The following is a 72,089-nucleotide window of genomic DNA, read 5'->3' as shown; positions in this document are numbered from 1 at the left end:
AAGGACAGGTTGGTAGGCTGAACAAGCGCAGCAATAGGGGCCTCTACTGGCAGAAAGTTGGTAAGACCCAACTTGTCCTCTTCGAACACTCTGTACAGTAAGTCTACAGAACATGAAACCACCGCGGCCATAGCTGGGTGAGACCAAGTAGACTGTTGCTCGAACAGAAAATCCAAGTGAACCAGAGGGACAGCAGGAGCGACAGAGGGCTGCTCATCAAAAACTGAGCGCCTTTCATCCTTTGTTTCAGGCCAAGGAACCTGTAACTTCGCAGTAGCTCACATACATAACCGGGATGTCCGATTCAGCATCATCCGAAGGGAGCCCCATGTCCTGATCGTCAACCTCCTTGGAGGCGGCGATAGACAGTATGTCGCTGTCTAGCACACTAGCTACTGCCTGCAAGGGTGCAGAGGGAGTAGGTGCTGGAGGATCTGGTATTACCGGTGGGACTGAGCGCTCTTGTAGTAGCTCAGTTAAAATTGCCTGCTGGCGCGACACAACCTCCCAGGTCTTATCCATCTTGTCCCGTTTGCAAAATGTGAGTGGCAGCTATTCTTCCTTTTCTGTTTTGGACGAGGGGAAGGTGAAGGGGGCTTGGAAGATGAAGAGGAAGAAGACGAGGTAGACATCTCATCTCTACTCTTCCTAACGCTGCTCCTCCCCCCCTTGGCATAGAACCTTGGGGGGAGGGTCCAGCCTCACTGATCGCTGATACTGAATGCCGTGGAGGAATACTCCTTTGAGTGATGTGCTACCCGGTTCTCTAGCGTACATCTGGAGAATGGAGCCCACAAATTACAAAATGTGATGTCAGTCAAGGTATTACGCAAATGTTCAGGGTCCAGACAGACATTGTATTTTTTGTGTCCATCACTTTGAGGCAGTTTAGCTTTGCAAAAGACACATGTATGGAACTGTCACAAAGACAGCTATAGTGGGTGACGTCAGACCAGAACCAGGAACAAATAAACAACAGAGAGGTGGAGTTTGGTGAAGCTGAGCGATTGGTTTTGCTCAGCATTTAATAACGAAACAGACAGAAAATAAAAGGTTGAAAGACAAACAAGACACAGGACACGGCACTTTAGCCAAAATAAAGAGACAAACAAAACGGACTACACAGACAAGCGAGCTTGTATTATGATTTAACTATTACACTAACTGTTACCTCTATCTCCAATCCCATTCTCCACTCACCAAACACACAACCCCGAGTGAGTGAAAACATGCTACTTTTAAGCAGCTATACCGAGACTCGATTGCTAATCAATCATTCAATTGGAATCTCGGTACAACTGCACGTGAATTAATAAAGTGCAATTCCCTGTGCTCGCATGTTATTACATTTTACCTGCACGTGAAGTGCTGTGCAATCCTCGTGCCTAAATACAAATATACATTTTAAACACTTGCTCGTAACCCATATTACATCCTGTGTACCAATGACTATACACCAACATTAACGCAACACGCAACATACAACACAGAAATACACAGGGGCAGAGCAACCGACACGGGTCCTAGGTACTGACACTCGACACAGACACGGGTCCTAGGTACTGACACTCGACACGGGTCCTAGGTACTGACACTCGACACGGACACTGGTCCTAGGTACTGACACTCGGCACGGACTCAGGTCCTAGGTACTGACACTCGACATGGACACGGGTCCTAGGTACTGACACTCGACACGGACACGGGTCCTAGGTACTGACACTCGACACGGACACGAGTCCTAGGTACTGACACTCGACACGGGTCCTAGGTACTGACACTCGACACGGACACGGGTCCTAGGTACTGACACTCGACACGGACTCAATGCCCTCGGAACGAACCCTCTGTACTGAAGCAGTAAACTCGAACTCTCAAGCAAGAATGAGGGCGATATACGCAGTTACTGCTAGTGGCACGTTAGCAGGGATGCCCACCTGCAAGTCAGCCACTGGCTAAACTACTAGTCAGTACAAACACAAGACTAGTGGTAGCCTGCACCGGAACAGTAACATCGGTCCCTTAGGATCAGGGGTGACAAGACCATAGTTACTATTTTGTAGTTGTTACAGGGATGCCACTGGCTAATTTTTTACTCAGTACAAACAGGAGACTAGAAATAGCCTGGAGCTTGGATAGCTGCACTAAAACAGCAACAAGCTGCTAAAGTAGGCGCGCCCACAGTAGCTGCTCGGGTTTTAATACTTACCTTCCTGTAAGAAAGAAATACAGTGTGTGTGTGTGTGTGTGTGTGTGTATATATATATATATATACACACACACACACACACACACACACACACACACACACACACGAAAGTAAATGCAAAGCAAAAACACATGGTAAATAATACTGTAAATTAATAATTAGACAACTATTAAATACTAAATGTTCTAAAATACATAAATTTCAGCTGAACATATTATTGATCCTAGAATGGATGGCAGTAGAGCCGCAGGCGCCTGTTCTGAGTACTGTATTTGTAATTGCGCCAAAACATATCAGAAAGCATTCTGGGATATTGGAGGATACACAAAAAAACCAGTTTGGTATTACAGCGTCCACACTTCTGACAAACCGCACTGCCTGATGTGATCTAATTCAGAACCGGACTCGAGACTACCCCCCGAGGTGATCGAGTCCAGTTCTCAAGTACGGTATTAAATGCTGCGTAGTGTAGAAGCTAACCGTATTTAGCATTTTTATGCTGGTTTAAAGGCAACTTCTATGGTTTAAAAGACAATAGTGTGGACAGTGCCTCTGGATAATATTAACTGCCAGAATTTTACTGCTAGCTTTCAAAGTTGCCTTGTTGCCCATAAATACAAGGCATTAAATACGACTTATATCAATTGGAATACCAACAGAGCATGTTCCGACATCATTATACCATTTGACAGTTTAATGTATAACAAGGTACACTCCCAATTGATCTGAACATATCTGCAATGATTTGTATTGGTGTTATTGTTTTGTGAAAGGAAACCCTTTGTATAATTGTATGGTACTGTACAATTTGTTTTATACATGCTTGGAGTTCAAAAAGAGGCAAATTTAAGCTGTTGGATTGTTAGATAAAGCAATATTTTGAATACTTTGACTGTTTATTGATTTTCAACAGACTATTGGGCCTATAACAACTTTTTATAAGATCATTTAATGTGTGTCCATGCTATGTTTTTAAAGGTATGTATATATTTATAGCAGGGGTGCAGTAATAAATTATAATAACACTCTAATAGAGTTCATTCTATTCAACTCCTATAGAATTAATGTTTTACACTCCATAGTGTTTTATACCATACACCAGTGTTAAGGAAAAACAACAACATCTGGTATTCCTCAGTGTTCATTTTTAACAATAGCTTCTGTTAATACAACTCTGACAGTGTAAAATAGCAACCCTTTTGAAAGTGTAACTTAAACACTGTACAGATTGGGACCATATGTTCACTGCGGCAGTGTTGATTTCAACTCTATTAGAGTTAATCCAACACCAGCAAATTTACTGTGTACTCTTACACAGGGTTTGCAGGTAAAATCTCCTATACATCTCTCCTGCAGCAATTAAAAAAAAATGCTGTTTTCTTTTTTTGTTCCATCATTTACAGTAAGTACTTCACTCAAACCCAAAGTGCCTAACTACACACTAAGGCATTGAGCTGTGAGATACTTCAGTATAATTAGCTTTTTGTTTCACATGGCATAATAACTATACTTGACATTAACTGTGATAGATACAATTACTTTATTAATACTCACCACAAAATGTCAGCATTATTCATACACTAACAGCACCTAATGGGTAATTAGTACTTTACTTCAATACATTTCTTTGAGTCTTACGCCTCTTCCAGAAACACCTGTGCAAATGAAAATGTACTTTAACACAGACATGACAGAAAAGAAAAACACGTTCATATGAAATGTCATTTGCGAAGATTTACATAGACAAGTTTTGCATCCCCCTATAGAATTAACTCATTTTGCATCACCCTATCGAATTAAGTCATTTTGCTTCAGAAAGTCAAATGAAACCTGCTGAATAATGTTATGTTAACATATTGAATTACATACCACTTTGTAATTTTTCATATACTTAACAACAAAACTGACAAATTCAAACAGTTGACATTTTGAAATCTAACATTAAAAACGTTCCTACTATTATGGCTTCCAGTAGACGACTGTGTTATCATTTTGTAGTTTATTTGATTACATGATGTATAATAAAATATCAGAATTATGTTTACAATTTTTTTTAAATTATTTAAATAGGATTATAATCAATCCTAAAATTCTAGCAATACCAAACTTTTGTCCGTAGCGGCAAGTCCTATGCAAGCATGTCATATATCAAAATACATTTACCATAATATGAAATTTAAACTTGATTATGCTCAAATTGTGCCATATAATGACAATGTAGAGAAACAGTACTGGGACATCTAAGTGGCTGTCACAATTATTCCAGCTGTTGGAATATTGTTAGCCTTTCTTTAAAGATCTAGACCAATGGTTCTCAACCTATTTCCATTTGTGGGCCGCATATGCAGCTATCTATGTGTTATGTGGGCCGTAGCCACACAATATACTTACTACCTGTATACCTATAAAAAATATGTTTTGTATCTGTTATCTGATAGCAATGCCATATAAATTAATATAATAACTTTCATTTTAAATGAGCAAAATAAGTAAAAATATAACTAAATGTAATAAAATTAATTTGGTTATAAACTTACATTAGTGGGAGATCTGGCAACTTCCTTTGTTTGAAGCAGTAATTGCTTCACAGTCTGGTTGAAGATGGGTGACAGGTACATTCCCTTTCAATGGAATGACAACCATTACTGAATGGGAAGCTGTACCACAGCTGTCGTGGCTTCAGATTACCAACAGTACAGCCTCACGGCGATAGCAACAGAGCCCACATGACGCATAAGGGCATGCCGCCTGCAACACCCTAGAGCCCAGAGAGGGCTTTGCTCAGTGTGCAACATAAAAACAGGCAAATGTCTGACTACCTGTCCATGTAGCCGCATTGCAAAGCTCATCCAAGGAGGCACCATGAAGGAAAGCCCACAAAGTTGCTTGGCCCCTGGTAGAATGGGCCGCAATGTCCCAGGGCAAGGGGGAGTCCGTCTGTTCATACGCCAAGCATATGGCATCTGTCACCCAGTGCACTAGACGTTGTTTCGATAGGGCCGGACCTCTACAGCAGGACCCATAGCAGACAAACAGCTGGTTGGACTGTCTCTGTACTATCCAGGTAACAGCGCAGAGCCTGGACTGGGCAAAGCATGTGCTGTCTATGGTCCTCCTCTGACTCGTGCGGGGGAGGTCTGAAAGTTTCACAAACCACTGGTTGGATAATATGGAATGATGAGACCACTTTGGCAAAAAGGCTGGGTTTGTTCTTAGTTACCCGCGAGTCATTTCCAGCGAAACCCATAGTTGTGTCATCAATGGACAGCGCATGAAGCTCACTTACTCATCTGGCAGACGTAATGGCTATTAGAAATGCCACCTTCAAGGAAACAGGGCACAGCTCTGCTGACGCCATGTTCTCAAAAGGGGGACCCATAAGGACCCGCAGTACCAGTTCCAGATCCCACCTGGAGACCATGTTTTTCATGGGAGGACAAAGACTCCGAGCCCCTTTAAGAAACTGCACCGCCAGGAAGTGTGCCCCAGGGGACACAGAGTCAATTTGGTTGTGGCACATTGATATTTCTGCTAGGTATACCTTCAGAGTGGATGCAGATTTTCCCGCATCAAACAGGTGTTGTAAGAAGGTTAATATTGTCTCAATAGGGCAGGTCACCGGATCGTGACCTTCAGCAATGCACCAGTCTTGGAAAACCTTCCATTTATTTGAATACTGGGCTTTAGTGCCCTGCGCCATAGTAGTGTCTCTACCACTGCATCTGGCAGACCTCGTCTGGATAGACGGCTCTGTTCAACGGCCAGACCCAGAGTTGGAGCTGGGTTAGGTTTGGATGCCATAATAGCCCCTCCGCTTGGCTCAAGAGATCCTTGCGTAGCAGGAGCTGCCACGGTTTACCCAACAATATGTTGGAGAGGAGAGCAAACCAGGGGTGCCTAGGCCATCTGGTTGAAACCAGCAAAACCTGTGCTCTCTCCACCCTGATCCTCTCTGCTGTCAGGGGTAATAGCAGTAGTGGAGGGAACGCATACAAGAACCCTTGTGGCCAGGGTGAGCTAGCATGTCTACTACCAGGTGGCCCCCCATCTCTCTCCATAGAGAACCATAGGGGGCAATGAGTGGACTCGGCTGTGGCGAAGAGGTCGACTTGTGCAGTACGAAACCTCTCCCAAATCTGTTCCACGACCTGAGGATGCAGTCTCCACTCCGAGCTGTCTGGAGCTCTTCTGGACAGGAGGTCTGCTGCCTTGTTGTCCACACCGGGGAGGTGAACCAGCCTGATGGAACGCTAGTGTCCATGCGTCCAGGACAGGAGTCTGTGTGCTGCGTGGTGAAGGCCCGGCGAGTGCAGGCCGCCTTGGTGATTTATGTAGGCTACCACTGTAGTACTGTCTGTCCGGACCAGCACGTTTGTGTGCTAACTGCTGGCGAAAATGAGATAACGCCAGGGGCTACTGCTTGCAGCTCTTGGGCATTTATGTGTGCTTGCTGCCAATGTCCCTTCCACTGAACTCTTATTCCCCTCCCATTCCAGACCGCTCCTTAGCCCAGGTTGGAGGCATCCTTCTGTGAGGACAGCTGAGGGGAGATCCGAGGCGCAAACTGCCGGGACGGAGCCACCACTCCAGTGTCTTCTGGCATTGTCTGGACACTTGCACCAGCCGGTGTAGGTCGCGGATTGGGTGCACCTTGAGTGTATTTAACAGGCTTGAAGTGGGTGCATTCTCAGCAGCCCTAAGGGAGGGATTCTTGAGGTGGCTGCCATCAGCTCCAACAACCTTTGGAATATTCTGACCTGTAGAAGAGCATCCTCTCTGAATTGGGAGAGTGCGACTTCCAACAACCGAATCCTGTCTTCCAACAGTGAGGCAAGCATGCTCACAGAGTACAATTTGATCTCCAGGAACACTGTGGACTGAGATGGTACAAAGTTGCTCTTCTGTTGCTGTATGGAGAGCCTTAACTTTGTCATGTGATCTATGACCTGTTTGGTGTGCGCCTCGGCATGTGCTTTGGAACGTGTGCAAACTAGCCAATGAAGTGCCAACTGCACCCTGTGTACAACCATGACAGAGATTTATTCAACCACGAATATTTTCATTTGGTATCTTGTGTGGGGTTGCATAAGCTCTATGGGCAAATTTAAAATGTATTAATTGATGGGCCAAATTTCTTGAGGATGTAAAAATATTATCCCACATTTATGAACATAAGAACATAAGCAAGTTTACAAACGAGAGGAGGCCATTCAGCCTATCTTGCTCGTTTGGTTGTTAGTAGCTTATTGATCCCAGAATCTAATCAAGCAGCTTCTTGAAGGATCCCAGGGTGTAAGATTCAACAACATTACTGGGGAGTTGGTTTCAAACCCTCACAATTCTCTATGTAAAAGAGTGCCTCCTATTTTCTGTTTTGAATGCCCCTTTGTCTAATCTCCATTTGTGACCCCTGGTCCTTGTTTCTTTTTTCAGGTCGAAAAAGTCCCTTGGGTTGACGTTGTCAAAACCTTTCAGAATTTGGAATGCTTGAATAAGGTCGCAGCGTAGTCTTCTTTGTTCAAGGCTGAACAGATTTTGTTCCCAGTCTGGAGTAAAATCAGACGTTGCTAACTTGGTAGGGTGTCTGTTTTATACAGAATAAAATATTTGTAAAGCACAGAGGCCAAGCCTCTATTTGGGGTGTGGTCAACATGTTGACTTCCTTTGTTTGAGGAACATGTTGAGGACCCTCAGGTCCAGCATAGGTCTGAAACCGCCGTTCCTCTTGGGCACCAGGAAGTACCTAGAGTAGAAGCCGCTGAGGGCATCGCTTGGGTTTACCAAGCACACAGCGTTCTTCTGTTGAAGACTGTCTATCTCCTGCTGAAGGAGTATCGCAGTCACTGGTTCGACAGTGGTAAGGAGCACACCTTTGAAGGGTGGCAGACCTAAGTGTAATTGTAGACCTTAACCGTGTCTCATTGTTGCCATGGGTCGTGTCCAGTGGTAAGACTGGTTGGTGTCGGGGGGGGGGGGGGGGGGGGGGGGGGGGGGGGGGGGGCAGCTCTCAGGGACGGTCTCCCTTGGGCTTGGGAGGGGGCGTCTTTCTTTGGCCCCGGCCTTGGTCTCCAGCCAGAGAACCGGTTTCCCCTGGCCAGCAGTGGTCTCTCACCCCTGGCTCTTCCTCTGCCTTCTTGCTTGTTCTGGGGTGGAGGGCTGTGTTCAAGCCCCGTTGCAGACTGTGAAGGCCACCTTGGGTGCTGGTGATAGGCAGGGAGGCGAGAGAACTTTGATGCGACTTCCGTGGCCTTGTGGGACCTCTCAAGGCTCACATCAACGGTCGCTCCAAAAGTCTGCCCCTGTATAATAGGGGCATCTAATAACGCCACCTTTTCGGTTTCCAAAACCTTGGCTAGATGCTGCCATTGGCTTGAAAGTCCCCTTGAGTGGTGTCGCCTGGGCGGCGACCATCTTGCCTCTACAGATGGATGTCTCCGCTTCTGCAGCGGTGGAGGAGAGGGTGAAGGTGATCCAGGAGTGTGAGAGAGGTCCCTGGTCACCGTGGCAGGCGGGGTTCTTGAGGACCTTTGGGTGGGGCCCTGAACCACTGATCTCATTCTTCCTTGCTCTGGGGAGGGGGCTGCCCTCCTGCGCTTAGTTCTTATGGAGAACTTGCGGCAGAGAGAGCAGTCCAGCTCGCCCGCCAGAGCCCAGGCCACGTGGTGTGGCCCTAGGCATCTGACGCAGGACGAATGCTTGTCCTGCCTGGGGAGCTTTGCCGTGAACTGGTCACACTGGTGGAATCCAGCGGAGTCGAGCGATGTGTCGGTGCCGAGTGTGTTAACCGGCGCCGAGTAATCGGCGTCGGTGCCAGCGTCGAGGTTGCCCAGAGAGCCCGGACGAAGCCGGGCTGATAATAGGTGCCGAGTGTATCGGCTTCGGCGTCAAGAACACGTGTTGGTGCCGAGAGCGACCGTGGTCGGTGCCGAGTCTATCGGTTCCACGGCTATCAAAGATGCTCTGACCGGAGCCGAGTTAACTCGGCGTCGAGGCCGGTTAATACAGCATCAGGGTCGCCGCCGAAAAGAGCACTGTCTCGGTGCTAATGCAGCCAAGTGAATCCTTTCAATATATGTTACTTCAGCCATTAAACATCTATATAGCAAGTGCTAAAATGGGTAACATTGAAATTAGAAAGGTAGTTTAACTTTATGGTGAATATAAAGACATACTAAATGTCAAGCACAACAACGCAGTAACTATAAGAAAATGCAAGATACTTGGAGTTGGAAAGGAATTATTTTTTTAACTCTGGACTGTAGTTCAATGTAAAACATCCACTGTTGACTTTCTGTGAATGGATGGAGTAACGGCAACATTTGCACTGACCATTAAAAGTACAACCAGGGATCCTTGTTTTGAATCATTTACAGGTTATTGAATAAACAAAGTAACTCCACTTAGATTCATCTGATACAGTACTTGATGGCTAGTTGTAATTAGTAATGTTAAACTATGGTAATGTTGGAATGTATTTTCTATTTTGGCCAGGTTACAATATTTACACTAAGATGATGTTATAAATATTATATGTTTGAATTAAACAGATGTAGAATATTTAGGTTGCTATATGATAGGTGTTACTTTATTCTGAATACACTATAGCAAAAAATATAATTTGGTGGTTTGCGCAATATTATGCTACTGTTGCTTTAATTGGAAGAGATACGTGCTGTGATGTTGCTGCTCATTGAGTTCTGTGTATTTTAATTCAGTAAACAAAAGAAAATTTGTGCCTAAGGAAATAGGGTACAGAGCGATGAAATCTCAGCTTGGACATTGTTTTAACACTCTGTGAACCCGGCTAAACTTTACCAGCTTACACTGTTATGCTGTCTGCTTGTGCACACGCATTTGCCTTTTACTCTTGGTAGCGTAAGGGACCAGAGTTCGGGTAATCGAATACATGAAAATGTTGCACCCTGTGTATTAAACTAGGAAACTATTTGAAATGCCCATCCCTAATCCTAATAATAAACATTATTAAAACAATATTCATAATACAAAATAATAACAATCCTACTTTCAGCATTGTCGCTTGTGTAGCCTCTCCCACGTCAGCGCCAATCTCACTGTGTGATACTAGCGTGTCCTGGAAAGATTGTGAATGGCATTTCTGACACATCGGATCCCAAATAAAAAAGTTAGACAATTCGACTGCTTATGTGGGTAACCATTAGTACACCTTACTATGAAACTGGTTACGATGTAAACAAAATGTTTAATTCACAACAAATAAAGATGCTGTTTTCTGCAAGTCTGGGAAACTGACACCAAACAAGGCAAAACCGAATAAATCGGGGCAGAGCAGTGGTTCTCAACCCAGGTCCTGGGGGAACACTGCTCTGCTGGTTTTTCTTCCAACCAAGCACTCAATTACATAATTGAACCCCTAACTGAACTAATAATTTGCCTAATCTGAGCTTTTTAATTATTTTAAACAGATGGAGATTTCACTTTAGGTATAAAATTGTATAATTAACATAAATTCTTAAACTTTTTATAAGCTATTCTATTTAAAAAGCTCAGATTAGGCTAATTATTAATTCAATTATGTAATTGAGTGCTTGGATGGAACAAAAACCAGCAGGTCAGCGTTCCCCCAAGACCAGGGTTGAGAACCACTGACGTAGAGAACGACAACGCGAGCCCGCAGGGTCACTCTACAGCACCACAATAGCTCAACCAATAGTAATAATCTCACACGAGGTAGTAAAGAGAGCAATGGCCACTTTCCAATCTCAATAAGAAACCAACTCTAATCAGTAAAACTGACGCGAGACTAAGGCAAGAGCAATCTCTAAAATCACTTGAGTGGCTTACTGTGTGATTTTAATAAATTTGTGAGTTTAGAGGTCTCCTTTAATTTGAGCGATGTACAGTTCAAGTTTGATCTTAAAACTGGCAACAGCACACTAACTCGTCAATTGCTTTCCCTTCCAAGAGCAGTTGCAAATTCAGCTTATTTAGATGCCCAGTGAGGTTGGCAAAAAATGCCAGGTCTTCCTTCCAGCTGGCATCTTTTAGTTCAGGATACTTACCCTTCTCACCAATTTCAGAAGGAAACCGCACAATTTTTGGAAGTAATGCAACATCTTTGAAGAATCTTACCACGACTTAGCCATCTTACTTCTGTGTGTAACTGTACATCGCCATATGCATATGAAAGTCAATTTCTTGCAGCAAAGAAACAAAACGGTGGTGTAGTAAGGGTCGAGCACGAATGAATTTATTACTTTCATAAGTGTGTTCATTATTCCCTGCATGCGTCCGTCTCCTTATTTGCTGCAGAGAGCCTGTACAATACAGTGAAATGACAACAGATTTGGCTGCTCCCTTGTCATTTCAGCAGCTAGTCCCGATGTTTACCAGTCATACATGGAGCTCCATCTGTTGTTACAGAAACAACTGAATTTAGTGGAACATTCATTGCACCGCATGCTTGGCTAACAGCAGTGTATATATCCTCCCCACGCATGCGATCGTGCAGTGACTGCAGCGAAAGGAAGTCTTCTGTAATTTCAGAGTTGACTGTATCAATGCACAGAGTCCAAATGCAAAGCTGGGAACCGTCTCCTATATCTGTTGACTCATCAACTGTTAAACTTAAAGCTGCAGCAGAGGTGAACTTTGCTTTAACTTAGTCGGGTGGCCAGGTTTTCAGAAAGATCTGAGATGCGCGTGCTGTGTCCTTGTTTAGCTGCAGATTTTTTATCCTTCTTATGACTTTGTTTTTGTTTCTCAAATCATTAAAGAGACTGTCCGCGGACTCTAAAAAACATTGTTTTACTAGCTCCCCATCAGTAAATGGTTTCCCATGTTTGGCAAGCATTCAAGAAATTTTGAACGATGCAAGTGTCACAGCGTCTGCTTCAGGAAATATTGGTGCTCATCACTTTCTTCTCATTGTTCAGCGATTTCTCAAGATGACAAATATTTAACTTTCTATCTTCAGATTTCTCTGCATATTTAGTTTGAAAGTTTTGATGTTTTGTCTCAAAGTGCCTTTTTACATTGTACATTTTGCTCACAGCGAGGGCCGTATGACAAAATAAACAAAACAGCTTCCCATCTCTTTCTATAACTACAAACATTTCTTTCCTTCATCTGCCTTTTTACTTTCATTGCTTTCGCGAACAACAAACCGATCCATTTTCTCTCTCATCTACGATACTCAACTACTCGGCTCTAACAAACTATGTCAAGATTTTTTTATTTTCTTATTTTTTTTCCCAGGATCACATGGGCCACAGCTGTGTGCTGATTGGGCCCTGGGTTGAGAACTACTGATCTAGACAGTTACAATCTTTAACAAAACATGGAAAAAATGTGATTACTGAAAATAAAAATATAAATGTTGTTCTTATTAAATAAGCTACACAGACATTGTAGTATATAGATTACATGAAAGGACTGTTCTGAAGTAGGGAATGAAGTGTGTTTAATTTTTGAAGAACCTTGAAGTTTTGGGTTCAAACACAACTCTTTCAGCTGAAGCAGAAACAGAAGGACGTTCAGATCTTGCCATAACCAGAGCCACATTAATATTGAACCCACTGCTGACCATACTATTAATTTCTTTCAGACATATTCAGTAAATCCTTAAAAGGTGCCTGTTTCTGTGACTTGGAGCAGAGTGATTTCATACAGTAATCTTAACTCTGTCACAATGTATACAGGTCTAGGGCAGGCAACTACCACATTAAAATTTAAAAGCAGCCTAAATTTCACACCCTCAATTTAAGGAAAAAACTAATCTCAAATAAATATGTATTTACAAAAGTACAACCTCAATTGCACATATGGAGGCAGTTTGCGGCCGTCTGCTATAACACAGAGCATTAGTTATGTGCTGCTTCTCAGACATTACTCACATCTGCCTTTATCCCAGTTTGTGAACTCTGGTATTGCTTGGCATGTCGAAAAATACAGGGATCCATTTAGCATTTCCGATCTATCCAAGCTGGTACTATTTGTTAGAAACGCTGAAATTGTAAAAGCTTCTCTTTGAATTCCTCATGAAGCTAATCTCTGCCTGTATGTCATGAATGATTCGAGATCGGGCAGCAACATTTTGGTTTGTCTTTTCTCGGCAGGAAGTCACGTTGCTGCTTGTGTATTCAGGCAGTGACGTCTTTGTTCATCTTTTCTCGGCAGTCAGTCACATTGCTCTTTGTGTACTCGGGCAGACACGTCTTTTGTTGGCTATTTTTTTTAATATACACATCAGTATACTGTACTCGAATGTAAGACGCAGGCTATTTTTAAGAAGCAAAAAATTGTTCAAAATGGCCTGAAATTTAAAGGAATACGGTAATTAAAACTGCAGAGCACTACTACATTGTAAGAAAAGATTGTGAACTAACCTTGTGCTTGCCCATATATATATATTTATTGTATGCGCATTTGTATTTATTGACCCTGAAAACCGTATTCAAATACTGTGAAGAGCATTATCATTGCTGTAATGCCTGCTAACATCTGTTCAACTTTTTCTCACAGCTGATTTAATCCTTGGAAAGAATACACAGTACGATTAATAACATCAAAGCAACTGCTTCTGATTGTGTTGAACACAGGAGACAGCAATGTAAAGTGATGTGATTTAAAAACTAGACTGTTCAGTAGCCCACAATAAGACCCCCCTTTCAAATGCTCTCCAGTGGCTGGGTTGACTAAGGTGGAATTTTGTGAGACACAAAGAGTTGGACAGTCCGCTTGTTCAGCTAAACAAGCAGAGCATGTACAAGGTAAGGACAGTGGGTTGCGTTATGCCAAATCAGTTTGTCCCAGTCTGTCTGGTCTCACTAAATCACGCCTTAACTTAAGGTATGTACTGCAAGTTGCAATCACTTTCAAGGAATTGACATCCATGCTGTTTCTTGAATGCCACAGGCAGACTTCTGGTTAATGTTGCTCCTGTCATGTTTCATTTGTATCAGTACAGAACTGGTTATGTTCAAGCCGCAGCTCAAGCAGTCTCTGTATAATTGCAATCTGCCTGTCAACACACATACAAACAATAAAGCGATGTGAAATATGGAAATTAAAATCCTCAGTAATGCAATACACTGTAGAAAGTCAGCTGCTGTCCAAAACAAATTCCACGGAACGTACAGATCTGCAACATTTTGCTGTTGTGCGACACTGTCTGCAATTACTATTTATTTATTACAGACCTTATATTCTATAAATGAGGATGACCGTGTCCAATGGAAATGCAGAGCTTGCAGAGGTTGATTAATACTGAAATCAGTGCTGCAGTGAATGACACACTCATGAAAGGCAAAGTAAAAGAACACACATCTCAAAAGATCTTTGCTGCAGATGAAATACAGGAAAGGAAGTGGCCTTAATGCCACTCTGGCAACTAAACAGGCCTGGTTATACAATCCATAAACTGTGATGAAACCTACAGAAGCAAATCAAAATGCAACCAAATAAATGCTAAATACACAAATTATATTTTGTATTCCATCCTTTATGAATTTAGTGCTTTAATCAAACAGTTTTTTCAAGCCAGACACATCCAACTTGACCCAACAGTCTGACTTATGATTCCAACTTCAAGAATGGCTTTATTGCAAACGACCCCAGGAGTAACAGACTGCCCCAGGAGTAACAGACTGTAGTCAATGATTGGGACGATCATGCGACGAAGTAGTTTTAATATTTAAAATTGGTTAATTTACTACTGACTCAGCATATGACTTACAGTAGTACTGGTATTAAAAAAAAAATTCTGTTTGTCACGTACAAAATGCTGGTATTTTACCAATTTTGAACTACCCAACGAGTAGGCCAAATGCATCTAATTAAGTGCTTAGTGATAAAACATAAAATTGATATAACAAGGTGGCAGTTAAAAATGCTCCAAAAATTACCAAGTAGCCTGTCCGCAAAAGAGGACAATGGCACTCAATGGGTTAAAAGAAATAAGATGTTTGGTTTAACAACAGATGCCAAAACCTAAAAGCAACTAGGATTAGGAATTTTATTTAAAACCGGAAACAAGTTGCTTTTGTACGATAATAAAACTCATTCTGGAAATAATATTAAAAAACTATTTGCTGTTATTTCAAAAGTGAATGAACCATCATGCTTCCATAAGCTGTAACTGCTTAAAAAAAACACACACACACACACACACACACACACACACACACACACACACACACACACACACACACACACAAATAAAACAAATAATAATAAATCTACTTTTCAAAAAAGTCTGTGACCTTTGTAAAGCAGAAGTATATTTGTTAATGTACAATGGTAACAGTGATTACACACTGAAAATCGCCATCGGATTGTGAGATGCTTGATAAAGAATGTCCATACCAACAGCCATCACAATTGGGTTACCAAATGTAGGTACGGATACACATCCTCATCACAAGGGGCATGCATCCAGGAGAACAGGAAAATTAGAGCAGAAAGCAGCTAATGAAATAAGGAAAAAACAGGAGGAAAAAAAAAAAAAAAGTGTCCTTAGCACAAATGGGTATTTAAAAAAAAAAAAAAAAATCACAATTATCACAAATTGTGCCATTCCGAGCAATGTGGCCTTTGAAGAAAGCCTATTTATTGGGAGGGAAGGGTTTCATCTTTTGTTTTAGGAATATACGCCTGTTGAGTTACACCTGCAATTTGTTCATAAAATACTGTCTTGCCCTTAAATAAAAAAAGGGTTCCCACAGATAATTTACGTTGTGGTTAGAGCTGGCCTGTGTCCAGTAGATAAAGGGTTTATTGGCTTTATTTCCCAAACTGTAACAGTAACCTAAATAAATAATGTTTTCATTTCAAGTTGTGCCTGGGCACACTTGTCTGATAAACACATTGATTCTCTTATGGCTCTTTTTATGTTTTGATTTTACCGATTAACATTGTACTTTTTATAATACACTTTAACCCACAGAGATGAAGCTCTGTTTTGGCCATTGTTCACTGGCAGGCTTGGATGCCGAAATTGACTTTAGCCAATCCCTTAGTGTGTGTTATATTGCAATATCACTGAAATGTATCACTGTGTTATTCGGGTGACAACACTTTAGTTTAAGGGTGTGTTGTACTCATTAATACACAAATAAATGTGTTACTGTTAAATCAGACCTGGGGTCAATTATAGTTATAATTATAATGCTATTTTATAGTTACAATTCTAATTACAAATATACTAAAAAGTAACATGAATAGCTTAACTCAGTTTATTCTATCAAGCAGTAATCGCAGGCACAAATACAGAAACGTACTGCTGTATAACGTTTTTTCAAACAAACAGGGTCACTAAAATTGGTTGAAAATACGAGAAGAATGTTCGCTCAATGTAAAACACATGGCACTGTTAATGATTAAGCTTAAAAGGTGTGAACTGTAATTGCATATGGTAATTACACTTAAGTATGCAGGTGTGACAAGTTTCAACTACAATTACATTGTAATTGCAACATATGGCAAATTACACAATTACAACTGACCCCAGGTCTGTTAATAAATAAAGAAAAGAAAACAGCCTTACACAGACATTATATGACAAGAAGGATCTCTTATGCAAATCTGTATAATTTTCATACAAAGGTAAAGCTTCCAGTGGCTGCATTCTAAAGCAACCTGTCACAGAATAACCGGTTTGGTTAAAGTCAAAGTGTAAGCAGCATTTATACTGACTTTTCTGATTAAAAAACCCAGACCTTAAAAATATATCAAAGCACTTGTCACATAGCAGCACAGAGCCATCTAATCTACCCCAACTCTGTCCCTGATTTCATCCACTTTTTTAAATTATAAAAAGCATGTCTGTAGTTGGATATTAGATCATGCTGAAAGTGTTTTAAAATCAGGTTGCAATCTGATTGCAGATTACATTGTAACATATACTGAACCTTATAAAAATTGGAATACCCTAATATTGGAATACTGGAATTAGACAGGTAGCAAGGTTAAACCATTAGATCATTGCAAATCCAATTAGCCACATCCTAATGAACAGACCCTTTTAAAATGACAAACTGCAAGTTGTGCTGTGCTACCTCATGAGACTTATTAACTTAACCTTCCTAATTGCAAAAGTAGGTTGCTGAAATAATGCATTATTTACACCAACCCTGTAATTTGTGTGGTGTAAAAAACAAATACATTCTTCACATTTCTGAGCAGGCTTGTAAACATGTTAGCGTTTGTTTTTAAAACTTTTTTTTTTTTCCTGGAAATTAAATATGATGCAAGAAAAACTGAAAAAAAACAAAAAAAAAAAAACACAGTCCTTCCCCTTGATAAAGCTGTAGTCGGGCTACAGTTAAAAAAACAAATTGGTACATGTAGGTCTATAAATTATCACATTAATCTGTACTGTGTGTATTCTCCTTGTTGTTTAGAATCACTTTGCATATCACGTTCTGTTTCGGTCATATTATCACAGTGATCGTTTTAAAGCCTCCCTGTGGCCTCTATATAGCACTCCAATTACAGCTGGTACTCGGAATGTAATTAATGACCTGTTTTATTCTGCAGATGTTGTATAAATAATAATACTAATAACAGACTTGCCTGCTGGAAAAAAAAAACATTACCACATACTGATTTCAACACAAGCAGCTGTAGATACAGGATGGGTTAATAACAAAACCATTGCAGGCATGGTGAATATTTAATTTTATTGATCTTTTAAAGTAGAACAGTATATAGATGTAATTTTCCCCTTAATAAACTGTACACGGACAATGCATGCAATAGTGTAGAAGATAAATAAAAAACAGAAACCGTAGGGAAGATGCTCGAGGCAGACGATACACACTGCTTTCTTACATACCACACTCTGTCCTCCTGGTGATACTGTATCCATCTGACCAGTCTGCGTGGACGCTGACTTTAACCTTGACATTGGAAAGTGTTTTTTCTCTCTCTCTCTCTCTCTCTCTCTCTCTCTCTCTCTCTCGTGAATGCCTGCAAGCTAGTATTGTGTATGCAGTCACTCACTCATCATTTCCTTGAAAAAGTTGGAACACAAGAATTCCATGCTTGACATTGCTGTGGAGACCTGGCTTGAATGACACAGATACACACAGGCTTGTTTAGGAAACAGAGTGGGAATCTCTTGGTTAGTGTAATTTATCAAACAGAAGATGCCGTTAACCCTTTAAAAACCAGTGTCAGCAGGCGCCTATGCTACATATTTAATTGCATCACATCTGCTGACGCCTGTATCCTTTTTATAGGTCCTGATGTGGTAACTAATGAATCAACAAGCACAGATTTGTGTCCACGGGCACTCTAGGACCTAAAGGATTAATTTGGACTATAATATTTGGCTGAATGAGCAAATGCTTTTAGGGTTTCATATGCAATTACATAGGTTGCATAATGTAAAGATTATAATGATGTTGCTATATTGCAGCTTAAATATCACTTTAAATTGTCACATTATAAATGGGGTCAAATAAAATTGGATTTTTTCTACAAGTTAGGCACATTAATAATCCAGCCTAATGTGTCCACTGTACTGCAAAAGACCGATGCCTTAGACAGAAATCATGCAAAATCACCCTCAGCAAATGCACTTGCATGATGGCTTCAGTGAAAACTCCTCATCATATAGCACTGTATGGACTAAACCATCATTAATAATTTCATTACATTCCGAGATGTTGACTCTAAAAAAAAAAAAAAAAAAAAAATCAGATAATTTGACATCTAAAACCTAACAAGAAAACAGTACATTGAAAATAAAAGTAACCAAACATGTTTTAAGGGTTAACAAACTGTATATTTCTCCTTAAAATAACGCATTTTATGATACACTAGTATACACATCATTCAAATGCATTATTACGCAGCGATTGAGTAAGTTGTTTCTCCTGATTAAGTGCATTTGTTAATAAATTTTTTAAAAAAAGGATATACTGTTGTGAAAGTCCTACTGAAATGTTAAGTATGAAAACTAAGAAACCAGTTTGCAGTTGACTGAATGACCTTTTGCAACGATCAATGTTCAAACGTTTTTATTTTATTTTGTATTGCTTGATTGGGACTGCCGTACACTCAAAAGCCCAATGCAAGCGAGAGCATTTTTCAGACGTGAAAAACACCACGAGACATCCCCCAATTCAACAGGTTTTATTAAATATTATTAATGAAGTTGTTTACTAGTCTACAAGGCTACAGTGAAAGCGTTCCCCGCGTAAACAGAACACACGTTAACCAATAACTAGTAGGAGAATGTAGATTTCAAAATGTAATGATTCAATATTATGTTTTCATTCAGGTAACGCCATCCCTTTCGGCTGAAGTATTGTCAGATTCTACCTGACATAATACTATACGCAGGAAGTGATCTGTAAATTATACAAATCTTTTATCTGGCATTTTTCTTTTTATTCATTGTTACCTTAACAAACAAACAAAAAGGTTATGAGCTGTTATGCATATTATCGTAAGCATATTAAAAAGACGCTCATTTTTTCTTGAAAACTCTTAACCGCCAAAGAACCCAAAAGTGAAAAGACTTAATCTGTTAATCAAAATCTGATTTAAAGTGGTGCTCGAGGGTAGGCGATTAAAAACAACTGAATGTTGAGAAATAAAAAAAAAAACATGGCGAAAGTGGCTTGGTTGTAATACTGTGTGATGTTTTTTTTGTTTTGTTTTTTTCCAGCACCACGCTTTTGTTTCGACCAAAGCGGTCATTTGCACGAAAAACCAACAGGGCTCCTTCTCCACCTACTAAACTGCTGCCGCCGCCGCTGTTTTCCATACTATTCAGGGTAACACAACGAAAAGAAACATCTTTGATGCAGAGGTGCATTGTCAGTAAACACCCCCAACAACCCAATCGTGTCTTTATACAGTACAATTTAACCCATCGTACAAGTGCCACATACAGTCACAGCTGTTATGTTAAAATATCAAAAATAAATTAGGAGAAAAACACACATACCTTCGTGCCCCAGACAGTATTCTTTTCACTGACAAACTCTCTCTCTCTCGTGCAATTGACAAATTCAAACTCAGATTAACAAATCCACGTTATTTGCAATATATTTACCTAGCTCACTTACTACATTTGTCAACTCAACACAGTGCCAGCCATCTAAGTTTAAAATTCATATTATGTCCACATTACATTTTAAATAGCTAGTCGATAGCAGGTTTTAATTTAATATGATTATACAAAGTTGAAGTGACAAACACATAATTGCGTGACGCTAATCAGCGGGACGCTCCCCCTGGGGGCAGGCTGGACTTGGAGGGTGGGGGTGCTATACAAATCATACACATAAATTAATATACATATGTATCATATAATAGACATATCCCCTCAACTCACACCAGGGCACTAAACACTTTACACAGCTGTGAAACACATATCTGTATGAAATTATATTAAATGTGTTTTCTCTGAGTTTAAGTATTTGGTAGTGTTAACAAAAAACTACAAATTAACACTAGAACCGCTAAAGCCGTCAATTTGGCGGGTTTCACTTGTAATTTTTTTTTTTTTTTTTTTTTTTTTTTTATGCACTGCATATAGCCTATATCAAAGTTTTAGGACTGTTTATAAACCTGTTTATTATAAATTTTGTGTTACTTCTTTACAGAGTTTCAGTTGTATATAATATACCTCCATATACAGTTCTGTTCAAGTTTGTATGAGGAGTAAAAGCATAATTTTCTGTTTAAGAAATTTAAAAAATCATTAATGCACAGACACTTTACCGAAGATGTCAGATGTGTTGATAAACGCACTGGATAAGCTTCCATTTTGAGAGACTTTGCACTTAGGTGTATTTTAAGTTAAAATGGCATATGATTTTTAGATAGATATGTAGGAAACCTATTTTAAAGTGTGTTTATTTTGTTTTACATTCCGTGTGAGATGTGTTTGGGATGGGGCCCATTTAGATAGCATTTCCAAGCAAGAAAAATCAGAGGACTTCAAGAAAGGAAAAAATCACTACACCGGTAATAAGTGCTGCTAGAGTTCAGTCTATGGGTGTGCCAAAACTGTAGTATATACCAAGAATATGTATAGTTGTAAATATTTGTTAAATTATAAATGTTGTTTCTCTTCTTTTGTCCTGATTCTATTATAACACGCTGTGCACATTCAGTGTATAAAAGAGTATTTTAAATGGAAGCACACTGAACAGGCACCTCTGAAACACCCATAAGCTACTTTTTGACAGTAGTATAAATGGGTACATGAATGAGCAATTGTCTAAATACAAATGTACCACTTTTCGACAACACAAAATACTCATCAGAAACTGGTATGTATAGGGTTTTAAAAATATAAAAGTAAAACATTTTGACAGCAGTAAAACACTTATCTGAAACTTATGCACATAAAAATGATTGGTATCCTTAAAGTAAATATTTTTCTTTTAGAAACATACATTTATAGGTGTCTTTTTTGGGGGTGCTAATATGTGTTGTACAGTATATACAGGACTCCAGCTGAATATTATAATAATAATGTTTCAGAGCAGCATACTATTTGTGAAAATGGATTTCGATAAAACATTGCACATACCTGGATAAAACTACGCTAGGAGAAATGCTAGAGCTCTCTTCTCTAGTTTCTGATATATGGTAGGTTAAACTTCAACAAGTAACAAACTGATGGTCTGTGAGTGAACTGCTGGTGTTCCTGCAATATTGAGTCTATTCCTGGGCTATGTTTGTCTGCCTTTCACTTAATGACTTAAAATTATTTGTGCCCCTTCAGTTTTTATTTTTTTCTTTAAGTGTCTCCCCACCCTCAACACTATACAGCCCATTTTGTCCAATTAAGTGCACATGTAGTTTTAAAACATTTTATACGATCAATAATAATAGTACTTTCATTTCTGTATAATTGCAGGTCTTGCAATTTGGCAAATTATTTATTTCTTTTGGACCTGATATGCTTTTACTTAGAAAGCCAAATCATTTAGCATGCTGTAAATTCACATGCTCAATTAATCTGAACTTGCAGTTCTTCATTGATAATTTAATATTCCCTGTAGTGTTCAGTTCCAAAATTCCATCTGGCTCTTGTTAGAAAAAATGTTGAAATGTATGCATATGGTGTATCATTAACATACAAATAATAACCTGAATACATAATTACAAAATAGGGTTATGTAAAAAGTTTCTGTCCCAGAGCAAGTGAGGAGCATATCAACACACTGATTATGCAGCAGAGCAATGCCTTTGCAAATCAAACTTTAAGCCTAGTCAGAAAGTAGGTAATGTACCAGAAGTAGTTTAAACATTAATGTACCACTTCTGTAGCACTGAAATACCTGTCAGAAACTTTAAAATTACTTGAAATACAAGCATACCACTTTTTGACACCAGCAAAACACCTGTCAGAAATTGGTACACATCATTAAAGTACTAAAACATTATTTCACTTCTTGAAATGGGCCTCTTTCTATGAAAGCAACAGTTTTCTGGACTAAGACAATTCATGTGTTTGCATGTAAGTGTATGTCTAGGTAAATTATTATTAAACTTCAACTAAAATTGCTGTAGCAACCTGGCCAACTGAAAGGAACCTTGTTGGACTTTTGTGTTGCCCTGGTTGTTTGTCCTGTGCTTTGGTGTTTTTTGTATTGTTAGCGTTTAGATAACCCCACCTTGATTTGGGGAGTGTGTGTGTGTGAGTGTGAGTGTGAGTGTGAGTGTGTGTGTGTGTGTGTGTGTGTGTGTGTGTGTGTGTGTGCGTGCACGCAAGAGACAGCTGCGATTGGCCGGACCGGACAAGGATGCAGGAGAATTTACCTAGCCTGTGGTGTAAAAGATCAGAGAGAGACAGAGGCTGGAGGTCTGTGTTAAGGTCGGGAGTGCGTAAGGAACGGGGAGGAACTACAATTTAGTTAGCGACAGGGGAGTTTGTTACTTTGGTGATATGGTCCTGGACCAAACAGGAACTCAGGACGGTATTGAGTTCTGTTCAAAACAATAAACTACTGTCATTTAGCCCTGCACACCTTGTCTCCAGTATCATCCATCCTGCTGAGAGCTCTAGTCTCAATACCAACAAACCCACCTTAAAACATCTGTACTGATATCTTAAGTAAATCAAGTAAATCACATCTCTCTCTCTCTCTCTCTCTCTCTCTCTCTCTCTCTCTCTCTCTTTCAGCCACTGACTCACTGTGTGACCCTGAACAAGTCATCTCCTTGTGCTCCATCTTTCGAGTGGGACGTTGTTGTAAGTGACTCTGCAGCATATCTTGTAAAGCGCTTTGTGTTGGTGGTCCACTACGAAAGGCGCATATATAAAAATTATTACTATATATACTTTAGCTCAAAGAGCCAGCTGCCATATATATATATATATATATATATATATATATATATATATCTATATATATATATATATATAAATTTTCTGTCGTTCTAGAGTAAAATGATGATGAAGAGGGATCTGGGGCAAGTATTATGCACACTCCAGAGTCTCTATTTGAAATGAATGTACTGGTAGCAAGAATTTCCCATTTTCCTCTAGTATCCCAATCCCAAGGAACTCTCTTGTCTAAGAGCGCACAAAGGAAATACATGTAATTTAATACCTATTCAGAATAGAATTCCACTATAGCTTCATTATTTGCTTTAAAACAAAACGAATTTCAAAATCGAAATTATGTGTAATGTGGATAGAAGTAATCCTACCAGTGACATTTTCTAAAAAAAAAAACCCGGATCAAACCGATCCAGAATCTAGAGCACAAAATATCAGAAAAAAAAATCCGGATCACTGTTATCCAGATTAAAAGTTTTGAAAAACCGGCCCCAGGGGTAAAAATCACTCAACATTATTGGCTAGCTTTTGTTTACATTCCAGTCACATGCACACGCCCCTTTATTACCCGTCTCACCCACATAACCATATACTAGCACACTTCTAGTGTCCTAATTTAGTTCTGTGGTCTCACCTGTACACTATGTAGCTTTATTATTTCTCTGATTGGTTAATCGAATCAATATACCCCGCCCATCTCTAACGCCGATTGGCTATAATAACCCTAAGCAAAATAAACTAATACAATTGGTTACTATTGCAGTCAGCAAATCGATTTTTATTTTATTTTCAGTGATGGTTTTTTTAGTGCTAGTTTATTAATTTTTTTAATACGCTGTATTTTCTATAATGTGACTGTCTTTTAAAGAAAAACTGTGTAACATTGGTAAATGTGTTTATTTCGTCTGTCGGTGCTAGGTTAGCCCATGATGCAGTGCAGTATTTTGCAGCTCTTCACTTTAATGTGGATTTTTTTTCCCCAATCGAAGATGGCGGTACAGGAAATAGCTGCTCAACTCTCCATGGCACTGAAGGTCCAGGAATATCCAACTTTAAAGGTGTTGTATTCAGATTCAGACACGACAGCCAGGACTGATTCGCGTGTAGAAAACGCTGTTTAATAATTTCAGTGAGACATGGGTGTCCGGGTTCTAGATTGGTGTTAGACGCGTCTCAGCCGACTACAATATCTGATGAACAAAAATGTTTTTTTCAGAGTCAGACTCTTCATAAAAAAAGCAAACAAAAACAACAGTCCTCTAATGGTGTAATGTACATGGCGTTATTGTTAATATTTTTTTAAGATTTTGTGAGGCTCAAATACCAAGTTCTCTATCAGCGAATTTGTAGCCCACGCCTTTTTTGTCTAAGTGGAAAAACAAATTATGTTTGGGCATTCCGATTCAGTGCCGTGGATCAAGGCTAAACAATCAACCCTCCCTGTCAAGTAATTCATGCTGACAGTGAAGTTTTTTTTAAAAATTTTTTTATTAAGCTGTGTGTTTATTTAAGGTTTCCGTAACGAATGTGAATTGTCTGTAATTAATGATCTGCGCTTATTTGCAGCAGTTAGGACTTGCAACATCTAAAACGTTAGTAAAACGACGTCCATATGTATGATCGTTTACTGCATATGCTGTCATTGGTTTTCCATTGCCTTGCATTGACAAGCATGTAGACTGGTTATCTTTGCCACAATGCTTCTTGCTACATGCATGGTACAAGAGTTGCAAACACCTGGTTGTAACTTCTGTATGGCACACGGATGGAAATAAGACTACTATTGCATGTTTCACCCATTCCAGATTTTACTAGGAGCGTGAGTAACCACAGTGTACAGGTAACAAGTACAGGTGTGTTTTATTGTAAAATCAGGAGTGGATCGCGCTGATGTGCAGTAGGAATCTTCTTTCCATCCCTGGGGACAGCTAAACAGTTTATATAGCCTACTGTGTCATGGTTAATCCAGTTTATTATAATTATAATAATAATAAGCTTTATTTTGTATAGCACCTTAAAAACAGTCATCTCAGAGCGCTTCACAATTAAAAATACTGCAATAAATAAACTGTTTATACATAAACACAAGGAGACAAAAGTCATAAAAATCATAAAAATGCCTTTCTAAAAAAAGTAAGTCTTTAAATTAACTTTAAAAACACTCAAAGAAGCTGAGTCCCTGGTCTCTAGTGGAATAGAGTTCCATAATTTGGGGGCATAGCAACAGAAGGCCCTGTCGCCCATAGAGCGCAGGCGAGCAGGCGGGACACACAGCAGTCTGAGATCAGCAGAGCGGAGGTTGCAAGTGAGAGTGTAAAAGGATAACAGATCTGACAGATAAGTCGGAGCTAGCCCATGAAGAGCCTTATATGTTGGCAGTAAAAATTTAAAATCAGTTCTAAACCTGATAGGCAGCCAGTGCAAGGCCTCCAAGACAGGAGTGATGTGATCGCTAGAGTGGGACCGAGACAAAATTCTGAAATATAGACTTACTCTGTGAATTGTACTTTCAACAATGCTTGTTAATGTGGGTAAGCTGTTGATGACTGAATTATTATATTATAATATATTAGTCAACTTGTGAATTATGACACGCTACAAACAAGAAGGTTGACCTGACCATGGGATGTTCACCTGGTTTGAATGTTTAACCTTTATGTTAAAAGGTTCACCAGATCCATGAACGCAAGTTAAATGCAAACATTCCATTGTCTGATTTCTCAGAATAACGGAATAGCATCCAGGAGAATATTCAACACATTTGATAATCATTTCACGCAGCACTACATACCTGCCGTAAAATGTTTTGAATGTAGTGCTGCATAAGCCCATTATTTTGTTTATTTGTATTTAGTATTACTACATTATTAAGCTTGGCATGGCTTGAACCCCCTGCACCAGTCCTGGCTTGAGCTGTAGTAATAAAACTAAGGCCAGTTTCAGACGGATGCTCCAGAGGCGTGCCGAACTCAATTGAAATGAAGCACGTGTTAGAGCTGCACTTCATTCAATTTGATGAACCAGTTGGTTTCATACCGGCCGAACCGAAAGCGTATCTGACTTATTCCAAATAAATCTCCTGCAGTGCATCGTAAAATTGCATCGTAGACAAATAATGACGTGGTTATTATAAAGAAACTCAGTTATTTGAGGACAGTAGGCCTACACAGCGCAGTTTACTTTTGTCAAACAAATACAAGTTTTACTCACATTTAACCATCATTTCTGTCTCCTTTATTGTAAAATAATAATAAAAATATATAAATAATTTTTTTTATTATTATCTCTGTTGGAGAAATAAATGATTAAGCACCCAATCTGTAAATACAAAGGGCACACAGAACCCTATTTTTACATTAATTTAAATTAGGAACATGAAATCTAAAAAGTTTTAAAATATATTTTCATACATACCCAGTTTCCATTGAGCTGTCTTCTATTGGAGATCTGGACCGCTGCTCTTCTGTGGGCTCAGCCTTGATTGGTTCTGGTGGGTGATTAGCGCATTATTGTGGGATACACGATACTCTGGCATATCATTTGTGTACATTAGCATTAAGTCCAGCTTAGTTCAGTTCACCGCAGGAGCTCCTTATGAAACCAAGGTGCACCTGAGCTGCTGGGAACAGCAGAGGAAGGCGTGCTAGCAGCAAAAGAGCGTTGAGGCGAACTTAATTGTTTCAGGCGGTGCTTTACTCATGTACTTAATTGGGACTTAGTCAAAATATTGTGCTTGAATTGAGTTCGACACTCCTCTAGAGCATCCGTCTGAAACAGGCCTAAGGTTGTAATCTGTCAGCATCCATCAGAATTATTGATATGAGCTATTTCTTCACCACGTCTGAACCCCAACATTACATTAGTTTCAGTAATTATTTATTTTAAAACCTGAAAGAAAACCACTTGTAAGTATCGTAAACATATCTAAACTACTGATCTGAAAAAATGATCAAGTTTTGCACATTAGCAGAGTATGAAAGATTTCTACTGTTTTCTTTCTAGATTCTTTTCTGAGATTGCATTATTGCCCACGGTAGAAAGCCATGTGCTTGAAAGGGCAGTGTTCAGTGTTTGTTTTTTTTCCCCATGTGACTCAGGCAAGTAAACATGTTATGGTTTGGATTCAAACACTTCCTAATACTGTTACTGTAGCTGAAAGGGAACTCTGCATTTTTGAGGGGTATCTGTGGCAATTGCCTCACGGCCGACATTAATTTCAAGCCCTGTGTATGTATCCTGTCTATCCATCCAAAGTTCAGCTACTAACTTGCAGGCTAACTCTCATGTATATGTATGTGTGTACAATTGACAAAAATATCTTGCAGTTATTTACCGTTTCACCACAATCTGCATGAGTTTCAAAAAACGGCAAATGAAAAAGAGCTCTGTGTGATATGTGAGATTAATATATAAAAACACTGAATCAACACAGGAGCTCTTGAGCCTCTATTTAGACGTTTTCGACAGCCAAAAGTAAATAAACCTGATTATTTGCGCTCACGCATAGTGATCTCTATGGAAGCCAATCTGGGACAAAACCGCATTGTGCTGCTTTAGAGCGAGTCAGAATTTCATGGGAAACATGGGAAATGCCTCGCTTAAACAGTACCCAAATTTCTGACGTGTGTGTGTGTGTGTGTGTATATTATATATATATATATATATATATATATATATATATATATATATATATATATATATAAGCTCAAAGAGCCAGCTGCCCAATATATATTTACACACACACTCACACACACAGTGGCTTGCAAAAGTATTCAGACCCCTGACCAATTCTCTCATATTACTGAATTACAAATGGTACATTGAAATTTCGTTCTGTTTGATATTTTATTTTTAAACGCTGAAACTCAGAATCAATTATTGTAAGGTGACATTGGTTTTATGTGGGGAAATATTTTTAAGAAAAATAAAAAACTGAAATAACTTGCTTGCATAAGTATTCAACCCCTGTGCTGTGGAAGCTCTCAGTTTGCACCGATGAAAGAAATTGCCCTAACGAGGACACAGTTACCTTACCATTGGCCTCCACCTGTGAACCATTAAAGTTGCTGTCACATTTTCTGGATAAAAACCCCACTGTTGAAGGATCATTGGTAAGGCTGTGAATCTGAAGGAAACTGAAGACCAAAGACCATTCTACAGAAGTTAGAGATAAAGTAATACAAATGCATAGATTAGGGAAAGGGTACAAAATAATATCCAAGTGTTTGGCTATCCCAGTGAGCACAGTTGGATCAATAATCAGGAAGTGGAAGCTGCATCACACCACCCAGGCACTGCCAAGAAAAGGCCGTCCCTCAAAACTCAGCGCTCAAACAAGAAGGAGACTTGTGAGAGGCCAACAATCACTTTGAAGGAGCTACAGAGTTCAGTGGCTGGGAGTGGAGTAATGGTGCACCAGTCAACCATATCAAGAGCTCTGCATAACACTGGCCTGTATGAGAGGGTGGCAAGTAAGAAGCTGTTACTCAAAAAGTACCATCTGAAAGCATGTCTGGAGTTTGCCAGAAAGCATGAGAGTGACCCAGCTGTGATGTGGGAAAAGGTTTTGTGGTCAGATGAGACCAAGATAGAGCTTTTTGGCCAAAACTCAAAGCGCTATGTGTGGCGCAAACCTAACACTGCCCATGCCTCAAGACACACCATCCCTACAGTGAAGTATGGTGGTGGCAGCATCATGCTGTGGGGATGCTTCTCATCAGCAGGGACTGGGCATCTTGTTACAATTGAAGAAAGAATGGATGGAGCAAAATACAGGAAAATACTGCAAGAGAATCTGCTTCAGTCCGCTAAAAAACTGAAGCTTGGGAGGAAATTCACCTTTCAGCAGGACAATGATCCCAAGCACAAGGCCAAAGCAACATTGGAGTGGCTCAAGAACAAAAAGGTGAATGTCCTACAGTGGCCCAGTCAAAGTCCTGATCTCAATCCCATTGAGAATCTGTGGCACTATTTGAAAATTGCGGTCCACAAGCGTCGTCCAACCAACCTGAACAACCTGGAGCAAATCTGCCAAGAAGAATGGGCCAAAATCACTCCGATACTGTGTGCAAAGCTGGTACATACTTACCCTAAAAGACTTAAAGCTGTTATTGCAGCGAAAGGTGGCTCTACCAAATATTAATGTGTGGGGGTTGAATACTTATGCAAGCAAGATATTTCAGTTTTTTATTTTCTTAAAAATATTTCCCAACATAAAACCAATGTCACCTTACAATAATTGATTTTGAGTTTAAGTGTTTTAAAATAAAATATCGAACAGAACGAAAGTTCAATGTACCATTTGTAATTCAGAAATATGAGAGAATTGGTCAGGGGTCTGAATACTTTTGCAAGCCACTGTGTGTGTGTTTGTGTATATTAAGATTTATATATATATATAATATATATTATTACACACACACACACACACACACATACATACATACACATTTTGTTGCAAATTTTCCACCTTCACTTTACAACACCATTTTCATTTTTGTTTTATTTGAAGTGTTTAAAGTTAAATTTCAGTTTTCATTTGTTTGTTCAGCTACAAAAAGGCACAAGTAAACATCATGATATTACTTTATGAAAATTTATCTGCGGCCATGGTTTACTGTGAAGAAACAGCAATGGCAATGAATGAAAAAAAGAAATAAAATGTGGTGTCAACGTTATGTACTATTTATTTCTGGAATAAACAAAACAACGTTTAACTTGAACTGCTAACTGGCATCCTTTTGTTTTGTAGTTAATTCACTGGGGTAAAGTAAGTCCTACACAACTTATTCTTTACTCCTGGGATATTTTTTCTATTTGTCTTACATATTGTAAGGTCTTGCTGTACAGCAAAGGCACACATGCTCCCTGCCCCTGCTGCTATGCTGTCTCTGCCTGCCTTCAGAGCAATATAATGGCTTTTATTTATTTATTTTTTTAAGAACTAGAACGAATATCCTAGCATAAACATCCTGTTTTTGTCCCAGCACTTATATACACATTATATTGTGTAAATGTGCCTTTGCACTTGCTTCACAGTAGCACCCAAAGTATATATCACTGTGCATAACGCATATATATACATTTGTGTGGGAAGAGAACAGCCTGTCACAGTTGTTCCTTCTAGTCTGATGGTGTCCAGTCTACAAAGTTAAAACAATCCTAATATTGTAACTGATCATCCTTGTCTAGTGTGCAGATCCAGTCAAAAATGTGTCCAAATTGCATTTAACAACCTAATTATCATTTTTCCATTTTCTTCCTTGTTCCATTCTTACATTGCGGAGCAGAGCTATGTTTTGTAAAGCTCTTTAGGCTTCAAGTGGTTAAAAAAAATACTCTCCTTTGATTTTCAGCACAGCTGTTGTTTCTGGATCCAAATTAGTACAGAATAAAGAAACTCAAAAATACAGAAAGTGCTGAAAGGTCGCTCTTAAATTGTGTTGGTTTATAAGCTCATGACATCAGAAGCAAGCCATTTTAAATATATTAAATTAATATTTAACATGACCATGAAAAGATTATACAAGTGATGTACAGTAAGTGGTATATTGTGCTACACAGAATTACTTTGTGGTATGTTGCCATTCTACGCTACTGTAAAGATTTGTTAATCTTACCAGAAGAGTTCCACAGATGCTATAAACTATCTAAATAAATTTTTTTCCCCCCTACTTTCCTGTTTCACAGGTACCGTATGAGACCTTGAACAAGCGCTTCAGGGCTGCTCAGAAGAATATAGACCGGGAGACGAGTCACGTGACCATGGTTGTGGCAGAGCTGGAGAAGACTCTGAGCAGCTGCCCAGCTGTGGAGTCCGTTGTGTCTTTATTAGACGGGGTTGTGGAGAAACTCAGTGCTCTGAAAAGAAAGGTGAGAATGGAGATGAGTGAACCTGTTATCTCACACTCAAGAGGGAGGTTTTGGAAATACAGCATAAGAAATGTTAGCAACAAGTTTGGAAACAGGGTTTTCGAATATATTTCTACATCTGTTATTGTCTCTCTGTTGTTAATTAATTAATTAATTAGTTTACATTTATTTTTAAATAACGTAACTTCTAGTCTAAGTCAATATGTATAATTGACCCTGTATTTTGTGGTATGAGAAGCCAAAATAATGTCCCTGGCAAGTTTAATTTCAGTTTGATAAGGGTTTTTTGATGCATGTCAAAACATAAGGACCAGAGAACGTTCATCCGAACAGCACCACTATATTCCAGTTGCTGCAGGGCACGGTAAAAGATCGGGCGCATAACTGTCTTTTTTCTCCACAAATACATATTTTTCTTGGGATGTGCATGTCATGTACTATGTGTAACATTTTTTATTGATATATTTCTGGAGAATAACATTTGTGAGGCTGACCCTTTGTAGTAGTTACCCAGCACAGTGGGACGATGCCTCGGTCTGCTGGCTTGTTACTTATAAAGTGAATATCAGCTAGTTTCATACACCTTTCCAAAGGTAACATTAGGTTGTCCAAGATTTAAAGCTGATTGGGGTCTGTAAAATCAGCTATGACAAGTTTGCTCAAACTCCCCTTCAAGCCTAGGCTTTACGTTACCTACCGTATCTGTCCAGTCGTCCTCGAGAGCCATTCGTCACAGGTCCCGGTTAGTGCCCACACAGTACAGATGTTGGGTCCGGCTTGTGAGAACAGCACTGAAATGATCTCTTAATCTCTCACTTGCACTGGAATGCATTTTAGGCACTGTGTGTTTAGTTAAGACCACAAGCGCATTTGCCATTCCCAGAAATTGAATGTACTACTGTACAGGTAATTGCAAAGCAAGATGTACTGACATTTTTTACATATATGTAAATGATTGATTTCTTATACATGATTCACAATTAAATTAATATTTGGTGCTATCCATGCTGCCTTTCAGGATTTATGTACCTGTTTTTTCAGGATAATGGTCCTCTAGATAGATGTCTGTATTTCCGTGTGTGTGTGTGTGTGTTAGCCATTCATTTTCTTTTTTTTATAACCTTATCAGTTTTCTAAAAGTGAACTTGTGCAATTTGGTCTGCCCTGACAGCTCAGTGAGCAACTCTTGGTGATTTACGAGGCTAGAACCACTTAAGGATAAGCAATCTGTTTCCCATGCTGCTGGAATAGCTGTTGCTGTTTTTCTTACAACTGAAATACGTGTCAGAAAGCAAGAATGTTTTGCAGGCAATGATGGTTAACTTGGATGATCTGTATTTTTAGTCTCTGCATGGAAACGGTATGAGAGTTAAGTTAGTAGGGTATAAATAGTCTACTTTCAGTAAATATATAATCTTTCAATCTGTGCCCATGCCTTGCAAGAAACTAGCCAGACAGGAAACACAAAACAGGGACAGTGTGTGTTTGTGTGTGTGTGGTTTTATTTATTTTTAGTTAAAGTAGTCAGACTGTTTGTTGGAATTGGCTTGCTGGGTGTAATTGTAAAATTCTGCTTCGCTGTGCATGATATAAAGAACATGCATATTTAACAATGTGATTCTGCTTGGCTGGTTTTTACTTTGTTGAAATGAACACAGAACCATGAGAGTCTGAACTCATTATTTAAATCAGTGCTTCCTTTTGTACCGTTGAAATGACTGCTAAGGGTGATGTGTTTCTAAAGCAGTAGGTGGTGAGATTGAAATAGGACTACTTTGAATTTCAGCAGAGGAATATTATATTTGTGCAGTATAAAAGTCATTTGAGTGAAGATCTTTTGGTCAGATGGAAATGATTAAAGAAATACATGCAGATTGGCGTGAGGAATGTGATCTCACTCGAGGCCTGAGCAATTAAATGAATGAAGCAGAACAACTGCTTCTTTTTAGGGAAATGTTGACTTTTTTTTTTGGACAAAATGCACCAGAGATATTTAATAGTATAAATAAATTGTGAAATCAGTTACGCTACATACATATTTCAAATGAATACACAAATATTTGAACTGTTCTTGTGTCTGTGCTTATTTTAGGGGTTAGCCTTTGTGTGAAGCCCATGGACTTGACTTGGGGTTTGTTTTTCATAAGCCTGCTGCCATGGGAGCCAAGTCTTAAGCTGTGGCTCCACTTGCTTGTTTGCGTGCCCTGCCCCCTTACAGTTTGCAGCTGCCTGTTTCGTGCCACGTAATAAGTTCAAATGAAATCACTTGAACAAGCAGTACTGCTACTAGAGATGTACCGAATATCATGCAAGAGGGTGCTGATTTGTTAATGTTAGCAATTGTGTACACTGGAAAACAGTACTGAATGCTCATTTAATTTACTTTAAGCAAGTGTCAAACATCAGAAAAATGTAAACAATTGTGTGCTGAAACAAAAGAACACCTTGGTGTTAGTGCATGTTATTAATTCTAGAGTTGATCAGGATGATGTCATAGGTTAAGTGAAAATGTGCATTTAACATCTACCATTAAAACAAGCACACTTGAAAGTGTTGCCTTGTAAATATACAAAAATAATGCACAGACCTTTTGGGCCACTTTGAAGTTGGTAGTGCACAGTGACCTCTGGAGGGATAATTGTATTCATGAATACAGCTTCCCCCTGTCTTAAAAAATATTAGCATTTTTTATTTTTGAAAGTGAAGTTGAAATCTAATGGCTTTACATACATTTTGTTTATGGTCCTATTTTACCTTTTGAAAGGAGCCCAATTAACCTGGCAGCTGCTCTTAGGGATTGATCTGATGTGGTATTAATGCTGATGTGCTGCAGCTATTATCTACAAACAAAACCTGCCTAGGTAGTGCCCAGCAGCGGATTGGGTTTAATTAATTCCTGGTTTAGCCAGCTTACTGTGCAGGGGGAGAATGCCTGTACCAGACCTGTACAGCTGCAGCACAATAAGAGACACTACTATCCTAATGTTTACTGAAGTGAAATCTACCTAAATACATTCACTAATACAACAAGTCCTTGGAATATCTCCTTCTTTACTGGGTCTCTCCCTTTATTCATGAACTTGGAACATGTCAGGTGGTTGAACATTGGTATGTTTTTAGCAGTATGCAAATCGAACAGTTTTCTGAGAACCTCTTAAAATGAAAAAGAACGAAAACATGAATGTGGACTTCATCACATTTATAAACTCTTCCAGAACTGAGGGGTCATTCAGGGTTGGAATTATGTTAATTCTTGATTAAGTGCCTGCTACAGTACAAGTCCTCATTGACTGTGTCTTCTGCCGTCCTAAGGAAAATGTGGTGTGTTGAACTCTTTGCCCCTTTATTCACAGCTGCATGTTTCTTTTGGATATTTTTCCAAATCGCTTCCCCTAAGGGAATAAGACAGGCTTTCTACTTCCAAGCTAGTGTAAACCTGAATAACAAAATCCTGTGTGCTGCATACACTCCCTCATTTAATCCTAGGAGTGACGACCAAACCCTTGACAAATCTAAGTGTAGTCTGGTTCATGACCTTCAGATATCTCAATGTGATTGCTGAAATCCCTGAAACTGGTGGAAAGACCATCTATATTTTGATCCAGCAGGTTTTGAAAGTTTGGAATTTGCAGAATTGTTTTTGCTCGCGAATCTTGATGCAGCAATTTAAACCAGATGCCTTTGCATTTACCGATTTTTGTAAAATTGAGGATGTGGGAGGAAAAGTGGAATCCTTTGTTGATATTAATGCACTGGCTGTTAAAGCAGTCAGCATTGATTGGTTGCTACTGTATTACATGGAGTTTTCATCCTTCCAATGAATTAGCTGGAAACTACTGCACATGTTAAACCCTTTGTGTCTGTGATTTTACAAAGCTGCCAAAGCCATGCATCTCAGACCAGGGTTAGACTCTGAAAATAGTGAGTGGACTCTGTAGGGTTATGCAGTCTGGACCAGTGGTGCTCTGTTTGCGCAAGGGGCCTGGGACCTATTAGACCCCCAGTGGGGTCCAGGGGCAAAGCCCCCAGGGAATTTTTTCACATTTATAGGGTCAGTGCCATCAATTGTACACCTAAAAATATGACGATCTTACTGGGTCCATGAAAAATCATACTGTTAGTTGGATGTCATGTAAAGAGATATATTATGTGAAGAGTGGAATTAAGTTTTAGGCTATCAGTAATCTGTATAATAATTTGAATTAATAGTAGAACACGCTGAACTGGAAAATGCTGCCAATATCAGTGTTGGGTTGATTTTTTATGGAAGGTTTTCAGGTCAGAATAAAGAAAAGGAGAAAGAAAAGGAGCTGTCTAAACTAGGAGGGCTATCCTTGCCTGTTCTTGAGAAATATTATTTACTGAAAGGATATATCGGTGCAATACTGGATTTTCAAAAATGTTAATGCCGGATGTGCCCACATGAAACCATCTGGAAAACAATCTGCTATTCACTTCTAACTGGTCCCAAAGGAAAGTGTTTAAACATTATTTTAAGTAAAAAAAAAAAAAAAAAAAAAAAAAAAAAAAAACAGTTATTAAAAACACATTGTTAGGATTAGACAGTGTTTATTTAAAACCCGAGAACAGAAATATTATACACAGAGAGGCAAATAACAAGGGCTTGATGTCACATATTCAATGTAATAAAAAATATCCTTCCTGCTTTCGATGATCGGTGGATTTAATAATAATAATAATAATAATAATAATAATAATAATAATTGATGGCAATCTTTGTTAGATAGCTTCTTTCATTATAAGGATCTTGAAGCTCTTTACAAAGAAAAAGCCATAAAAATAAAAAAAAGTATGCAACTGCATGTCGCAAATAAAAACTAAAGCTTAAAAAAAAAATCTGACAATAGCCTAACGTTTGTGCCCTTTTTACATACAATATAGTATCCCAAAGCTCTTTTACAATAACTATAAAGACCATACAGACATCACAGATCACTGAAATAAGAAACAGAATGCATAATGTTAAAAAAAAAAAAAAAAAAAAAAAAACTTAAATCGGACAAAGTAGCAGGTCACAAATAAAAAAATAACATAACAATGCAATATAATAAAGAACAGAAGGCTTTATATTATATCCTAGTAAAAATGTGTGTACAGTGTCTTATTAAACACTGATATGATGTTAAGTAACTTTCACTATATTATAAGATTTCACACTTATTTTCAGTAAATCGAGAGATCTTGCTAGGAACGCAGGATCGATGAGGGAGGCAGTTTTGGAAGGAAAAAATGTCAGCTTTTATGCTAATTTTCACTTCGTTTACTTTAGAAATGTCTTAACTGAATCAACATGTTATTATGTGATAACATTCTTTACAAAAGAAAAAAAAATGTAGTTGCCCAAAAACCGTTGTCTCGTCAATTTCAGTTCACGGTGCCGCTTGTCAATTTCAGTACAAAGACTCCAGTGACTGACTGCGTGTGCTCCAGAGAGCTGACACATACACAATACAAGGAAAAGCAACGTCGGGATGAAGCATTGGGGTGAAATTAAATAGGCTATTATTCCAGATAAATAACAATAAAGACAGAGTGTGAAAAATGCCGTTTCACCAAAAAATGTGGGAGTCCACTCTTCCAAAACAGTAAGTGAACTGCGCCCACCCCCCAGTCTAACACTGCCTTGGTTGCAGTTTGAGGTACTGACTTCATATTTACAGGCTTATACATTATAAACACTGTACACTAAATGTGTTGTGTTGGTGCTTTTATAAAAATAAATAGTTAGGGCTGTCAATTAATCACAGTTAACTTCTGTGATTTAACATGTTAATTTTCTTGGGATATTTTTTATTTAATGCATGTTAATCGCACTCATGTCTTGTCCCGCTTAGCATACCCTAGTTAATTTCCTGCAGCATGATTTTTAGTGCATGCCAAGATTGAATGAGTGTAGTCATCCTTTTCATATACAATTAGTCACGGAACTGCATTATGTAGCAAAGCACTCAAACTGAAGGACTTGTGAATGGGAAGTTTATTACTTATATCTACTATCAAAGTGAGTTCCAGTATCTCGGAAGTGCATCCAGTTTTCTCTACCACCTGCTTCAAATTGCACTTTCTAGTAGTTTTTCTGCTACAGACAACAACAATACAACAGCAAATGAAATCCATCAGTTTCGACAGAGTACTCTTTAGAAATTCAGGATGGCTGCAAACCCATGCTCTAGCTACTTGATACTACAACCAGTGCTGCTGGATAGATACCGACAGCAGCCCAGGTAACACTGTAGCTTAGTTTTATTTCAATAACCACATTTATTTTAAATTATATTTACATTTATAGAGGATATAACTGTTACTCGGTGACTTTTATTTAGGTAATTTTCAAGTTATTAATAAAATAAAAAAAATTAGTGATGGGACGAACACAGGATATTCGCTCATAATTTTAAATATTTGTTCGTTTTCAGAAAGTAATAAAAGCCATTGTATTGCTCAGAACGCCCAAATAAGTTAAGCACTTCAAATAAAATGAACGTGGAAATGGCGTTGTAAAATGAAGGGGAAAGACTCACTGTTTTGGTTCTCTTTTATTACATGCCACATAGTTACAACAAAAAATACATAATATATAAAATCTATATAAAAATCACTACTACATCTCTGGCACGTTGGACACTGTTTAAGCAAGGCATTTCAGAATGACGTGCTTGCCTTTTTTCTGTCCCATGAGATTGACTTACTCTAAAGCAGCACAGTGTGTTTTTGACCCAGATTGGCTTCCATAGAGATCATTATCTGTGCACGCATAATCTGGTTTGTTTACTTTTTGCTGTGTAAAACTTTTAAATAGAGGCTCAAGAGCTCCTGTGTTGATCCTGTGTGTTTTATATATATATATATATATATATATATATATATATATATATATATATATATATATATGTATATGTCGTGCAACTTCTGGTAAGGCGTAAATAAGTTTTTTTGTCCGCATTTCTTCGAATATGAATAGTAAAGATTTTTGTACTTATAATACAAAAACATAGGTTTATGTACAGTTTTATCGGAAAGCCTTTAAACAGGGCGGCATTATTATTATTATTATTGTTATTATTAATAATAATAATAATAATAATATAGTAATAAAACAGCAGTGAAAAAACATCAGCTTATGAATAAAAGAAATTGAAACGAAACTGATTATTGTAAATGCAGTAAGGTAAGTAATAAACTGACTTCATTGTGATTTAGCAGTTGGTTCAAACAATATTGCAATAATCCTGGATTGTAAATAAACGTAAAACTCTAAAGAGAAAGCAGGGTTTTTATGCTGAGTTGTTTTTTGGTTAATAGCTTCAGCAATAAAACATAAATGAGATGGACGCAGTAATTTATCAATTAAATGTGCAATTAAAAAAAAGATTAACAGAGAAATTTTTGTAATCTCAAGATTAATCGCTTGACAGCCCCAATTTTAAAGATTATATAGTATTGAATTTGACAGTCTATTACCGACATTACAATTTTTATATATATAAAATGTGTGTGTATATATGTGCGCTTTTGTGGATGAGGAAATATTTACAATAAGTAGATTTTTACAATTATTAAAATGTTAATTCAAAAATATTCATGACACCTGAAAAGGAAAATGAAATTAATAGCTATTTGAGGCACCTTTAGCATTTGTTATGAGCTTTTGGCATGATTCTTGATTATTATATATATATATATATATATATATATACCCCAGTCCCATTTGTAGCCAATTCACTTTGAAATTCTTTGGTAGTCAGTCTCAGATTGTTATTAATCTTCCTCACAATTCTTCTGCTTGCTCTTGGTGAAAGAACCTTTCTTCTAGACTGAGAGAGTGTTGTGACAGTACCATGAGTCTTGTACTTCTTGATAATAGAAAAATTGGGATACTCAACCCCCCAGCGACTGGAAACTGAGGCTGAAACATGTATCCTCCAAAACACGTTCATGCCAAACCGTCTTGTTTCACACTCTGGATCCACAGTGAAGCCACAAGACCTATAGTGCCAGAGGACAACACAGATCTGAATGGCTCCACTGCAGACCCACAGGCACGGTGAACCAGGGAGTGCCCTGCCGACCTAAACCCTCCCTACCAGGGTGGCGCTCAGTCAATTGTGCGCCGCCCGCTAGGAACCCCTGGTCACGGTCGGCAGTGACTTAACCTTGGTCTGAACCTGTGATCTCCAGGCTATAGGGCACATCCTGCACTCCACGCGGAGGGCCTTTACTGGATGCACCACTAGGTAGCCCTGGAACTATTCTTGTATTCTTCTCTAGCTTTATGACAACAAATAATTTTCTGCCAAAGATATAGCTTTTTACTTTTTCCCAGATTGACTTATTGGTAGTGACAGCAATCATCCTATGCCTAACCCTTTTATACTCTCTAAGAATGTTCACCTACAATCCACATTTTCTAGACTTTTCTAGAATTAGGTTCTGCATTATCATATTGACATTTGTAGAACCTTGTAGACAAAACTATCATGTCATCAAAGGGTATGAAAAACTTTGTTTCACTTCATGCTTGCAGATCATTGTCACATACAATAGACTATTTAGCAAAATAAGAAATATACCTATGGTACCTGTTAATTATATTAATTATATTCTGGTAAGAATCACACACACCGCCCCGCCCCGGGCGGGGCCCCCCGGGGGGGGGGGGGGGGGTGGTGACATTAAAATTTAATTTTTAATTTAACCTTTTTCATTTGTAAATAAATAAATAAATAAAATAACCAGTTAACAGAAAATATAACCTCCAGTAATGTTCTTGCTCATTTGGCATGCATTGCACCATATTGCACCATATGTCTTGCATTTACACATTTGTTGTTGTGCCAGGCTGCCGAGTCTATCCAGGCAGAAGACGAGAGTGCGAAGTTGTGCAAGAGGCGGATTGAGCACCTGAAGGAGCACAGCAGCGACCAGCCGGCCGCAGTGAACGTGTGGAAGAAGCAGCGCATGGACCGCATGATGGTGGAGCACCTGCTGCGCTGCGGCTACTACAGCACAGCTGTGAAACTCGCCAGGCAGAGTGGCATAGAGGTGAGCATTGTTACAGTTCAGTGTGGACATCTGTTTAGCTTTTTAAACGTTATGGCTTTAGGAAAATAATAATGTTTAAATGTTAACACATTTGTAACCAATCTGAAAACTCATCATGAGAAGCCCTAATTTATATATATATATATATATATATATATATGTAAAGAAAAGAAAAGAAGAAGTTGGTGAGTTTTTCCTAAAGTGTATTATACCGCCAGGCTAATTTTCAAAATTTTGCTCTGCTCCATTTTCTATACAGCTATGGTCAAAAGTTTTGCATCATCCTGTAGAATTAACAAATGCTGCGTCATTAAGTCGAATGAAACTTGCAGAATAATGTTACGTTGGCATGTTGAATTACATACTGCTTTGTGCTTAAAGTGCGTTTCATGCAATAACACATCAAAGAAAACTAATATTTACGTGCTGTTTTATATATATATATATATATATATATATATATATATATATATATATATATATATATATATATATATATAAATAAATTTTCTCAATCCTAAAATTCTAGGTGATGCAAAACTTTTAGCCATACCTGTACATCGATGTACTCCTTGCTTGCTCTTGTGTCAAAATCAGCTATTTTCAGTGGAATTCTTGCCTGTTTTGCAGTGGAGCAACATGGAGAAAAGTCTTATTTAACTGTTATGGTATGTATTCCAATATTAGCAAATCACATACCTTTTTAAATCCTCTTTGCCGCCTTTGGAGATAACAATGATGGGTAACAGGGTTCTACTATTGCAGTAAAGGTCACAAGTAGTGTTCCGTCGTATATCATGATGCCAAAGTCATACCTAATATCGGGGTAAAATAAACATATCGAAGTATTGCCATTTTTCGAATCAGTGATATTATGGGGCAAGTTCAGCATGGAAGAGGGGGGGTCTTGGTCTCAGTTCAGCTCCTCCTACATGGCACAAGGCAACCCCAGCTCAACGGAGGAAACTGGTAGTCAGTGAGGTGCAAAAGCAAGAGGAAAGGATGAGGTGTGTGAAGGCTGTTTCCCAGGCCAAGCAGGGAGAATGAATGAGATGGGAGAGTGTGGAACAGTGGAAGATCAGCTGGCAAGACCTATGGACAGTGGAACAGAGCAGGATCGGTTTCCTTATATGATGTTCTACCATCGCCACAAAACCTAAACCTCTGGGTGGGTGATGATCCCTCATGTCCTTTGTGTTTACCACCTGCAACATTAAGGCTCATTTTGACAGAATGTAAGGTGGTCTTAGGCAAGGACGGTTTACTTGGAGTCAGGACCTGATTGCCACCACTAACCTTTGACAAGACCTTGTCTTGTGGACTGGATCAGCACACCTTGCTCACCTGGTAGAGTTAAGAGTGCCATGGGAGGATATGGATGAGGCATATGAGAGGAATTTCAGTATACTCAACTAGCTGCTGAAGCAGAACAGCGAGGATGGAGAGTCCAGCTTTACCTAGCAGAGGTGGGTTGTCAAGGATTTGTGGCACACTCTACCCCAGTTTCTCAGTTGTTGGGTTCAGTGGCCAATAGCTGCATCGCACAGTGAAGAACATATCTGAAGCAGCAGAAAGGAGCAGCAACTGGCTGTGGTTGGGGATCTAAAGAACAATAGAAAGAAAGCAACGCTGATGTACAGGTAAGTAAGCTGGGCTTAGCTGAATTGGGTACAGAGGGGGGTGATGCTGGGATGCCAGAATCTCCGTCGAGCCCTCTTGAGGTGTCGTGGCCTAGTCGACGTAACAGAGGATGGAAGGTGCCCACTTGAAGACCCCAGAGATTTACCCTACTTGGCTCAGTCCAGATGGTTGTCATGCTGATGCGCTGGGGAGACCGCACTGTAGCCGTACATTGCAGCCGTTCTGTGTGATGATGCACTGGAGAGGCAAAATAAGCTGATCCCTGAAGCCAGCATTACACTTCAGCCATCAGCACCAGGCAGAAGGATGTCTACATCAAATGAAAAGCAACGCAAATGGATGGAGATGCAGATGGATCACATTAGTTTACTGTAAAGCTACCTCTTAGTTGGTGCTTCTACTCTCATGTAATGTAAATCATCAGACAAAAAGGCACAACTTATATTCAAATTAGAACACTTCTGATTTATAAAAAAGAGAACTACAAAGGACTTGCGTTTAAAAACTGCAAAGAATACGTCTGCGTCCTTACTAATGCCCCTTCAACATTGTAATAATAATAAAAAAAAATACTATATTTTAACAGAAGTAATTTATAGCTAAACTGTGGCTGTTCATTACTGTTAACATGTTGTGTCCAAAAGCAAAACATTTGAATTAATCTCACAAATCATGACTAATTTAACTATCATACTAAATTCAGCTTCTTTTTATCTATTACCATGTAATCCAAACACAACTTGCTTTGAAAGAAAACAAGGTAATCGGTAGATTTAATAGATTTGAAACCAAAAAAAATGTTTAAAAAATTGTAAATCAAGAAAATGTGAATAATACAATAGGCCTACTTCTAATTTGGCATGTCCAACGAATGTAGATGCCTAAAGTGTGTATCCTAGCAATGCACCAATCTACCGTACTAGCACTAAAACAAGCACACTCTCACATACAAGGTTTTATTGCATAATGGCAACAGGAGAATTCAAACTGGGTTCTAATTTAATCAGATGATCAATAATCATGCATCGATTAGTTGTTCTACCCCTGATATATATATATATATATATATATATATATATATATATATATATATATATATATATACACACATATACACACAGTGTATATATAATAATATACACTGCAAAAGTTTTAGGCAGGTGTGAAAACATGCTGTAAAGTAAGAATGCTTTCAAAAATAGACATGTTAATAGATTAGATTTATCAATTAACTAAATGCAAAGTGAGTGAACAGAAGAAAAATCTAAATCAAATCCATATTTGGCATTACCACCCTTTGCCTTGAAAACAGCATCAATTCTTCTAGGTACACTTGCACAAAGTCAGGGATTTTGTAGGCATATAGTCAGGTGTATGACTAAACAATTATACCAAACAGGTGCTAATGATCATCAATTCAATATGTAGGTTGAAACACAATCATTAACTGAAACAGAAACAGCTGTGTAGGAGGAATAAAACTGGGTGAGGAACAGCCAAACTCGGCTAACAAGGTGAAGTTGCTGAAGACAGTTTACTGAGCACAGCAACAAGACACAAGGTAGTTTTACTGCATCAGCAAGGTCTCTCCGAGGCAGAAATTTCAAGGCAGATAGGGGTTTCCAGATGTGCTTTCCAAGCTCTTTTGAAGAAGCACAAAGAAACGGGCAACGTTGAGGACCGTAGACGCAGTGGTCGGCCAAGGAAACTTACTGCAGAAGATGAAAGACACATCATGCTTACTTCCCTTCGCAATCGGAAGGTCCAGCAATGCCATCAGCTCAGAATTGGCAGAAAACAGTGGGACCCTGTTACACCCATCTACTGTCTGGAGAAGTCTGGTCAGAAGTGGCATTCATGGAAGACTTGCGGCCAAAAAGCCATACCTCTGATGTGGAAACAAGGCCAAGCGACTCAACTATGCACGAGAATACAGGAACTAGGGTGCAGAAAAATGGCAGCAGGTGCTCTGGACTGATGAGTTAAAATTTGAAATATTTGGCTGTAGCAGAAGGCAGTTTGTTCGCTGGAGGCTGGAGAGCGGTACACGAATGAGTGTCTGCAGGCAACAGTGAAGCATGGTGGAGGTTCCTTGCAAGTTTGGGGCTGCATTTCTGCAAATGGAGTTGGGGATTTGGTCAGAATTAATGGTCTCCTCAGTGCTGAGAAGTACAGGCAGATACTTATCCATCATGCAATACCATCAGGGAGGCATCTGATTGGCCCCAAATTTATTCTGCAACATGACATTGACCCCAAACATACAGTGAAAGTCATTAAGAACTATCTTCAGCGTAAAGAAGAACAAGGAGTCCTGGAAGTGATGGTATGGCCCCCACAGAGCCCTGATCTCAACATCATCGAGTCTGTCTGGTATTACATGAAGAGAGAGAAGCAACTGAGGCTGCCTAAATCCACAGAAGAACTGTGGTTAGTTCTCCAAGATGTTTGGGCCAATTTACCTGCCGAGTTCCTTCAAAAACTGTGTACAAGTGTACCTAGAAGAATTGATGCTATTTTGAAGGCAAAGGATGGTCACACTAAATATTGATTTGATGTAGATTTTTTTTCTGTTCATTACATTTAGTTAATTGATAAATATAAACTATTAACATGTCTATTTTTGAAAGCATTCTTTACAGCGTTTTTTCACACCTACCTAAAACTTTTGCACAGTACTGAATTACAAATGGTACATTGAACTTTCGTTCTGTTTGATATTTTATTTTAAAACACTTAAACTCAAAATAAATTATTGTAAGGTGACATTGGTTTTATGTTGGGAAATATTTTTAAGAAAAATAAAAAACTGAAATATCTTGCTTGCATAAGTATTCAACCCCCACACATTAAAATTTGGTAGAGCCACCTTTTGCTGCAATAACAGCTTTAAGTCTTTTAGGGTAAGTATGTACCAGCTTTGCACACAGTGTCAGAGTGATTTAGGCTCATTCTTCTTGGCAGATTTGCTTCAGGTTGTTCAGGTTGGTTGGACGATGCTTGTGGACCGCAATTTTCAAATAGTGCCTCAGATTCTCAGTGGTGTTGAGATCAGGACTTTAACTGGGCCACTGTAGGACATTCACCTTTTTGTTCTTGAGCCATTCCAGTGTTGCTTTGGCCTTGTGATTGGGATCATTGTCCTGCTGAAAGGTGAATTTCCTCCCAAGCTTCAGTTTTTTAGCAGACAAGCAGATTCTCTTACAGTATTTTCCTGTATTTTAGTCAATCCATTCTTCCTTCAATTGTAACAAGTTGCCCAGTCCCTGCTGATGTGAAGCATCCCCACAGCATGATGCTGCCACCACCATACTTCATTGTAGGGATGGTGTGTCTTGAGGCATGGGCAGTGTTAGGTTTGCGCCACACATAGCTCTTTGAGTTTTGGCCAAAAAAATCTATCTTGGCCTCATCTGACCACAAAACCTTTTCCCACTTCGCAGCTGGGTCACTCTCGTGCTTTCTTGGAAACTCCAAACATGCTTTCAGATGGTACTTTTTGAGTAACATCTTCTTTCTTGCCACCCTCCCATACAGGCCAATGTTATGCAGAGCTCTTGATATGGTTGATTGGTGCACCATTACTCCACTTCCAGCCAGTGAACTCTGTAGATCCTTCAAAGTGATTGTTGGCCTCTCTGTGGCTTCTCTCACAAGTCTCCTTCTTGTTTGTGCGCTGAGTTTTGAGGGATGGCCTTTTCTTGGCAGTGCCTGGGTGGTGTGATGTAGCTTCCACTTCCTAATTATTGATCCAACTGTGCTCACTGGGATATCCAAACACTTGGATATTATTTTGTACCCTTTCCCTAATCAATGCATTTGTATTACTTTATCTCTAAATTCTGTAGAATGCTCTTTGGTCTTCATTTTCCTTCAGATTCACAGCCTTACCAGTGATCCTTCAACAGTGGGGTTTTTATCCAGAAAATGTGACAGCAACTTTAATGGTTCACAGGTGGAGGCCAATGGTAAGGTAATTGTGTCCTCGTTAGGGCAATTTCTTTCATCGGTGCAAACTGGGAGCTTCCACAGCACAGGGGTTGAATACTTATGCAAGCAAGTTATTTCAGTTTTTTATTTTTCTTAAAAATATTTCCCCACATAAAACCAATGTCACCTTACAATAATTGATTCTGAGTTTGTGTTTAAAAATAAAATATCAAACAGAACGAAATTTCAATGTACCATTTGTAATTCAGTAACATGAGAGAATTGGTCACGGGTCTGAATTCTTTTGCAAGCCACTGTGTGTGTGTGTGTGTGTGTGTGTGTGTGTGTATATATAAATACAATTTTAGCTCAGAGCAAGCATTTCACTTTGTTGTAGCATTGTTAACTGTGCATCAGCCTCATGTACTTGCAAAAAACGGAATTTAGCAGCCATTGAACATGTAATAGATATAAGATCCAAAGTATTGCGATAGTATTCAATATTATGATACTGTGCATGATATTGAATTGAGGCTTCCTAAATGAGGTATCGCAGAACTCTAATCACAATAGACCTTGTAGACGACACTTTACACATGCATACATAAATCTGGTAGTTTATGAAATTGGAGTACAAAGTTGTGAATAATTAAGTGTGAAATGTTCCCTAAACCTTATTGAAGTCTTCACTTAATCCCTTCACCAAAGTGTTTTCTCTTAGATTAAATCAATAATTTGTTAACTGCTTTTAAAATGCTTTCAATAACAATACAAAAATGTACAATTGTTGTTTTTGCTGCGTCTTGGCAGGAGCAACTGTTCACACTGCAATCAGAAGGTTAAACAAAAACACAGAATACAGCTCAGGTTTATCCATAATGAGTAGGGGAACAGGCATATATTCGGAGAATTTAGATTTGAATAGCTGAATAATGCAGGTTAAATTCTTTTGCGCTTTTGTAATTTTTGGATTTGGCATAGTCCTGAATTAGAGATGTAAATTAGGACATGTGATAACTGCAGCACTGTATATTTGCTGTAGTCCACCCAATAATATTTCACTTGTACCCTAGTGACAATTGCTACTTGGCAGACAATAACTGTGCGAGGATGGTTTGAGGAGCATGACTGAAGCCCCTTTCACACTTGCACGCTCTACCTGGTGTCATGCGGGTCGGCAGTGTTTTCACACTGTTTCTAGAAGAAGCAGGGTTGACCTAGGGTGACAGAATCAAGTATTCAGTGCCTCGGAAGCAGCAACCACGATTTAACGTCATCTGTTTTTAATCTGTCTCTGCACTGGTCCTGTGAAATACAACTTGTTTGGAAGATGTACTTATTACGGACATTTCCATCCAAGCTTCTCTGGATTGAATCTTCGGCCCAAATGTTTTTGCATTGCTCCATGTTATCCCTCCAGAAATCTGGCTCATGGTGTATCTCAATCAACAAACCGTGAATAAACAGAAATTGCGGAAGTGAAACCTGTTTGTTACGTTCCCAGTTTACAAGTGCCTGCCATGCATTTTGTCTTGTTCAACCTGGGTAAAAGCATGTCGACCCACATTGACAGGGTACATGGTTTCACACTACGCGGGCTTGTGACCCTGATACTTCAGGCATCTTCCATGGCCACCACAATCCCCGGATCTCAATCCAGTTGACCATGCGTGGGATGAACTAGAACCCTGCATTTCTCATCACAATCCCCTTTCTACCAGTTGTGTAAAATATTAAGTACTGAATGGATGAACATCTCTTGAGATACCTTCCAGCACTTTGTGGAGACCAATACCAAGTTGTCAAGGGACTGGTCTGAATAAAGTGGCCAGGCAGCTTAGATAGGACTGTGGAGTCAACTTTAAATTGTTGAAAAGTAGTAAATAGTAGGGATGGGAATTTTAAACGTTTAAACATATACATTCTAAGGAAGTGGTTAAACGTTGAGTAATATGCTAGACTTGTAAACGGTCACGTGACAATTTTCACCAAACGCATATTTTTTAATGTATTCATAGTAATTGATCATCATATATAGTAGTCAGTCGTGTATCCGACTGCTTTGGTGCCAGACTAAAAGCGGATATTATAAAAAGGGGAAGGGGTTTGGCAATTGCCTCCAAGTAGTTTTTCTAATTGGTGCAACAGAAAGATTAACACTGGGGCGGGTTTTATTCTCGGTCGATCTGGTGATTCAGTGCAGGGTGCAGTGCTGGTGATGTGCAGGTTAAATTGAATCTGGTTTGTGTTGCTTCCGCAGCTTCAGCTCCCGTTCTTGTCCTTGGCTGCAACACACAACAAAACAAGCAGCGTAAGGGGTCGTACTCGCGCAGCTACGTCCCCTTTGTACTGCCAAACTCCTCCTGTGATCAGTGCGGCGCCGCGCTCTATCCAATTGCTGCCCACACCACAGCTGATCACAATGGAGTTGTTCCACAGCGACGCCCTTTCCCAAAGATGGCCGACTTCCGGTTCCGTGGCACCATCTAGTTGGCCCATCTCGGAGAATGCGTGCCACTAACCTTATGTCGCACCCTTACTGGACGGGAGGTAGATTTGCAGCTCAGATTCCTTCTCTGCCTGTCACAATGTGACACTTGTAATTGGGACTGTGAGCAGCTGGTAAATCTGCAATGCTGTAATTAAAATAGTAATTTTAAATAAATGGCTATTGATTACTGATTTTGAAAATCTTTGTGTAATGTCCACAACATTGAAATATTATTATACATTTTTTATAACTGTTTAATGTACACTAACAGCGGTTCACAACCTTTTTTGGGGTGTGTGGACCTCTTCTGAACCTCCACAAATGTCGTGGACTGCCATGTACTACTGTCGTAGTGACACAGCCGCTATACAAGGAAATTCTGTTAATTTTGCCATTGATAACGATGCCATACGGGAAATTGATTAACTTACCTAATGAGGTGGCTTGTGCTGTTTCACCGATGTCAGAGCCTGAATGTCCGGTTGGACTGATGACTGTTTTAGCCTTGAATCTGGTTCCACATTCATTATTATATTATCATTCACATATATATATATATATATATATATACACACACACACACACACATACAGCTCTGGAAAAAATTAAGAGACCACTGCAAAATTATCAGTTTCTCTGGTTTTATTATTTATAGGTATGTGTTTGGGTAAAATGAACATTTTTGTTTTATTCTATAAACTACTGACAACATTTCTCCCAAATTCCAAATAAAAATATTGTCATTTAGAGCATTTATTTGCAGAAAATGACAACTGGTCAAAATAACAAAAAAGATACAGTGTTGTCAGACCTTGAATAATGCAAAGAAAATAAGTTCATATTCATTTTTAAACAACACAATACTAATGTTTTAACTTAGGAAGAGTTCAGAAATCAATATTTGGTGGAGTAACCCTGATTTTCAAGCACTCGACATCTGCACTTGATTCAACACAGTCTTGGTCCTGAATTTTGTTAATATAAAATATGTGCGTCCTGCCTCCCCCTTTTTTTTTTTTTTAAATTTAATTCGATAACATGCTTTTACTCGTAGCTTGACAGTTATTACTGGTACCGAAATGATAAAAACTATTGGATAACGCGACACCGCCGTTTCGTGTGACTGCACCGTGTAACAATTTTTTTTTTTGTTCCTGGGTAGTAAGTGTTATTTCCTAATTGCTTATGCCTCAAAAGTATAGAAAATGGCTATTATTCCCCACAAACTTTGCTTTTGTGACCAGGACAGTGATATTTCAAAATATCACTATTTCCAATAGGAAAACGGGCAAATGTGTGTCTTCGTTTACATAGTCAGAAAAAAACAACATATGAATCCAAATTAACATGTATTTATACAAAAATGACTACAAAAGATTTAGAAGTGAGTAGTTTTTCGAGATTTACGATTATACTGTAAATACAAATGGATCATTCATTCATTCATTCATTCATTTATTCGCAGTTACCTAGTGCAGCTGGTTAGTGTCAGTTCATAATGAGAAGCGAAAAATGTGTTCTCATTCAATTGGCTTTAATTCTCGGGGGGGGTGGGGTGGGGTGGGGCTAGGTTTCAGGAAACCCGGTTTTGATCTTGGTTCTCTAACACAGTTGTCCTAATATGGACAGGGGCTTGTACTAGACATTTTTAATGTGATCATGTTCCAGATTTTTACTCTTAACTGTGCAATGTTTCCACATATCCGGGTCGACCAGGTTCTCAGGATGTGAGTCAACACGCTTTGACCCAGGTCGAGAGAGACATAATGCATGATGGTTATTCGTAAGAGGACGAAGCAGTCTGCATGTGGGTTTCACTACCACGATGAACATTTCTGGTTAGCCGTATTTCTGTTGATTGTGACACACTAAGAGCCAGATTGCTGTAGGGATGAAAAACTATTTGCTCTAATCAACATTTGGCCCAACTATTCAATCCAGAGAAGCTGAACAGATGAAAGGATGTTCATGTGAATATAGCTGCTTCCGGGGTGTTGTGTACGAGCATTGTGTACTTGCTTCTGTCACCCAATCCGACCCTGCTTCAAAAAGCACTGTGAAATCGCATAGCTGACCTGCATGACCGTGTAGAGCATGCCAGTGTGAAAGGGGCTTTAGTAATTATACAGTACTGGGTCCACAGGTCATTTATTGGACTTTGCCCCGTACCTTTTTATATACCCATTATAGATATGATTAACATGCAGAATAGTTTGATGTTCCCCCCTTTTTTTTTTTTTTTTTTTTTTAAAGTTTCTGCTAATACTGTATTCTCACAGCAAGCGGTGTGTGGCATGTTGGTCCACACATGTGTGATGTGCTAAGCAGTTAACCATAAATAATAAGGCAGGATTGGCTTATGCTAATTGGGAAGAGGGAGATCCAAAGGGTCAGATTAGGCAGAATTGAATATAGTTAGAGGGGATCTTAAGCTGCTTTTCATTGTCTTATCCCCCACCCCCCGACCCTCATTGGCACAAGTATTAGACACAGTCTGGCCCAATTAATTGTAATTTTTATGCTTTCAGGTGGCTTCCATGGTAGAATTACATTTTTAAATCCTTATCGGTTACAGTTGTTGGTGACTGCAGCATAGGCAAAACAGCCTTCATGGTGTCTAAATCCCAGGAGCTTTCTCTTCAATGACTGCAGATAACCTTCAAGCAAGAGCTGCTTTTTAAAACTCTAAAACTCTACACTTGCCAGTCCTTTTCATGTCTGCTTAGCTTCATTACAAATCACAGAGGTGGTTTACAGTACATTTTACATGGTCTCTACACACCTAAGACGAGTTTACAGTAATGCCATTTCAGATCATTGCTACTGGGTTAGGTTTTTGAACAGCTACAGTACGAGCCCATTCTCGATCGTTTCCACAAAAGGTAATTGCATACATTTTTTATTGTCCTTGCCGTTTCAAACTTTAAAAGGACTGCAGGGATGATTCCAACTGCAGCTTATGTTTTCTAGTTAGTATAGATTTTAAAGGAAATGTATGTGGTGTACAGTATACATAGACATTCATAGCATGGTACAGGTGATCCTCGACTTACGAAACACTGCACTTACGACTCTCTTGCATTATTACCCTGCTTCAACTTTACGACATCGATAGGGCATTTACGACAAAGCAAGACCTCTGAACCATGCGTCATGTGCGCATGCTCGTTGTTCGAACTGCAGTACCTGTTGTGGTCGACCTGGTGTTTTTTTTTTGTTGTGTTTTTTTATTATACAGGTAACTGTTTTTTGGGGTTTTTTTATTTTATTTATTTATTTATTTATTTCCCATTAACAATGTCTGATAAGAGCAATTGACTCAAAACGAAACCTAAGCTGTGAACTCTGTCACATGATGAGGGGCTTAACTTCAGGCGATCGTATTTCCTGCTAGGAGTACCACATACACACACTGAATACGTAATTGGAAAGCCCAGAGTCTGTACTTTTAAACAAGCCAGGTAGGTGTCTGAATAATATGTGCGTAATCACCGGGCTGAGTGTAAAGAGTTAAGTAAATATTTGCATGAGTACAATACAATGGGTAATTTTTGTAAAACTATATTATGTGGCTGAAGAGTCAGGAATGTAACCCGAATTTATAACATTGTTCCTATGGGAAAATGTGCTTCGACTTACGACACTTCGACTTGCAACGCGACTTTCAGGAGCCAATTGTGTCAAGTGTGAGGACTGCCTGTATTTCTACTTTGGACTCCACAGTGAGGTATATGAATGAACAGCTGAGCATTTAAAATCAAACTTCTCCTTTTAACATGCATACTTAGATTGAAATACTTGACCGCCTCTATATGACAGTTTTCATTACAGAACTGTGTCTGTCAAAGGGAGTTAGTAATGTAGTGCTGGATATGAGTTTGTACGGAGGGTCCTCCTTAGTATAACAGTGGGTTTATTTGAATACTGATGCAATCAGACTTCTGCCTGTATCATTGTTGGATCCGTTGAAGTAAATTGTACAATCTTCCCGTCTCTGCGTTACACAGTTGGGAAGGTTTTTGAGGGATGTTAAATCAACACACGTTATATAGAGAGTGAAAATGGAACTTCTGTCTCAATGCAAATTATTGCTGCAAAGTAAAAAGGAAAGTCCCTCATGTTGCTCTGAAGCATTGTGAACGTTGAGTATTTGCCTGTCGCTCTTCATTTAGATACACAAACCTCCTTGTGTTTTTAAAAAGCTGGAGATCAGCTATGTAACTCCTGCCATAATACCAAGCATGCTAATTAGAAAGATTACATGCCTTGTGATTTTTGAATGTGAATTTAATCTAGTATAATATCATCTCTTTGCAAAATCTAAGTGCATTTCAGCTATTTCTTTTTTGTGCAAACTTGCTGGGTTTTTTTTCTATTTGGTTAGTGATTTTGATTTCCCAGGTTAAACTGAAATCACCGTAGTCACTCTCTTATACTTACGATTAAGTTATTGTCACATTTATACTTTTATGGTTTTAGGTGGTTATGAATATTTGTGAATTGTTAAGAATGAAATAAAAACAACTTTAAAAAGTACCACATCATGCATTTTATTTATTTTTATTTCATTAATAAAACCCTGGTTAAATATTTAACACTAAAGGGTTCTCACCATAAACCCTACTGGAATGAATTGCTTTAATGCAGTCAAGGGTATTTCCATAGTGCGATACAGTGCTTTCAGAGTTATTCTGTAGGTTGCCGGATTTCACAAATGTAATCTGTGGTACCTCCAAGCAAGCTGGCTTTTAGCATAACCTGACATCTACTTCAGTTTGGGCCATTTGGCAAGCGATTTTATGATTTTCATTTATTTTCACTTTTTTAACATGATTCTTATTGCATGGTATCCTTAATCATGCATTTTACACACACACACACACATATATATATATATATATATATATATATATATATATATATATATATATATAAAATGCATATTTTTTTTAATAATGTGTGGTCTCTGCTTGGCTCCACTCAATTTATTGTAACATTTCAAAGAAAACGTTGCCATGTGTGTTTACTGTGTTCTTTCGTATAGTCTTTTGTGAACTTGCAAGTGTTGTAGCAAATAGGGCTGAATAACAACATCTACTGGATCAAAGTAGTGATATAGTAGTGGCATCATGTAAATGTAATCAATCTGCATATTTTCATGTGGTTGTATGTGCTGTTGATTAATTTATTTACTTAATTTTTTGAGGGCCTTTGTTTTTCTAATTTGAGGATTATTTTATTCAGTTTTCTTGCTGAATATGCCATTAGCGCCTCCACTCTACAGATAATTGCCCTGTTAGGTGAGGTGAGTGTATGTTAACTGGCAATAAACAATTACAGCACAGTAGTTTGAGCAAGGTTATGCAAAATATAATTTTCTTTTTTAATTAGGTGACTTAATTGAAATGCCAAATATGTGTCCTGTAACTGGGTGTGAGCATTACTGCGATTCTTGCAGGGGAGTCACGGCTTCTGATTTTATTTTTGATCACTAGTGGTGTTATTTTGTTGTGATCTACTGCATCTCCTGCAGGTTTAAAATTTCTTCCCGCCCCCCATGTTGGTCTCTCTTGTATTTGTCATTTCAAGAAGGCTGTCTCACTTCAAACATGTCTCGCCCTTTACAAAAAAGGAAGTGTCACTGGTTTCCAAATCGATTCAAAGCAAGTCTAACGGCCTTGTAGGTGAAGGAGGGTAAAATGTTACTGCAGGGGACCAAGAGTTTTACACATGACAAGTGCTAAACCTGTAGTGACATGCCTGTAGGAGGTAACATTTTTAATATTTGCTTCGTTACAGCTATTCTTTTTTTATTTTGGAGGGGGGGGGGGGGGGGGGGGGGGTGACTAAAGCATGGCTGCCAACTCCAAGACCAGTGCTGGGGGCAGGGGAACTGCTTCTTTCCTTCTACAGAGCTTTTAGCTATCAGTTTTTTTTTTTCTCTTTTAAACCTCAATAAATGAATTGCTCTTGTTGTTCACTGCACACTGATAGAAGGGGGGGCTCTGAAATACTCGGGAAGCCCTTATTTAATCTCACGTCCAAGGTAAAATTCCCTTTCAAGTATGAAATGTAACCATTACCGAATAGGTATTTACCTCCTTAAGACCTGAATACTTTATACCAAAGCTTCTCTTTGAGCCTGTGACGCAGTCGTTACCCAGCACCGTGGGATCAAAAGTACTGCAGTCACAGATCTTGGCGTCATTTTTAATTTCAAGACTGACCTGACTTCCGTGGTGCTCAGCACACAGGCAGTAAGAGTAGCTGCTGGGCTCAGCAGCACTGCGCAGGACCGAGATACTCGCTTGGCTTGTTGTTGCTTGCAATTACAATCACAATATCAGTATTTGGTGATGGGTATTTTAGCATCACCATTACAAAGGCTGTTAGTTCATTCTAACAAGCAGGCTTCTGACAGTCTGTTGTTGGTACTGACTGAGTAGTTTTGCTAGTGGCTTTTACTGTACATGGCCACCTGGTTGCAGTTACTGCAGGTGGCAGCTTCCAATCCCGACCCAGTACCATAGTCAATGCCGAACAGGAGTCGATGCGGTAAACTCGGTCCTGCTACAGACCCGGTGCTAAAGTCACTGAACCAGTATTGACCTGATTCCAAACTTGTATTAAACTGATTCTGAACCAGGACTGACCCAGTGTTAAATACATCGACCTGTCCCAATTCCAATCCGGTGCTGAAGTCACCAAACCTGTGCTGAACCAACTCGGGACCGACATGGTTCCAACCTGGTGCCGAGGTCACAGAACAGGTACCGAACCGGTCCCACTCGGGTCTAGATCTGCCTGGTCCATATATAAGCCCCTTGTATCATCCTGTGTGCCATCCCTGTGAGACGTAGAAGGCAAATCTGCCTAAGGATGACAAGCACAACACATGTTCTTCCTGACTGGGGCCCAGAGCATGCCAAGGAGGCACTGGTTAATCACAGGTTCTCTAATTCTGTTCCCTTTCTCCAAGTGCATGCTTGAGAAGAGGTTATCCCACAGCTCTAAGGAACATTCTGTGTCCCTTACTCCTGTTCAGCACTCTTAACCATCACCCTCTCTGAGAGGTTGCTGCGTACTCACCCCATGGATTTGCACCTAGGGAGAGCAGACAATGCACCCAGGAAAGTAGCCCAGGCAGGAAACGGTCTTCACAGTCTTGCTCATACTCCTTGAACTCTGCCTCTCCTTCCCCACAGAAGAGGAAGATGAGTCTCCATTCCAGGCGATCAGAGCAAATATTGTGGGGTGGGGGACTGAGTAGCTGTTTCCCACCAGGGAACTGTTCTTGCTGAATTGCTGCGGGAATGCTCTGTGCCACCTATCTCGCCTGCCCCATGGGGTTGCGAGCAGATTGGCCTCAGGAGGACATGTTGTCCTTCCGCACCTCCTGAGGAGCTAGACGATCAGAAGCTGGCCTTCCTATCCTGACGACGTGGAGTCGGACGGCCCATCCCCAACAGTAAAGAACACCCTGTCAGCAGAGCTCATTCCACTACTTTAACCTTGTAAGTGCCCTGGCCTACAGCAGGGGGGACAAGGCAGTCCATTTTTATATATTTTATATATATTTCTATATGAAATCCAGTCTTCCTGGGACCATCTGGCAACAGCTCCTGCTGAAGTGCATGAGTGAGATTCAGGCATTCTCTATTACAAAAGCTGGCTTAATTTTGGAGGCCAGGACAAAGGTCATGCTCCGCACCAATCCTGCTTTCTTGCTATCTTGGTGTTCCATATCAACCAGTCTGTGGAATTGGGAGGCTTTCCATCCACCTCCTTGACAGGACGAAAATTGGAGGCAGTCCGAACTATGGTTTGTTTGCTATGGGGCGAAGTCCCATGGTTAGGCCCTGTGTAAGCAGCAGTTGTCAAAGTGGATAACAGACACGGTCAGGACTTCCTATGAACCGGCCAACTTGCGCCCTCCAGAAAAGCCCACTGCCTATTCCACCAGGGGCCTTGCAACTCTGTTGGCTTTATTCCAGGGTGCATCTGTCAAAGACACATGCAGTGCAGTGGTGTGCGCTACTCCCCATACCTTCACAAGGTCTACTACAGGCTGAATGTCATGGATCTTCAAAACCCCGGTTTTGGACCTAAAGTGTTAGGGGCATCTTCCCAGTCAACCCTTACAACACAGACTTAGAGGTGAAATTCTCCCTTGATTTTTTCGCCCTTGCTACTTGTTACTGGGGTTCCGAATGGTAGCGTTCCAGTCGTTCCGCTATCTTGCCCTTGCAACGTGCTTTTGGTACACTCACCCATATGGCAATATTTAAATTTTGGACTTAAGGGGACATTAGTTTTGTTGTTTTAAACCTGGTTCCCTGAAATAAATGTAACCATTAACCTTTAAGGTCGTTGCGTCCATGATTGCAACAGGTTTGAAGGAAAAATTACGCCGAGATCTGTGAGGACAGTCCTTTTGTTCCCTTTTGTCATACCTAAACTCTGGCCATATTAGAGGGAGGCACATTTAGAAAACCTGGTACAGAGTGGCCGGTTTAAAAAATACTGTCAAAGGTTTTGGTAGTGTTCATGCCTTTTTAGTATTGGGAACTTGTCTCTGTAAGTCATCTTGGGTAAAGGCATCTGCTAAATAAAAACAAATATTATTTCCACTAGTGCTGCAGCAGAAAGTTAAAATTGAAGATGATAAACGGTTTGTAAAATGAGATCCGGTAGGGTTTTGCTTGGTGCAGCATGCTTTTGTCATGCTGCTGCTGCTTTTGTGACATGAACGGACAGAGCTAAGGACGATCCAAGCTGGATTTGAACACTGAGCTCCAGAGGCGAAAGGAATGACTTCAGAGGCTGCCATTGCACTGTGTTCAGTAGAGCCTTCAGGTTGTCAGGAGTCATTATGAACTGCTACGTGACAACTGGTGGTATTTGACCCCCAACGTGTCATCTTTCCTGAAAGCTTGTTGAGGAATTCAAAGGCATCAGTAATGGCAGAGGCTTAATGGTACAATTCAACCAATGGATTGGATGCCAGAATTTAGGATAAATGTGATATTGATGTCTTGTATAAAAATGGCTTGGGTACAGACCTTAACATTAGCTTGCTTAATTATAGTATAGGGTCTCTGTTTTCTTTTGGACTGAGTTTATTTTTTATTATTGTTTTCCTTTTATTGCTCCCTAGCTAGCACCTTCCACATTTCGTGATAAAAAGAATAGTTAATACATATGCATCCAGATTGTCGAAAGTGAATCTCCACCCTGTAGCTGCTAATAAAACAGATTTCACCCCTGCCAAGGTGGATAGACAAAAGCTGTGTTGAATCTTGCATCCTTTACAGAACAGTTGGCAGGTAGTTAAGAAGATAACCCATTAGGAAGCAGCATGTGCACACAATGTCTCTCTCCTGTGTTCTGCTGACCTCTTGTGACCACACTGAGCTTGTATTCCTCTCTTGATTTCTCAGGACCTTGTAAATATTGAGATGTTCCTCACGGCTAAAGAGGTTGAAGAGTCCTTGGAGAGACAGGAAACCGCCACCTGCTTGGCGTGGTGCCATGACAACAAATCAAGACTTCGGAAGATGAAGGTGAATGTTTGTTTGTTTTTCTGCATAAAAACAACTAAATTCCAGCAAGAAAAAAAATGGATTTGATTTCATAATGTTGACTCCCGTGTTTCCCGAAAGAAAAGAGTACAGGGTCTGTTCAACTGACCCTAAGAGGTGGTGGATCTAAATACAGCTGTCACTGAAATTGTTAAAGGTGATTTTGAAGAAAGAAGCTGCTTTGGTCCTAATTTTGTTTTTCGGTGATGCCACTCTTTAGATTTACTATTCAGTCGCTACTTATGTGCTTGCACTTTTGTCATTTTCTTTAAGCAAGCATCAAATAGCAAATACTTGTAACTTGTAAGGTACAAGGGATGTGTGTGTCCCACAACTAAAAATTATGCTAACTTTCTTATTTTTGAAATGATGTGCACAAAACAGGGTTTAAAATGTACTGACAGGTTGGATCCGATCATCCAAATTTCCTCTTTTCACTCGTACATTTAAAAGAAACCATTTGAACAACGGCTCAATTCCTTGTGTTCATTAAGGGGTAACCATTATATCGGCATAATCAATATGGCAGATTCTTTTTGGAGGGCGGGACATAAAGCTTTAGCACTAGATCGCCTGTTCCCTCACAACTAGTAATGAAACTTATTGTAGTTTAAAAGAATTGCAAGACTGTTTATTGAGATTACTTATTGTTGATGATTTTGGACAATTGTGCATTTCACTATTATACTGTAAACATTTATGGTATACTTGGGATTTTAAATGTGTTTTTTTTTTTTTTAAATAGTATAATATAATTGAGCCAAGATGCTTTTAATTTCATATGCCTTTGCCTCGCTAATTGCTGGATCAAGTAAATAGATTCAGCTCTGTTTTATAAACTATTTCTCTGGTGTATGGTGCTTTTCCAGACATTGGAAGACCTATTCCTGTAACAAAATACAATTAAAAAAATTAACGTAGTAGAGTGTCTAGTAGCTGATTAATCTCAACTTGTTCAAGTCTGGTCTTGAAAGATCCCAATGATTGTGTTAAAATTGTGATTGACTATCACCATAAAACAGAGTATAATTTAATTGAATCCACCCCTAAGTGGGAAGGAGGCTTGTAGCCCATAAAAACACAAGGTATTCTCTGAATGCACTTAATATATGTATGTATTTGGTTGCATATGTAGTTTTCCTTCCAGAGCTGTCTGGAGTTCAGCCTTCGAATTCAAGAGTTCATTGAGCTTATCCGACAAAACAAAAGGATGGATGCAGTCAGGTATGTGACATGACTTCTTAATGAAACCGATTGAACAGTAACACAATTTTATATAATACTTTTTGTATTCATTTTTTTAAAACTAACTTATTAGCAGAAATCTGCATTATATGCAGTGGCTAGTTCATTAAAACATTAATCACAGACGTCATCACAGTTTGTGTTTTTTGCATTTTAAGGTGCAGAATGAATATGCATCGCATTTTACAGTTTATTTTAGTTTTATAAGGGGTGTGCGGAAAATGCAACTTTAACTTTTTCACGCACTTCTAGTAGTCAGACAGACACATGGTGGAAGGGGGATGCAAATGTGTTAAGACGAAAATATATATATAAATTATATATAATTTAGAGGTCGGCACGGGTACCTGTCGTGTTTTAAGTTACCCGAACAGGGTCTGTCTTTACTACCCGGGTATCGATTTATTAATTTGATAATTAAAAAAAAAAAAAAAAAAAAAGTAGAAAATGACAATGCAGTTGTAAGCACAGGTCTCTGGCCGGCATTAATAAAAGACAACGTTAGTTAAACCAGTTTTGTATTAAGCCTTTTCTTAACTGACAGGGTATCAATTCCACACAAGGCTCCTTTGCTGGGTGCCATGTTAGAAATGTCATAACGATAGATCCCACTGTTTTGTGATCATTTTGCCATTGTTTGAGGTTAATCTGCCTGTACCTACAAAGACAGTGAACTGTACAATTAAAACTCGACAATTAATTCCACTGCTGTAAAGTTTTCTGATATATTGAGCTCATTGCCTCTCCCTGACTTATCAGTAGATGAGTTGGTTAATACCTACAACACCTGTTTGACTGGTATCTTAGATTCTATAGTGCCTCGGAGTGTCTTTTGTAAAAAAAAAAAAAAAAAAAAAAAAAAAAAAAAAAGAGCTCACCGTGGTTTAATGATATAACTCGTAAACTGAAATGTGAGAGTTGTAAATTAGAATGAAGATGGAGGGAATCTCAACTGCATGTTCATTACATTGCAAGGGCCATCTGGTTAGTTATAGGATGGCTCTTGCGTTGGCTAGATCATTATGTTCTAATTTTAATTGAAACAAATAAAAATAATCGTAGGTTTATTTTTGCAACCCTAGACAAATTAATTACTCCCCCCCTTAATAGTCTTGCCCTTGAAATTGATATTGGCTCCTCTCTTAGCTGCAACTACTTATTAAAAACTTTTAAAAAATAAAATACGGGACATCAGAAATCAGATTACACAGACACCTTCCATTAAGTAGATTTCTAGCGCAATATTACCAATTCGAACTGTTAAGGCTACTATGGAGGCTTTTTGTTTGATTCATTTTTATAAGACTGACAGCGCTAGTTCAGCATATGAGAGCAACCACATACTGTCTTGATCCTATTCCTACAAAACTTTTAAAAAATGTTTCTGGTTTTTAATAGCGACGTTTGAAAAAAATGATAAATGGTTCACTTTCTGCTGGTATAGTGCCCTTGGCACTTAAGATAGCCTGTGCTTAAACACAATTTGGACCCTAAAGTCCAAAATAACTGTAGGCCAGTCTCCAATTGACTATTCTTAGATACGGTTCTAGAAAGAGTTGTTGCAAATATAAAAATTCTCTTAGGGGTCATCTCTGATTCTGATCTATTGTTTGATTCAGGAAGTTACAAAAGTATCTTTTTACCATTTGAGAATTATAGCCAAACTTGGACCAATTATTTCTGTATCTGATGCCGAGAGTCTAATGCATGCCTGTTATTTTAATCTAGAATTAATTACTGAAATGCCCCTCTCTCTGGTATCCCAAAAGGTGGTGTGTGTCACTTACAACTCGTTCAGAATACCGCAGGTAGAATTCTGACTAAAACCAGGAGAAGTGAACATGTTTACCCTGTCTTAGCCTTACACTGGCTCCCTGTGCAGTATAAAATAGATTTAAGATTTTGCTGTTAACCTCTTAGATCATAGCACTCATTAGATTATAACACAGGATGTGGTGCTACTGGTTATTCCTAGAGTCAACAAAATGAACATGGGAGGAAGGGCTTTTTCATTCAGAGCCCCTAAATTATAGAATGCCCTCCCTTGTATCGTCAGGGAATCTGAGACTGCTACACTTGTCAAGACTGAAAACATATTTTTATAAAATGGCTTTCTTATTTTAGTGGGTTTTAATGTAACTTTTATATTTTGTCTTTTTAACATTTTTTGTATGTACTGTTTTTTTTTTATATATGCTAATTTAAAATGTAGCGTGCGAGTGACATGCCTGGGGACCTTTTTATACCATTTATTTATTTATTTTTTTTTGGAATCGGCTAATTATTCAACCCAGCTAACTGCTACAACCCCCACACTAACGCGGGGGAGACGAGGACGAGCACTCATGTCCTCCGAAACGTGTGCCGTAAGACATCCTCTATTTGTTTGCACTACAAACCCACTGTGAAGCCATTGCAGAACTACGGTGTTGGAGGATCAGGCAGTTCTGAATTAAACACAGGCAGGCCTGCAGGCGCCCAGCAAGCCACCAGGGTCGCTGGTATGCAGTGAGCCAAGAATTCCCTAGCCGACCTAAACCCTCCCCTCCAGGCAGCAAGTGTAAAAACTGCACAAATTAAAGAGGATTTCTATAATTATTTTTCGTAAGAAAATAAAAAATGACGAGTCGTTTTACCAGCGTTTATCGCATAGAAATATATTTGTCGAATTCACGTTTTTTGGGAATTCAACGTTTAACAAGCTTTATCAATTTTTTAATGTCAAAGTAGGAAGCCTGTTCATAATGAAATGCAGCAGATGAAGAAAACAATATATGATAGAACATGTTAGAATAAAGCATTGGTCTAACACGTAATAGACACAAAACAGCAACTACATGGGGCACGGTCATGTGACTTGGCTTTGGTGTGTCTGGATACTTTTCATGGAAGTGTAAACCAATAAATAAAGCTTTCTTTAAGCTATTTAAAAAAAAAAAAAAAAGTATTTTCATTTTTAAAACATTTCTGCAGTGTTAAGAAAAGAGGTTGGATATTAGAAGTCTTCTTGTATTCCCCAGGCATGCCAGGAAGCACTTCAGCCAGGCTGAGGGAGGTCAGCTGGACGAGGTCAGGCAGGTGATGGGAATGCTGGCCTTTCCCTCTGATACTCATATTTCTCCATACAAGGTAACAATGAAACTTATAAATACTGTATCCCCATTCTTCAAATAAATCATACAATAAGGAAATTGACATTTGGTTTTAAATGTTGTTCTAATTTTTTGCATAAATGGAGTATTAATTCTGTATAAAGTGATATAGAACCATAACACAATTTACAAAAGACAGTAAACTATTCGGGCCATCAGAGATTCAAATGAATTAGCATCTATCACTAAGGGCTAGGAAGCCCAATTCATACGAATTAAAAAAACAAACAAACAAAAAAACAAACGCATTGGGTGGTCTTCATTGTAAATTGGCTTGCCAGGTTTAATTTACATGTACTACAAATCAAAAATATAACAGCTGTTTTAGACTCCCTTTTTTATTGTTCTAGTAGGTTTAAGGTTCAGTTAATCTAAACATTGGTGGATCTGAGTATTGCAACCTGAATCATTTGTATACAAATTAAACTAGTAGTCGTGCGCTAGAGAAATTCTCATGACCTATTTTTAATGATGTAGAGGACGGCTATTTATACCTTCCATCTATTTAGAGAAATCCAATAAACCCTGCAGAATACTCACTCACGTTTGTTGTTTTTAAAATATTTGTAAGTAAGAAAACCGAGATAAAAACATATACTTTATATGTTAAACACATATGTCTTGATACTGCTTAGCATACACATAGATAAGTTTGCAACGCCTCCGTGTCTTTCAGGTGAACATGTAAATGAAGAAACAGATGTAATAGAACGGTAACATTTCTTGCTATTTGTGACGGGGTGTTTGTCACGCCCTACAGACGCGCAGGTTTTATTAACACCAAATAGAACTGAAAGTAAATACAGAGCCACGTACAATACCAGCGATTTGGTAAAGCATGGGTGCAGAAATAAAAATACAAAAATAAGCACGGTACAAAAACACTACAAACAAAAGGTGCCACAGAAATGGCTAAACAGAAGGTCCCGCTGGAATACACTTCTCTCTATACTGCAGGCTTTTGTTGCCTGAAACTAAGCTTCGTTCCTACCCGGCCCCGGTATACACATGACCGCCGGTGGCTGCAGTTTCTTCTTGCGTGAATGCTGGAACCCTGACCCTGGTTATCATGCAGTCATCAGCAGTCTCCAGGGGGATTCCAGACCTCCGTAGAGGTTCATGGCCTTGCAGCAGCCTTGACCAATCTCGGCCGGAGGTTTTTAAAGAAGCGGACACTCAATTGGGACACGCCTATCGACTGGCCGGGGATTAGCAGAGCCAATCGCTTGCTGCCTTTCCTCTCAACCAAACACAGCAGACAAACAATTAAATTAAATACAGTTACAAAAAGCACACAGATACATTTTCACATGCAGGGTCCCCAGCCAAACTATTTTGTATTGATTTTCTTGTTTTTGCAGGATCTCTTGGACCCAGCTCGCTGGAAGATGCTGATACAACAGTTCAGATACGACAATTATAGATTACATCAGCTTGGCAACAACTCTGTCTTTACCATAACTCTTCAAGCTGGACTCTCGGCTATAAAAACACCGTATCCTTTTCCATGGTGTAGGTGTTCTCATTCCAGGGGGTGGGGTTGATTGTGCACGGTGTGTTAATGGACATCTGTACATATTGCTTTAATCTGAGCTACCTAGAGTCTTGCTGTAGAAAGATGTTGATTGCTGTTGTATTCTATTTACACAGGGAAACGCCAGCAGAGTTGTCAGATATGACTTTGTTTGCAGCAGCATCCGAGTCCTAGAACGGAAGGAAAAACTTTTTTATTGTCAAGACTAGTTTTTACATTGAATGTTGTGCCACTGTCTTAGCAGTTACCATTGTAGAAAAAACATTTTGTGGGTAAATTAAGTATATCCCTATGAGAAAGCCCTAAATGCTTTGTCTTACCCATGACCATAATAATACAAAGTTTAACTTTCTTAATTTTGGCTTTCAAAATCACCTTTACTGATTTAATAACTTGACAATACCCCAGTCTGGTGTCTAACTGTCTGTCTAAATGCTAATTTGAGAATTGCCTTAACATACCTGCCCACAGACAATGTTACAAGGAAGATGGGACTTCAAAAAATCCGGACTGCCCAGTCTGCAGCAAGTCTCTCAACAAGCTAGCACAGCCACTGCCTATGGCACATTGTGCCAACTCCCGGCTAGTGTGTAAAATCTCTGGAGAGGTTATGAATGAAAATAACCCTCCCATGATGCTTCCAAATGGATATGTATATGGATGCAATGTAAGTATCAATACTTATTAGTTCAGCATTGCATTTAAATAAAGCAGAATAAATAAATAGACAATCCCTTTTGTTAAATGTCTGTTTTAGATAGCATTGTGACCAAAATGTAGAGATCTGCTTTCTGATGAAGTAGAGCTTGCAAAGCACTGTTCTATAGATTCTCACACTTTTTTGGAACATGCCACCTTTTTCCTCTTGTCTGTGGTACTTGACAGCACTCCTTACCTCCCCTCCCCTCTACACACATGTACCAGTAAAACCAAAAATCCAGCATGCCACTGGTTTCTAAGACTGCCAAAATCGATAAGTTATTATTTTGATTGAATAGACTTGTAACAGTTAAATCTTAATCAATTTAAACCTTTTGTTTATAAAGTAACAATGAAATTAGGGTTACTTTTATATAGGGCTACATCAGCACAGTGGGAAATCATTTTCCTGGAGTTGTGATGACAACGTTAAACTTTGATCAGGAAAAGTTATTTTACAGGGATGGAAATAAGACACGTATTGCTTAAGTTTCACCCATTCCAGGTTTTACTATTAGCTTGATTAGCTAATGCATAGGCAACACGTTCAGTTGTGTCTTAGTAACTTCAAAGTGAAACCAGGAATGACTCAAAGTACTATGCAGGGGGGAATCTTGTTTCCATTCATGGTTATGTGGTGCTTTCTGATCCACTGTGTATATTTAATTATTGGTTTATATCTAATCTGTTTTTATTGTTTGTCTTTTAGTCTCTGCTTTCCATTCGTCAAGATGATAAGGTGATCTGCCCAAGAACCAAAGAGGTTTTCAACTTTTCGCAGGCTGAGAAAGTCTACATCATGTAAATGCACAGGCCAGGGGCAATGCTGGAGCTTCAAGAAATTATGGCATTCCCGGTCAGGTCTGAAACGCAAAGAAAAAGGAACCAGAGTCTGTCTGGAGAGTCGGACCTGTGTAACGGTGGCATTGTTTGTTGCGACCAAAGAGCAAACTGCACAAATATCTGGAGCATTTCATGAATAAGACCAGGAGCAAGGAAGAAAAATGAATGAGAAATAATGTGATTGTACTTGGGGAAAGTAACGTTCATATTTTGATTGTGGGGTTTATAACATTATAGAATTGATTTTGGAAAATTGATGTTTTAAAAAAAAAAAAATAATAATAAAAAAAAAAATTATATTAATTGCATTTAGTGTTGTATGTAGGGCTCACTATCAAAATCATTAGTGCTGCTGCCTTTTTACTTTTTTTTTTGTGCTATTCAAAATGTAAATGCAATAGCAGTTTTACTGTATTGGAGTTAGACAGTCGGAGGTGAAATCAGAAGACCAAGAAGCCAAAAAGGTTAATTGCATTTTGGATGTTGCATTAACTGGGACTAATAAATCCTGTTTTATTATCCAACACCCTACATGATTTCATGAGACCAGCTGCTTCCTGGAAATGTAGAAGATTGTTTTAGTACTTATTTATGCATGTTTATATTGTTAGAATATAGAAAAAGTTGTAAACTTGCTAAAACAGGTTAATAAAAACAAGTTGCTGCATTTTTTTTGTTTTTTATTTTTTGCATTATCCCCCTCAATGTTTCACTTTTTTAACATAGTTAAACATGTTGAAAGCAACTTGAGTAGGGACATTTGACAGCTGAATCTACATTTAGTAGATGTGATCAGATGCAATGAAAAGCTATTTTGTTAAAACGGCTAAAGATTTCAGCTTCTGCAGTACAGGACTCCAGCTAAGTTAGAGTAAGGGTGGAGGGAACTTATGTGAACCTATAGACAACTGCTTTGCAAACAGGTTTGCTTAGCTTTCTCCAGCTAACAGTGTAGATTCCTTGAAATAGAAATGTAACCCTTACCAAATGAGTATTTACCTCCTAAAGACCTGAATCCTGAATATTGTATACCAAAGCTGCTCTCTGAGCCTGTGATGCAATCGTGGCCCTGCCCCCGAGGGAACAAAAGGACTGCGCTCACAGATTTCAGCGTCATTTTTCCTTCAAGTTTTCTGCAATCATGGACGCAGTACCCTTGAAGGTTAATGGTTACATTTCTATTTCAGGGAACTAGGGTTATGATAATAACCTAATGTTTCCTTTCAAGTACTTTTTATGGATAATTATTCCGATATTCTTTTATCACAAAAGGAAAAAAAATTTATATATTTCTTCAACGCCGTGTGGCACGTATTTCAACACCAAAACAGCACCAGTAATATCAAACGTATACACCACACACATGTATAGATATCTCTATCTAGATATTTTTTTTCAACAAAAAGTTTTACAAAAAAAAAGTTTTTTGTCAAAAACATAATATATATATATATATATATATATATATATATATATATATATACACACACACACACACACACACACACACACACACACACACACAAATAGACAACCAGAACTTAAGTTCTTAAGACTCCCTCTTTATCACCATTTGAAATAAAATATTTTAAGCTGTGTTTCAGTACAAGTGAAGAGTTGCACCTAACAATGATGCATAACATACAGTTCTTGCATAATCGTAAAAGGTCACTCACAAAATTGAACAGCCATTACAGTATTTGCAAAACAGCAATTAACCTTCAGTCACAAAATTTAACAGTAAGTAAATACAGTACTTGCATCATGGCCCACAGTCGTCTTTCCTGTTGAGATAGTCTTTGGGAAGAAGGCAGGATTGGTACGGAGTAACCTTTGTCCTGACCCTTTGCAATAGAGAATGCCTGCATCTCACTTGCATGCTTTGCAGAGGTGATAGCAAGCAAGAAAGCTGCTTTAAATTTTATAAAAGTCAACTTCGCTCAATGCAGGGGTTCCAATGGATGCTTCATGAGTGCATTATTGAATTCCCCTGCTAGGAAGTGAGTTCCGGGGGAGACAGTCTTGGCATGGCAAGCTGAAATAGCTGCCACATAGACCTTTAATGTGGAGGGGGATGGACCTAAAAAAATTGCAGTATTACTGCAGTGGGACAAGCAGTGGGGTCGAACCCACAAGGCAGACTACCACATCTGGAAATGCGTAGACTTTACCCTGGCATTGTAACAAACAGTAACCATGTTTGAAAGTCCGAGATGGCTCAAATGCGGCTGTTCAGGGAACATACCTAGAGCCGCAGGCTTGATGGGTCAGGATGCCATAAGGTTCCCCCGTACCAGATTCTTCTGGGCCAATGTGAGGCTACTAGGAGCACCTTGGCCTGGTCCTGCCTGATTTTCTCTAGACTCAGCGGGAGTAAGATGGGCTGTGGGAAGGCGTATAACAGATGTCTCAGTCACTGGTGCACCAAGGCATCTATGCCCAGCAGTTCCCCACCTCCTGTTATAGAAAACCAGAGAGGACAGTGGGTTAATTTCTGGAAGGTAAAGATGTCTATCTCTGCTGAAGCCTCCACTCCGAGCTGCTGAGGACTCCCCTTAAGAGGTCCGCCACCCAGTTCTTCACTTCAGGCAGATGAACTGCCCGCAGTGAGAGGAGATTCTTGAGCATAGTGGTTGATGTAGGCCACTACTGTTGTATTGTCTGTGCGTATAAGCACGTTTCTCCCTTGAACCTGGTGTAAAAAAATATTGGTGTCAGTTTGCGTATTGGAGGTGGTCGCTTGGGAAGCAGAATGCTGGTATAGTTCCCTAGCTGTGCAGTGAACGTGCCCCTGGCTGTTCTGGCAGGCAGCGTCCTTGGACAGCAGCACCAAATTAGGCACCTGGACCAAAGCAGCAATGGAAGCCTCAACTGGCCAGGCCCAGCTTTTCCGCATCATGCACCCTATATAGGGCATCCATCGTACAGGAAACAGCAGGACCTGTTGCCAGATGGTCCCAAGAATGGTTTTCATATAGAAAATCCAGGTGAGCTTGGGGGGATATGGGAGAGAGAGTAGGCTCATTATCAAAAATTGATTGCCTTGTTTCCCCTGCTGTTGGCCAGGGCAATTGAAAGATTGCAGTGGCCCTCTTGATTAACAGTATGAGCTGTGCCGACAAGGAGAGCTTTACCACTGGGGACATGCTGTCCGACTACACGTCCTCAGACAGGAAGGCCTGCTCCTGTTCGCCCACCTCGGAGGCAGCGATGGACAGTATGTCCTCCTGTGGCCAATCTGTGCTCACAGCCACAAGCCACAAGCAGACGCCCACACGGAATTTGTCACAGGCCACCTTCAATGATTGGGCCTTACGGTGAATCATGCAAAGAGCCAGCTCACGCCTTCTCAGACAGCCTCCTACCTAGGAGTGTGCTTGGACTGCAGATCCATGCTGTCCGATCTGTTGGACAATAGAATGCAGATAGCAGCCGCCTTTTTAGAGCTATTGCAGCTCAACACAGTGCTGACAGTAGTGACTTTCCAGAAACTTCTGGGCCTTATGGCAGCAACTTCTCCGACCCTACCTTTGGGTCTCCTGCTCATGTGCCCTTTGTAAGCCTGGTTCAACAGCAGGGTTTTTCATCCCGCATTGAACCGTGACCACATATTTACAGTTTCTCACTGTGTGGAATGGCAGGGGGGCGCAAGGTGTGTGGAACCCTCAGTGGTAGGGTCTCCACGTCAATGTTTTGGAGCTGTAGGCAGTTTACCTGACCTTGTAGAATTTTTTGCAGGAGATTCGAGGGAGACGTGTTTTTGTCCATACAGACAACACAACAGTGGTGGCGTACATAAACCACCAGGGTGGCCTCAGGTCTCCCATTATCCATTGCATGGCCTGCAAGCTTTTGCTCTGGGTGCACGAGAACCTCCTTTCACCTGCCAGGGGTGACAAACTGGGAGAGATTCAGGAGAGCAGAGATAGATCTCTTTGCCTCCCAGGAATCGACCCACTGTCCCCTCTGGTTCTCCATAAAAAGAGACAGGGATCTGCTGGTGATAGATGCCTTGGCACGCCAGTCGCCAAGGTCACTGTTATATGCCATCCCAGTGCTCACCATGCTCCGACTGTCTGGAGAAAATCCAGGACCAGACCAAGGTGCTCTTAGTGGCCCCTAATTGGTCCAGGAAACTCTGCTTCCCTTTCAAGTAAGGAATATTAACAATTACAAATGAGTGTTTCCCTTTAAAACACCTAAACCTGAAAAACTTATACCAAAGAATTCTTATCAGAGCAGTGTGACGTAGCTGCTGTTGTACCTAGCATACTGCAACCTGAATACATCAGAGAGCATTGATAAGTATTATTTATTTTTTCTATTACCTTGTAAGTCTTTAACAAGCTGAGGCAGCAGCTGTCTTTGCATAATGCCTAGGTTTTCCTTCCTGTAACGGCAGAGCTTATGCCATTGATCGAAAGGGCCACTGCGGTCTTGCAGCTGCCCTGGTCTATAGAGAGTCCGCCCTGTTGCATTACTGTACAGCGCTTGAGCAGACACCCCTTCTAGGCAGCAACAGTACTGTACACTACTGTACCAACCCAGTGCTACAGGTGCCAAAGCGGTACCAACCCGACCCATACCATTCCAGTACAGTCCCAATTCCAAACAGATATTGACCAAGGTTTTAGACTCCCCAGTCTGGTACCAAGCAGGCCTTATTTATAGTCCAGTTGCTGTTTTTAGCAAGCTGAAGCAATAAATGTACATTATTATGGTATATTGCCAGCTATTTGCATAATGACTGGGTTTTATCTCTGTGACATATGCAAGGCCAGCTTGCCTGTGGACAAGCAGATGCTCTTCCTGCCTGAGGCAGCAGCACGCAGAGGAGGCACTGATAAACCACATTTTTGCTACTTTTGTGTGCATTCTCCGTTGTACGTTGGAGAAATATTTCTCCCGCAGCTCTACAGAGTGCTCCACATCCCTCACCTGTACAGCACTCTTCCCCATCACTCTTTCATAGAGAGGTGGCTGTGTGCCAAGGGAGAGCCACGCACCCAGGAATTTCCCACAGATGCATGTGTCTGATGGGGATAAAGTGTGCTCCGTTCTGTTTGGTTCCGGGCTGCTACTGACCGATGTTCCTATCCCAGTCTGGCACCAAGCAGGCCTTGTTAGCAGTTCTTTTACTGACTTTAGCAGCTGCACAATGTACAAATGTATGCCTGGATTTTTATCCCTGTGCTAACAGCTTCAGGGACCAGCTGCATTTGAGCTGTCTGGGGTTATCCAGCAGGGTGATTGACACCCTACAAAACGCCAGGGCAACCTCTACACGTTCCCAATATGGGTACAAGTGGGGCGTGTTCCAAGCATGGTGCTTGTTTCATGGTTTTGAACCCACAACATGCCCTATGGTAGTTATACTGCAATTTTTACAGGACCTTTTCGATGCAGGGAAATCCTCCTCTACTTTAAAGGTCTATTTGGCAGCTATTTCGGTTTGCCATGTAAAAGTTGATTCAGTCTCCCCAGGAGCTCACTTCCTGGTGGGGCAATTTTTGAAAGGCACTCTGCAGCTTAGGCCACCGGTGAAGGACATATTTCCTTGTTAGAGGTTGAATGTAGTGCTTAACGCACTGATGAAACCTCTATTTGAGCCCATGCACATCTTTGTCTTTCAAGGCAATTTTCTTGCTTGCAGTCACCTCCGTTAAGCAGGTGAGTGAAATACATGTATTCTCAGTATTGAAAGCCTGTCTAATTTTTTCAGAGGCCAGGACAAAGGTTACCCTTTGTACTAACCATGTCAAGCAGTCAGTGGAATTGGAGGCTAAAGGTTTGGAGGCAGTCAAAACTATTTGTTTGTCTCTTACGGGACTAAGTCCCAGGGACAGGCCCTGTCTAAGCAACGTATGTCTAATGGTTGCCAGGCACAGTTAAGACTGCTTATGAACTGGCCAATCTGCCTCCACCAGAGTAGCTCACCGGCCATTCCACCAGGGGCTAGGTAACTTCATGGGCTTTGTTCTAGGGTGCATCTGTTCAGGACATATGCAGTGCAGTGGTGTGGGCTTCCCCCCCCATACCTTTACCAGGGTCTAACGACTGGCAGGGCAATTTCTGAAAGGAGCTTGGTGGCTTTGGCTGCCTATGAAGGTTATTTTTCCTCTGGAGGCTTAACATGGTGCTTGATGCACTCTTGAAGTGTCCATGATTGCAGTAGGCTTGAAGAAATAATGATGCTGAGATCTGTGAGCGCAGTCCTTTATACCCTCGGGGGCGGGCATGACTGCATTAAAGGCTTAACTGAGCGGCTTTGTTATATCTTATTCAGGTTTCAGATAATACCCATTTCAGTATTTACAATAATAAAAAGAAAATTGCCAATGACTCATACATGTGATTCTTTGGGGAACGTCTTTGCAATCAAGAATCCCACAGCACTGTACACAATATGGTTACTCATAACGCTAAATAAACCAAAAAAAAGATGTAATTCTCTGAGTGTTACACACACACACACACACACACAGGTATACATACAATCTGTGCTAGATAATGTCATTAGCAGTCTTAGATACAGAA

General features: G+C 39.5%; 1 protein-coding gene across 2 annotated transcripts; it reads left to right on the top strand.

The window, feature by feature from the left end:
• Positions 1–24,335: 24,335 nt before the first annotated feature.
• LOC121330954 (E3 ubiquitin-protein transferase MAEA-like) lies at positions 24,336–66,219 on the top strand. Of its 2 annotated transcripts, none has more exons than XM_041277968.1 (9): positions 24,336–24,559; positions 31,191–31,373; positions 40,233–40,436; positions 57,939–58,061; positions 59,215–59,303; positions 62,345–62,453; positions 63,838–63,971; positions 64,482–64,677; positions 65,419–66,219. In XM_041277968.1, the coding sequence occupies exons 1-9, from the start codon at positions 24,428–24,430 to the stop codon at positions 65,512–65,514; spliced, it is 1,266 nt and encodes a 421-aa protein (XP_041133902.1). In that variant the 5' UTR covers positions 24,336–24,427; the 3' UTR covers positions 65,515–66,219. The 2 variants fall into 2 exon arrangements, with proteins under 2 accessions (XP_041133902.1, XP_041133911.1); XM_041277977.1 differs by having other exon boundaries at positions 24,337–24,559; positions 59,227–59,303.
• The last annotated feature ends 5,870 nt before the right edge of the window (positions 66,220–72,089 follow it).

Source organism: Polyodon spathula, chromosome 2, assembly GCF_017654505.1.
Source record: "Polyodon spathula isolate WHYD16114869_AA chromosome 2, ASM1765450v1, whole genome shotgun sequence".
In the NCBI taxonomy this organism is placed as follows: domain Eukaryota; kingdom Metazoa; phylum Chordata; class Actinopteri; order Acipenseriformes; family Polyodontidae; genus Polyodon; species Polyodon spathula.
Note: the sequence above shows the minus strand (reverse complement) of the source record. Positions and strands in the feature narration are given on the sequence as shown.

Coding starts and splice junctions, on each gene's coding strand:
- LOC121330954 (XM_041277968.1), top strand. CDS start 24,428: ATGATGCAGTGCAGTATTTTGCAGCTCTTCACTTTAATGTGGATTTTT. Junction 24,560..31,190: donor AGGAATATCCAACTTTAAAG/GTGTTGTATTCA, acceptor CCTGTTTCACAG/GTACCGTATGAGACCTTGAA. Junction 58,062..59,214: donor CAAGACTTCGGAAGATGAAG/GTGAATGTTTGT, acceptor TTGCATATGTAG/TTTTCCTTCCAGAGCTGTCT.